General features: G+C 42.4%; 1 protein-coding gene across 1 annotated transcript; it reads left to right on the top strand.

The window, feature by feature from the left end:
• The first annotated feature begins 48,866 nt into the window (after positions 1 to 48,866).
• NEXMIF (neurite extension and migration factor) lies at positions 48,867 to 54,641 on the top strand. Its single transcript, XM_035114030.3, has 2 exons — positions 48,867 to 49,002; positions 50,359 to 54,641. The coding sequence occupies exons 1-2, from the start codon at positions 48,870 to 48,872 to the stop codon at positions 54,639 to 54,641; spliced, it is 4,416 nt and encodes a 1,471-aa protein (XP_034969921.2). The 5' UTR covers positions 48,867 to 48,869.
• The last annotated feature ends 17,448 nt before the right edge of the window (positions 54,642 to 72,089 follow it).

Genomic DNA, 72,089 nt, shown 5'->3' with positions numbered 1-72,089 from the left:
CTTAAACAGACTATGATGCTTGGGAATGAGGGGGAAAGTGCGGAAACCTTTCTTCACCAAGCACAGAAAGAGAGGAACAACAATCACATCAGCAGCTTAAATAGTTTGAGGCCACATGATCAGGGTGTGTAGTTGCAAGGTTGGCCAAGCTGATTGTGGCAACCCCTGTGGTTTGCCTCTAATGGCACCTGATGTTTTGTTAAGGCTTGGCAAATAAAGTCATTTTGGACATCTGAGGGACAAGCTTAGTGGTAAAGCATCTGCATCACATGCTGAAGGCCAAAGGTTCGGTCCACAATTTGCATCGGCAGGTAGGGCTGGGTTTGTCTCCTGCATGAAACCCTGCCAGTTAGTGCAGACAACACCAAACTGAATGGAGTAGTGTGGTCTGACTCAGTAGAAAGCCGCTTCCTCCAATGGAGTGTGGTGCAGAGCATGCACCGGTCTAAGACTTGCACTCTGTGCATAGCTGTCAAGTCTCCCGTTTTTTGTGGGAAACCCCCGGATTTAAATCCGTTTCCTGCTGGTCTCCCGAATTGAAAAATACCCCGTAAATCCCCTGGATTTGCAGCTCCTGCTGGTGCCAGCAGCCATATCCTGGCTGCTCACTCACTTGTCTTTGGAAATCGCCTCTGTGCATGCCCGAGCATTTCTGCGATTTCTGGTGCCCAGACATGCGAACACGGGCAGCCCGGCACCGGAAGTCACTTCTGCGCTTGTCTGGACATGCGCAGAACCGATTTCCGGTGCCGCTCTGCCCATGTCTGGGCACCGGAAATCGAGCAGAGCCGGCACCGGAAGTCCCGCGCCGCCGGTCCCGCGCCGCCACTGATCCCTTATTTTCCCTGATTTTCCTATCCGGAAGTTGACACCTATGACTCTGTGTTTTTTTAAAGGCTCTCAAGATTAGCAAAGAGATTTGATTGTTGTAATGTTAATTTTCTTCAGCCTCTCATACAATCTGTTGCAGAAGAAAGGCGTGACAAGTTCTTAAAGCACTGCCATACCAGGGGACATAAAATGGCAGCTGATTGGCAGAATGAGCGCACTTTTGTTCTCATATTAAAAACTTATTTTAATATTGTATTTTTAAATTGCTGTAACCTGCCCTGGGACCTTATGGTGGAGAACAGATAAGAAATCAAATTAATAATGATATACCGATATAGATTGGTTCATATTTTGCATTTGCAGCCTAAGGTTCTTGCAACAATGCCTAAGATAATGTCTGTGGAACCCTTTGTGCCCCTGGGAAAAATACTATATGAATAATACAGTATTTATGGCTTATGTAGCAAATTTCAAGTGCTAGAAATGTTTCATATAAATATTATGTCAGCAACCCCTGCAATCACCCTGCATGGTAGGTCAGCTACTTTTATTGTTCCCATGTTACTGTTGGTTAATTTTCTAAAAGGAAAAATAGATATGATGAAATAAAAGAAATACCCTAGATGCCAAGATCCAAGTTTGGGGCAAGTCATGTTTGGGGTGAGAACCCAGCAGTGATTTAAAATCACCAAACATGCAGTTAAGTAAAGCGTGGCAATAATGGCTGTTAGACCTTTAAAATATCCTCTCTTAAATTGCTTCCAAAGCTCCCACTCCCCTTAATGTAGGATTGAGACCACACGTTTGGTACGTTAAAAATGATTTACTTAGTAGTAGGGTTCACATGGTGGAAGTGAGAGAACAAAGAGTTTGGTAGCCCTTCCTTCCAAGGTGAGGGGGAGTGACCAAGCTAAACTGGCTGGACAGCTTACTCTATGGTCTTAACCCCCCCCCCATGCATTAGTCTTCAACATGTTGGTTATATGTGGCGCTGTGGTTAAACCACTGAGCCTAGGGCTTGCTGATCAGAAGGTCGGCGGTTCGAATCCCTGTGACGGGGTGAACTCCCGTTGCTTGGTCCCAGCTCCTGCCAACCTAGCAGTTCGAAAGCATGTCAAAATGCAAGTAGATAAATAGGAACCGCTACAGCGGGAAGGTAAACGGCATTTTCGTGTGCTGCTCTGGTTTGCCAGAAGCGGCTTTGTCATGCTGGCCACATGACCTGGAAGCTATACGCCGGCTCCCTCGGCCAATAATGTGAGATGAGCGCGCAACCCCAGAGTCGGTCACGACTGGACCTAATGGTCAGGGGTCCCTTTACCTTTATCCCACAGCCACAAATGCGCAGAAGGTTGAGCAGAAGGTCGGCAGTTCAAATCCCTGTGACGGGGTGAGCTCCCGTTGCTCGGTCCCAGCTCCTGCCAACCTAGCAGTTCAAAAGCACATCAAAGTGCAAGTAGATAAATTGGTACCGCTCTGGCGGGAAGGTAAATGGCATTTTCGTGTGCTGCTCTGGTTCGCCAGAAGCGGCTTAGTCATGCTGGCCACATGACCTGGAAGCTGTACGCCGGCTCCCTCGGCCAATAACGCGAGATGAGTGCTGTAACCCTAGAGTCGGTCACGACTGGGCCTAATGGTCAGGGGTCTCTTTACCTTTATCCAACAGCCATAAATGAATTACATTTTGCTTCTGACAGTTTATTTCATATTTTGATTTGTTCTAAAATCAAAACACCTGAGAGATCCCAGCAAGCCTGAGAGATTCCAACCCTGGTGGAAACTGAGTATTGTCTTTTGCTGATAAGCATCCAGTGCCACTGTTCAGCAAGGTTGAAGTAGCCAGAGAAAATACATCTATGTTCTCTCTTTTTGACCTGCACACACTCACTCATGACTGCATGCATGCATTTCTTAATGTTGCTTTCAGATTCTTGATGTCATTGTGTAATTTAGAGTTCTATCATTTTGTAACAATAGGCATTGCTCTCATGTTGCCTGACAGGTATAAGAAGCAGTTAGCTAATGTCTGTGTGACTCCCTCCTCATTTAGCTATGTATGCTTCTGTGTTTATATTAGAAAGCAGCATTAACCCAAGTGTGGTGAGGAAAACCTATAGCTCTCCAGATGTTGTGTTGCTAAGCATGTAAGTGATCCCTGGCACTGCTCACAAAATTGAAGTTCAGAATCTTAGAGGGAAGAGAGTGGCCATGATTGCCATTTTCTTTTGGTTTACTTGCTTAGTGCATTTATATCTCAACTTTCCTCCAAAGAGCTCAAGGTGACACATGTAGTTCTTCTCTCCATTTTATCTTCACAACCACCTTGTGAGGTGTGTTAGTCTGAGAGTGAGTCACTGGTCCAAAGTTACCCAGTGAGCTTCATTGCTGACTGTGGAGTTGCACCCTGTTCTCAAGATTTATGCAGCTTTTATCAAAACGATTCATGTTCATTCAATATCAGCCAGTAATTTTTTTGCTGCAACAAACCTCGCAGACCCTGCTCACTCACAGAAATTCCTGTTTCCTTACCCAGAGCACAAATGCCTGTCATTTGCCATGTTAAGGCTTCCGCCCAACTGTTCCTTCAAAAGAAAGAGGCAGGAGGCATTAGGTTCTTGGATCAGTGCCTCAGCTCTCGATTAGCTGTGCAATTCCCTGCTGTGCCTTTAACCCTTGACTTGCTTATGGATCACTCAGATTTGTGCATTAAAGAGTCTGGCAGAAAAAGAAACCCGAGTTCAAGTACCTTGGCAGGACAGGGAGAGGGGCTGTGAGGGGTAGCACCTCACCTTACCCCATAGTCAGAGGCTGCATCCTGAGTCAGAAGCAACATTTCTATTTATTTTTTTAGATAATTTTTAATTCAATTTTCCAAATTAACAAATAAAACAAACAAAACAACATTTTTGATACAGTTCATCTTAAATTCACCCATCTCAATTTGCTCTGCCGAGCTTTGACTTCCCTCCTTCCCTTCCCACGGTTTTCTTATTTCCTCCTGTCTCGCAGTTTATTATTGTCCTCACTTTAATCAATTCGTAGGATTTATTTCAGTCCTGCGAGTGATTTTAAACTTCTACAGTTCTTCTCCATATAATCCACAAATTTACTCCAGTCTTTTTGGAACTTTGTCTCTCCCTGGTTTCGGATCCTGCATGTCAGTTTTGCTGATTCAGCATAGTCTATCAGTTGCATCTGCCACTCATCGATCGTTGGTATTTCCTGATTTTTCCAATTTTGGGCCAACAAAGTCCTGGCCGCGGTTGTCGCATACATAAACAATGTTTGGTCTTCTTTCACAATTTCCCCTCCCATAATTCCTAACAAAAATGCCTCTGGTTTTTTGGGAAAGGTATATTTAAAAATCTTTTTCAATTCATTATATATCATTTCCCAAAATCTTTTAATTCTGTCACATGTCCACCACATATGATAAAATTCACCATCTTTTTCTTTACATTTCCAGCAAGTTTTACTACTCATTCTATACATCTTAGCCAATTTTACTGGTGTTAAGTATCATCTATACATCATCTTCAAAACATTTTCTTTCAAGGCGGTACATGCTGTAAACTTCAATGTTTGATTCCACAATTTCAACCACGCATCATATTCAATATTATGCCCAAAATCTTTTGCCCATTTGATCATAGCATCTTTTGTCAATTCATCTTTTGTATACCATTCTAACAACAAATCGTACATTTTCGACAAAAGTTTAGCTCTGCCTTCCAGCAATTCTATTTGAAATTTGGACCTTTTATCCTCAAAACCTATTTTTTTATCGTCCTTAAGTACATCATTTACTTGGTGATATTGTATCCATCCCGTTAACACCTCTGTAATCTCCTCATAAGGTTTCAACCTCCAACCCTTCTCTGTTTTAATCAAAATCTCTTCATATGTGGCCCTCCTCCCTTCCATATTCGCTTTTTTAACCATCAATACCTCTACTGGTGAAATCCACCATGGAGTTTTAGTTTCCAGCAGCATCTTATTTCTTTCCTACACTTCATATAAAGACCTTCTTATCACATGGTTTGTAAATCCTTTGTGGGCTCTCTTTTTATCATACCAGAGGTATGCATGCCACCCAAATCTGTTATTAAATCCTTCTAGATCTAACAAGTCAGTATTACTCAGTGTTATCCAATCTTTTAGCCAACACAGACAGGACGCCTCGTAATATAGTCTCAGGTCTGGCATGGAGAAGCCACCTCTCTCTTTTTTGTCCACCATAATTTTATAGTTTATTCTTGGTTTCTTCCCTTGCCAGATGTATCTCATCAGGGTTTTTTGCCATTCTTTGAGTTGTCCTGTACCTTTTATTATAGGTATAGTCTGGAATAAGAATAACATCTTGAGTAGCACATTCATCTTAATTGCTGCAATTCTCCCAAGGAATGACAGCTTCATTCTAGTCCATCTTTCCATGTCTCTCTTTACCTCTTTCCATACTAGTTCATAATTATCATTGTATAGATTGATATTTTTTGTTGTCATCCATATACCCAGGTATTGCACTTTCTTGGCCACAACGATTGCATATTTCTGTTGGATTTCTTCCCTTTCCTCAGTCGTCATGTTCATCACCATTATTTTTGTTTTCTGTCTATTCAGCTTGAATCCAGCCAGCTGTCCAAATTTATCAATTTCTTTTATAGCTTCTGCAACACTTTCGTTGGGATTTTCCAATGTCAAAACTAAATCATCTGCGAAGGCTTTTAATTTGAATTGTTTAGCACCAACTTTAATTCCTCTAATCGATGAGACCTCTCTCAGTCTTTCAAAAGTACCTCTAGGACCATGATGAATAATAATGGCGATAGTGGACATCCTTGTCTTGTACCTTTTGTGATATCGAAATATTCCGTTAATGTGTTATTTATTATCAATTTTGCTCTTTGCTCTGAATATATCACTTCGATTCCATTCAGGAAAGATCCCTCTACTCCCATCATTTCCAGATTCTTCTTCATAAACTGCCAAGATATATTGTCAAAAGCTTTTTCTGCATCCACAAACATTAACACCGCTGGCTTATCAATCTTGGTTTCCAGATATTCTATTACATCTATTATGTGTCGAACATTGTCTTTTATCTGTCTACCAGGAAGAAAGCCGGGCTGATCTTTATGTATTATCTCACTCAGAAGTTCTTTTAATCTTTTGGACATTATATCTGCAAATAGTTTATAATCATTATTCAATAGTGATATTGGCCTGTAATTTTTCACTTCCAATCCATCCGAACCTGGTTTCGGGATCAGTGTTATATATGCTTCTTTCCATGTTTCTAGTTACAGGTAGGTAGCCGTGTTGGTCTGAGTCGAAGCAAAATAAAAAAATTCCTTCAGTAGCACCTTAAAGACCAACTAAGTTTTTATTTTGGTATGAGCTTTCGTGTGCATGCACACTTCTTCAGATACACTGGAACCAGAAGTGTCAGACCCTTATATACATACAGAGGGTGGTGGGGGTGGGTGGGAATGGGTGATGGGCTGATGGGAGTGGTAAACCTGTGGATGGCTGTTAACGGCTGCTGATGGCTGCAATTAGTCCTGGGGGGGAAAAGCAAGGGCTGAGGCGCTAAAGAAAGCTTGATCATGCATAATGAGATAAGAATCCGATGTCTCTATTCATCCCAGGTGGCTCCATGGTCCTTTCTCAAGCTCTGGGAGGAAGACCTTTCATTGCCTACAGACAACCACCCAATCTTAAACAACTCCTCACCCACAATAATACAACCACCAGACTTAACATGGACACTGGTACCAGTGCCTGCAATAAACCCAGATGCCAACTTTGCTGCCACATACACCCGGACAACATCATTACTGGCCCCAACAACATCCAACATACCATTTCAGGACTATTCAATTGCTCATCTTCTAACATTGTGTATGCCATCAAATGCCAACAGTGCCCTTCCACTCTCTATATTGGACAAACAGGCCAAACCCTACGCCAAAGGATAAGTGGACATAAATCTGACATCAGGAACCATGACACAGAGAGACCAGTAGGAAAACACTTCAATCTCCCAGGACATTCTATACAAGATCTCAAAGCAGCTGTTTTATTACAGAGAAATTTCAGGAACAGAATGGAAAGAGAAGTTGCTGAATTGGAACTCATTACCAAGCTTAAAACCATGTAGCCACCTGGGATGAATTTATGAATTCCTTGCCCAACCTTTTATTGATCAAAATGTGCCACATGTGTTTCTTGTAAACAGATTATATCCAAATTCTTTTTCTTCAAAATATGCTCAATTTTATTCCTTTTGGTTTTATCATTTAAGCCATTCACATTCCAAGAAAGCACCTTGAGTGCCATATTTAATTTTTGCTATCAAAGAGTTAACTTAGTCTTGGTCGGGTTCTTTATTTAAATCTTTATCTTCTTCTTCCTCCTCTTCTCCTTTTGGATCTTTTCCTTCTCCCTCTTCCTCACCTTCTTCGTCCTCAGACTTCTCTTCCTCTTCTTTCCCCCCGGTCTTTTTCTTCTTCCGTCTTTGTGGTCTTGGTTCTTCATCCTCTTCCACTGTCGCCTCCGCCAATATTGCCAAACTTGGGTCCAAAACTCCCAGGAACTTTTCATATTTTCTCAAAAATTTTCCAATGTCGTGCATGCTTGTTAAAACGAATCTCTTATCTTTGTAATAAAACATTATCCCTTCTGGGTATTCCCATCTATGTTGAATTCCATTTTTCTTCAGCAGTGCCACCATTGCTTTGTAACCATCCCGTTTTTTCAAAAACCTTCCTGGGATTTCTTTAAACACAATCATTGGTTTTCCATGAATGATTAACTTGTTGGCGAAGCTCAATCTTAATATCTCATTTCTCATTTCCATTGAATTGAAAATCACCAAACAATCTCCAGGTGCTTTTCTTGCTTTGGCTTTCGCTGATCTCACTTTTATTCTGAAGGCATTTACAATGGTTTGACTCACTTCCTCATCTGTTTTCCCCATCCATTTCGCTAATTCTGCAATTATCATGGACTTGATATCTTCATCAGATTCCTCCGGAATGCCTCTTAATTTGAGATTCATCTGTTTTTGTTTCATCTCAATCATCTCCAAATCATCCAATAATTGTTCATGGGCCCGATCTAATTTTGTAACTTTCTTTTTTTACCTCTTTTACATCTTTCTGCGTCTTCTTAATTGAGTCTTCCATTGTTTTGTATCTCACTGATAAATCCTTTATTTGAGTCATGAGCTCCCCCACTGCACCTTCAATCTTCTTATCAATTTCTCCTAGTCTTTTCTCCATGCGTTGTTTGTTGTGTTTGAATTCTTCCTTGATCTTGTGCCATAAAACGTCTAGGTCTTTGACTTCTTCCTGCTTTGAGCCTCTTCTTTCTCCAGGTGTACCAGTCGCCTTCTTTCCTTCTTTGCCATCTCTTCCTGCCATTTTCTAAATACCTAAATATCGCTTCAATCTTCCAAATCAAAATTCCTAAAATTTAATTTTTTATAATTAAAGTGTAAATTTTTAACACCTATTTAATAATAATATTTTATCCACCCAATTCTCAAACCTTGAAAAATATATATATTTTCAATATTTTAAAGAAAATTCCAATCTTAACCAGGAGGGGGAGCTATTACAAATTAGTTTCTTACAATATCAGATTGGCCCCCAGATGGCACTCTAACGTCCCAAAAGTCTAAATCCAAGTAATTTTTGTCTTGGCCACTGGGTGGCGCTAGACCTGTTTCCCTCTCCCTCCTTCAGTAATTTTCCACTCAGTCCAAACCGAAAGCAGAAAGGCTATTGTTTCTATCCAGTATCCGTCTCTGGAAAATTCCTAGCTTTTCAGCCCCTCAATGGGGCTTAATCCACAGTGTAACCTGAAACAAAGAAGCCACGTCCCGCAACTCTTCAGCCACTTATAGGCTTAATCCACATACTGGAGTAAATCGCAGACCACCCAATATCAAAGGAAAAATTCAAAGACTTCAGCCACTTGTTGGCTTAATCCAAATAAGGGAGCCCCAGAACCAAACAGGCTGTTCACAAGCAAACCCCACATTAAGAGCAAAGGCATACCACTCTCCCTTGAGGCAGATGCCTACTAATAGATCCAATGGGAGCATTTTTTTAAGACAAAAAAGGACTGTTGGGCAGTGTGGAATCGACAATCTGAGATCACGGAGACGTCGGGACTTAAAGCTGATTTCCTGGAACATCGCAGGATGGCAAGCAAAGAAAAATAACCAACATTTCATAACACTTCTCAAGCAATACGACATCATCCTTTTGCAGGAGACCTGGTACATTGATCCCATCCTGCTCAACGGATATTCCTGCCATTCTCTGCCCGCCACGCCATCCCTAAGGGGAGGCAGGCCAAGTGGAGGCTTAGCCAGTCTTGTCTCCACAGAGCTAGAACACTCTTTAACAGTCCTACCAAGCTGCAACTCACTAGTGACGGCTGTCTTACTTAATCTCAGGAAAGAAGCACTATTGCTGGTAAATGTTTATCTGCCCCCCTGTAATAAAAAATCCATAGCTGAAGCTAATTGGGAAGAGCTGGAAGCATTTCTAGAGTCCCTTGAATCCTCCTATCCATCCACCCCAATCATAATCGGTGGGGACTTTAACGCACACATGGGAACAGATAATTACAACCTATACAGACAATACAATCAGATTCAGGACTCTGGAAGTACAACAGTCATAGGCCCCACACGACTCTCCAGAGACAGCAGATGCAACTATTCGGGGCTATGCTTAGCCCAGGCTGCAAAAAGAAGGGAATTGACAATACTAAACGGCAACCAAGCCAGGGACCGCCCAGGGGAATATACCCACTTCGCAAAGGTGGGCGGAAGTGTTTATATATTGATATCAAGTTTTGTCTACAACCTTGTGTCGAAGTTCCAGGTGGAGCATAACACCGAGAGTGACCACCTACCACTAACCTTAGTATTAGATGGCCTATCTCCAAACAAAGCCAAGGCTAACCCATTTTTCATCCCCATCGCCAATCTGGATCAACCTGCACCTAGAAGAATAAAATGGACCCCCATTCTCAATTTTGAGTTAACCCACCTTCTTCTCTCGGAAGAAGTGAAGACTATCTATTCGGTCATCGCATCAGCTAATGCAGTGAGTTTGGCCATGGACCTATTTAAAGAGCTTTTAGAGAGGCTGAAAAGCTTTCTAACATCAGAAATCCTTAAAATTGCGACAAAGCGGGTAAAAGACTCAGAGAGGTGGTTCGACGCAGAGTGTAGAAAAGCAAGGAAACTCCTGAGACTAACATACCGCAAATACAGAAACACCGGAGCACCCTCTCTATTTACAGCATACATCACCTTAAGACGAAATTATAAACAAACATTAAAGAGAAAAAAGCAAGAAGCCGAGAGAACTGCATGGGGTTGTTTACTAAAGGCTTCGAACGAGGGAGGTACAGGTTGTTTCTGGCGTACCATCTCGGGCCTCCTGGATCAGGAGCGCTATGGGCCTTTATGTACGGTCGAACCACAGGAGTGGATCAGATACTTTCAAACTCTGTATCAAGCTGAGGAACTCCAACATAAAGAGATAGGTGCTCACCCAGGGGAGTTACCACCTTGGCCCCCAGTCTCTGCAGAGGAGGTAGGGAAACTAATCGGGCAACTTAAGAACAACAAAGCCCCGGGAACAGACTATTTACCCGCAGAACTTCTGAAGGCAAATCTGGGCTGGTGGGCCCCCCTATTGGCAACCATGTTTTCTCACATCGATTCTACAGGCATAATCCCTGACTGCTGGGCAGAGGCAATAATTATCCCCATCTACAAGAAAGGACCTACGTCAGACCCGGCAAGTTACAGGCCTATTAGTCTCCTCCCAATACCCAGCAAGCTATATGCCAAACACCTATATGCTAAACTAACCAGCTGGATGGAATCAGAGGCAATTTTGGCGGAGGAGCAAGCCGGGTTTAGACAGGGCAGATCGACTACTATCACATCTCATTGATAAGTATGCTAAAGAAACACGCGGGGTGCTATATGCAGCCTTCATAGACCTGAAGGCGGCTTTCGACTCAATTTCTCGAGCCAGACTTTGGACCAAACTGAATACAACCAACATTGATAAAAGACTATTGTTCTTGATAAGCTGTCTTTACAAGGACACCAAGCTTTTTGTAAGAACCTCACTCAACAGGCAACTTATTGGTCCCATTTCATCCACCAAAGGGGTCAAACAAGGCTGCATCCTAGCCCCAGCCCTATTTAATTTATACATCAATGACATGATTAACTGTCTAACAGGCCCGGAGTTCCACGCCCCCAAATTGGCTGAAAAACCAATTTCGGCACTACTGTACGCGGACGACGCAGTCCTTCTCTCACGAACCAAAATTGGCCTTAAAAGATTGATGAGGGAATTCTCGGCTTATTGTAGGAGAGAACAATTGGTGGTGAACTGCCAGAAAACTAAGGTTATGGTGTTCGCCAGGAGACACAGACCACATAGATGGGTAATGGACGGCCAGATAATAGACCAGGTTAAGACCTTCAAATACCTGGGAATTGTCTTTCAGTCAACAGGCTCATGGGTGGCACACCATAAATACGCCAGTGAAAAAGCATCCCAAAGCTCTAAGGTTTTGTCGCGATTCTTTTACACGAAGGGAGGCAGGTACATCCCAGCAGCTCTTGAGGTATTCCAAGCAAAACCTCTGGCGCAATTACTTTATGGGGCTCCAATATGGACGGGAAATCAGTGTAGTACTCTTGAAACAGTCCAGTCAAAATTTCTAAGACAGATTTTCGCTGCTCCATCATGCGTACCAAATGTGGCTTTACGCCTCGAAGCCAACCTTTTATCTGTCGAAACACGGACTTGGCAAAGAACACTTAAATACTGGCTCCGTCTAAATCTAAATCCACCTGGGCTATTGCCTCTAGTCGCACGGGATGTACACAAAGGCGCATGGGCAAAGGCTGTGCACCAAAAACTCCTCTCATGTGGCCTGCACACACAGCATTTACTTATAATGGGCCCATCCAAGGCAAAAAGCCTCATATACCAGCGCCTGAAGAACATCGAACAGGAAAACAATATGGTCATTATTAAGAAATTTAGCGCATGGTATATCCCTCTTCCACCTTCCTACATGGACTTCCGGTCACCATACCTGTCCAATCTAACCATCCCAAAATACAGATGAGCCTTCACGCTGGCCAGACTGGACATGCTACCCTCCGCCGTCCTTGAAGGTCGATTCTCAAAAACACCATACCAGAATCGACTATGTCCCTGCGGAGTTGGCAGCGTGGAGACGGTATCACATGTACTCCTGTCCTGTCCCCTATATAAAGACCTCAGGGATGAGATCATCACACCGCTGATATCCGCCATTTCGGGCCGCCCATCTGAGGATATACTGTTTTTCCTCCTGGCAGACCAGACTGCCCAGACAACAGAGAAGGTAGCCAGATTTACTGAGAGGGCCATGAGACTGAGGGCCGCCAGCTGAAGGACAATAGCGCCTCCTGTGTGAACATATAATTAAGATCTCATCTGTTTCATTTTAATTGTGTCATGCTGAATCCCGAAACAGCACATTTTATTGTTATATATAGCATTTTTCTTTTTTTCTTTCCTTTTTTACCAGGTTATGTAATATGAATCCTTTGTTGCAATGGCCTGTAGGCCACGCAAATAAATAAAGTTTTTACTTACTTACTTACTTACTTACTTAGAAAAAGGTTGCATTTTAAATCCACTTCACCTCCTCCCCCCCACTCTCAGTGTTGCAGAAATGTTGCTACAGTTTTCAAGTAGCTAACAGATTCGGGCTGGAGCACAGATGTTAAAAGTTTCAAAACCGGCTGCAAGCTCCTCTTTCCCAGCATTGAGACAAAGTATCCTTTTTAGCACTATAGTTCGCTCTCCCCCCCCCACAATAAATTGCCTTGTTAGAAAGTAGCAAGGACTTCGGCAAAACTCACTCTGCAGGCAGGCAGTTTCAGTTTCCAGCGTTTGACTCCTACAATCTCCTTACTGCGCCATTTTCTCGCCGCTGTCGGGACGGACTCCCTTTTTGTGTCCCCCAGCCAACCAAATTCGGTTTATTTCGATTCAATTTACTGGATAATCTTCCTCTTAGCGTCCGAATTTCTTTAGTTTTGGAAGCTCGCTGCTTACCATCGGAAGCCAGAGACTGCACTTAACGGGGCCAGTGGTCTTTCCCCTATCGCGCCCGCAGCTCAATCCCGTCCCCGGCTCTTAATAAAAAAAGCCAGGGAGCAGGAGAGCACGCAGGGTACCGCTGGGCACCACGACCCTCAGGGTAACCCCCCCTGAGGTTTTGGAGGTCCATGGAGCCTTCACGCGACCTCCGTGAGCCCCGTTAAGCTCGGGAAGCAACATTTCTAAGGCAGCTCTGCTGTTCTTGCCTTATTGAAATATAAACAGGAAGTTTTATTTAATAAAACTTCCGCACGGTTTCATTGTAAAAAAAAACAACACAAAAAAACAACAACCCATAATCTCAAAGTGGTTTTACAAAAAAGATAAATCAATAGAATTATCAATAAGAAGAATTAACAACAAGGACTTAAGACTTTCAGAAAGTTAAAATAGTAATAAACTAAAAACAGATAAAAACGGTGCATCAAAATCAATAATGGCTGCAGACTGGGCTGGTGGGTGAAAAGGGTTTGCATAGAGTTAAAGCAGGACAACAACAGCAGCATAAGGATGAAAAGACTGCATTGCCTAATGTGCAAGGAGCAAATATAATCTGAGATCGCAACAGGGGAGATGACTCTGTAGAGGCTTCTACAGGAGAGCCTGCAGCCTAGTCTTTATTTGATTAATTTCATGCTTAGTGTGGCTTCTCTTTATTCAATATGAAGCCTGAGAGGGTATGAATAAATGCAAAAACTGTAAGGAGTACAGAATTGGTCTGTCCTCCCATTCAATCCAGCCCACCCACCCCCCTCCCAAGCTCTAGAATGTCATTTTGCTCCTGTTTTACTATTTATACCCCCCACATCTTACTGGTTTGCTCCAGCCACTCTGGGCAGCTTCCAACACATATAAAAACACAGTGAAACATTATTTTTTTAAAAAAAAAACTTTGGGGTATGTGTGTCACATAACTCCATACCCTCCAACATTTTTCCAATGAAAATAGGGATGTCCTAAGAAAAAGTGGGACATTCTGGGATCAAATCAGAAATTGGGATGGCTTCTCTAAATCAGGGACATCCCTGGAAAATAGGGGCACTTGGAGGGTCTGAATTATGTCATATTTGCAGAGGAAAAGCATGTCTGCATTATCTGAGCTGGATGCCTCCTCTCTCTCAGGCTAGCTCAACTGAGCTTTTCCTGCACAAACATTCTCAACACATTCTTAATACACTCTGGGTGTATTCCCAACAATATCCTTTCATACTTTCTTTTACAGTTTCTACAACTTTTCACATGTAGCCTGTCTATCAAAGCATATACCACAGTACACATTCTATACACACTCTGCATCCAGTGCGCTCTCATCCCTAGTTTAGAACCAGCGTTCACAAGGTGTTAGCCTTCTGTCATGTTCTTTCTTATGAAATACTGTGTTTTTATACTGTTTCTCCCATAGAAGCTTGGATCTGAATTGGGAAAATGAGCAAGTTAGCTATGTTTTAATCTGGTAACGTCTATGCAGTCTGAGGATACTGCTAGAATTATAACATGCTACTTATCCTCAAAGGCCACTTTAACGGTAGGGTTGTCATATTTTAAAAAAAGTAAAATTCCTGACCCCAACATTGTTGATCTCTTTTTTGGGGAAACCTCTCCCAAAATAGTGATTTAAAGCTTTTGGAGATGTTTCCGCTGCTTTTTCCATCGCGTTGCCGAAAACCTATGTGGAGGGCACTTTGCTGTAGGAATTAATACAGTGGTACCTCTAGTTATGAACTTAGTTTGTTCTGGAGGTCCGTTCTGAACCTGAAACTGTTCTTAACTAGAGGTGTGCTTTTGCTAATGGGGCCTCTTGCTGCCGCTGAGCCGCCAGCACACGATTTCTGTTCTCATCCTGGGGCAACGTTCTCAACTTGAGGTAACTCTTCCAGGTTAGCAGAGTTTGTATCCTGAGGCATTTGTAACTCAAGGCACCACTGTATGCCCTCTGGTGGTTGGTCACAAACCTGCCTCTCCCTTTGCAGAAATGACTGCTGCATGCACACGCACACACGCGCGCACACACACGCTTAGAGCAAAACAACAACAACCCTTCACACACAATATTCATACATGGAGATGACTTAACATGCAGGTTGAATGTGCATTCTGACATGGAAATGCCTTCCTGGAAAGAAGTAAACTCCCCCCTGATAGCAGATGCAGGCAGTGCACTGGAGCTGCGTTTGGACTCCACCTGCCGACTTTGCTGTGCAATAAAGAAATACATGCACAAAATGGCACCATTTGGTTTTGTTTGGTTCGTGCTTTGGTGGATTGTGTGCTGTGCTCTGGCCTCGCTTAGGCTGTTCCATCAGAACATCAACATCAGAAGAGCTCCTGTTTGCTTAGTGCAGCTTCTGCAGCCAGAGGGTCTCATTGTGCAATATACTCCTTGCCTGAATGAGGTGGAAAATGAAGTTTGTATCTCATTTCTGCCTTTATTATTCTTACACTTCTCTCCCCATCTCCATTTCATTAAGCATGGCAGAGGGGCATTTTTACAGGAAGATGTTTGCTTTCTCCAAAACATTTGCAGATTATGCCTCCATATTTTTTGCTGAGGGAAGGATCCCTCCTTCCACCAGAGGACGCGAGGATTTTACAATTTACAAAGCAGCGTGCAAATGCCAAATTATTAGGCAGGACTTGCTGCTGATTTAGGAGGTGGTTAATGCTATCAGTGCCAAGTGCCAGTAGAGTGTTTTTCTGCAGATGGAATGGCTGAAAATATTGGAGGAAATCCAAAAGTTTAATCAAATTCAACTAGTTTTCCCAACTGCAGAATTCTCTTGGGGAGGGGGGTTGAGATGGTGGACTGTACCATTGCTTTTAGAATCAAAGGGAGGGGAGAGGTTTCCATGGGTGGAAATAAAACTGGTTCTGTTGGCACAAACTTGAATATGCAGGTACATTTTACAGTGCAATTTGTATGTGCCCAGCTGCATAGACGGATGAGCAGGTTCTTAAGGCAGCATCGGGTATTTCTAACATCGGGTATTTCTAACACTTTTTGAAGAAGAAGAAGAAGAAGAAGAAGAAGAAGAAGAAGAAGAAGAAGAAGAAGAAGAAGAAGAAAAAGAAATAATAGAGGATGTGGTGGTTTTTGAGTTAGTAAGGCAAGGGTGCAGAAGAAGCTTTGATTTCCCTCTGAACTGATTTCATTTAAAGTTACAGGTAGGTAGCCGTGTTGGTCTGACGTAGTAAAAAAAAAATTTAAAAAAATCCTTCCAGTAGCACCTTAGAGACCAACTAAGTTTGCTACTGGAAGGATTTTTTTTCATTAAAATCCATGATGACCAGAAGGGGGAGAAATAAAACTCAGAGCCTGCTAATTGGCATGAAAACATCATCTTCATGGAATATAACACTGCAGACAGGAATCATGGCCATGCCATCTATAAGATGCAAGCTTTTTTAAACAACAACCACAACCACAACTTAGACTATGGTCAAATGCAATTAAGTCCCTTTGTTGCAGGACATATTCCCAAATAGCGGCCCCATTGTCACATGAAATTTTAATTGCACGATACATAAAATGCTGCCCTTAGTGCATTAAGTTGTATCACACTACATAATGGAATTCGCCTCCCAAAAACTGACTCCCTCACTTTTAAACCTACATTTTCAAGACAGTCAGAAATGTTTAAACATAATCAATCCAGCCAAAGCCATTAAATGGCAATTAAACACAGAGAAAGCAATGTGGGCTTTAACTTCAAATCTAGAGTCCAGGTGTGATGAAATTCACTGTCTTGACAGGAAGCCAGTCCAGCTTGCATCCTGCTCAGACTTTTAGCTCCATGTATGTGGCTTCATGCATGGGACGCGGGTGACGCTTTAGTCTAAACCACTGAGCCTTGGGCTTGCCGATCAGAAGGTCGGCAGTTTGAATCCCCATGACGGGGTGAGCTCCCATTGCTCGGTCCCAGCTCCTGCCATCCTAGCAGTTTGAAAGCACGTCAAGTGCAAGTAGATAAATAGGTACCGCTCTGGCGGGAAGGTAAATAGCATTTCCATGCGCTGCTCTGGTTTGCCAGAAGCGGCTTAGTCATGCTGGCCACATGACCCGGAAGCTGTTTATGGAAAAACGCCGGCTCCCTCGGCCTGAAAGTGAGATGAGCGTGCAACCCCAGAGTCGTCCAGGGGTCCCTTTACCTTTATGTGGCTTCATGTAAGAAAATCCAAGGCTTATCTGCATCAGGGAAAGTGTCTGTATCGGCATAGCCAGGATTTATTTCAGGGTGGGGGCAGGGTTTTTTGTCGGAGGGGCCAGAACCAAGTTATCTGCAATGCAATTTGTCAGTTAGTTAAGTATTTTTATTTATTTACTTGACTTGGGGGGCAGCTGCCTCTTCTGACTATGCCTCTTCTGACTATGTAGTGGGGAACTGCAGCTTGATTAAAATCAGAAATGGAAGCTTCTGATATCTTCCTCTGATGCACAAAAGAGGAATAAAAGAGAAGAGAATATATAAACCCAAGTTTTGTTTGCACAGTGGGAAAGCATGGCTTCTGGGCCCCTGTATCTTTGATGCAGCAATTCCCCCTTGCTTGGAAGCAGTGTATATATTAAGTGCATCCAAGAGCTGTAAAAATGCTTTGGTTTAGTAGTGATGATATGAAAAATCCTACCATGAAGCACTTGCTTCCACATAAATCTTCTTATACACTCTGAGATCATCTAGAGACCCCCTTCTCTGGGTACTCTTGCTGGGAAAAGTTAAGCATGGGCTGCCTTTAGGTCAGTGGGGTTCTTTGCCTGGCATATAATCTTAAGAGTCATGGCTGCAAGGTAAATAGGTGTTTATCTGCTCAAGACTAGGGATGCTTCCACGATGCACTGAAAACTAAAGAGCAGTAGGAATAAGGAGCTTCATGTTAACGGATACTTCCCTCCCCCTCAAAATTGAATTCATGTGATAGAATTTTTGTAATTCTTCTATTGTCATTGTTCTTAATTTTTCTACAGAGCACAAGACATGTGCATCTGGCCACAGCTTTCAGTTTAATGTGAACACCTAGCCTCATCCTAACATTGCCAAAATGTATGTGCACTGCTACATAAAAAAAACCTAACCTACCAATCTTGCAGCGATTGTATTAATGGGTGTGCAGAGATTCTTTTGATCCATTCTTTTGGTCCATCTTTTTGTGTGCATCGATAAAACTACATACAAAAAGAATCTTTCTACAACTATACAAACAATTGCAACAAGACTGCCTTTTTCACAGTTTTATCAATTCACACATGTGCTATTGTAAGCCCTGTTTAGGCTTCGTATTTCAGCGAAAGGGAGAACAAACGTGTGCTAAAGCTGTCCCATCCTCCGTGAGATGGAGGATGGTTGTCTGCAGAAAGAGGCCTCCTCTGCTTCCCATGCAAGGTAGAATTGGGGTTCTGCATTGTGTGGGAACATCCCCCCCCCGAAAGCACAGGAAACTTACCTGGTGCAGACAGGCACCCTCCCAGTTTCTGGAGGGCAACTGAGAGCAGAGCCAGTGTACACATACCCTCTCTTCCCCCCCATCCCTTACCCCAAAAGCCCTGAATTGGAGTGCAGACTCCAGTTCCAGAATAAATTTTAGAAATTATCATTAAACTGGAGTGGAACAGAGTGAACTGATGAGGAGAGTAAAGGGGCAGAAAGGGGCAAATCTATTCATCCTTTCTCATGCCTTTTGGCTGTGCTGCTTTGTTGCCCTGCAGGTGGCTTTGCTTTGATGGCTGCTTTCTGCTGTTTTCTTATTGTGCTTCTGTAACTCATTTCTTTGGTTGGGGGGGGGGGTTGTTTTTAACAACATTGTATGAGACCATAAAAATACCTGACTGAAATACAGGGTAGCTTTTGGTGTGTGTGTTTTAAAGTGCATATCAAGAAAACCTGGAGTTGTAATGCAGGCAGCAGATGGAAAGACTGTTTGTTTTGGTAGGAGGGAGAAATTTGGTCATGTTTCAGTGCAAAAGCACTTAATTTACACTTCACAAAACAATCAAATAATTTGTACAGAAAAAAAACATTTATTCAGGGAAAGTGAGCACAGAAATGCATATATCAGTGAAACCAACGTACAAAAAATGCATTGCATTGCTGGAAGTTACCTGCAGACTCAGATTCTAGGCTCAGATTCTAGTAGTGCAAAAAAAAAAGGTGTGTAATGAAATTCGTTTCAACCCCTAGCAGTTCAGTTGATGGGGGAAGATTTTAGGACACCTACAGAATCAGTTTGAATCCAAATACCTAATTTCCCTCCAAACATCCTTTTTGTGTCTTCTTTTCTCTCTTTCGTGTGTGTGTGTGTGTGTGTGTGTGTGTGTGTGTGTTGGCATTTTCTGATGGCAGAGAGATTCAATGAGGTACTGGTAAATAGCAAAATGATTATTTGCAGTTTGTTTAATATATCAGCTGATGATTGCAGAGATGTTTAGCTTCAAAACAGGCAGGATTTTTTTTAGGGGCGGCAGGGTGTGTGTGTGTGTTAATGATTCCTTGTTTTCCTTTCTTGAATTCTCTTTACCTCAAGAAAGATCATTACATGCAATCCTAAAGCCACATGTTATCATAAAATTCCTGCTATTGCTCTCTAGGCCTGCTGTTTTTCATTTGCGGTCCAAGAACTAGTGCTGTTGGGTAGGAAACATTCGGCCACTGTGGGTTGGTTCCAGACTTGGTTGCCATCAGCAGTGCCGGATTTATGTATAGACTAAGTAGGCTGAAGCCTAGGGCCTCTAAATCTAGGGGGCCTCACCAGCCAGACCGCTCCCCAGTGCCTCAGTCTCCCCTGTCTCAAAATTGCAAACCCAAGACTTCATGCAAGGGTATGGTAGCTTGGGCCAGCAACTATGAGACTCTGGGGCCCAACTTGAATTTTGTGAATTATTGACAGATAAAAAAGAAAGAGGGGGATTGAGTATGCCTGACCTATTATTCCTTTTTGGAATAATATCATCAGGAAATCTTTGTATAGAACATGGAAAAAACATCAAAGGGTACTGGAGCCAAAAATGCCATGGTGGATATCACCTAAAGAAGCGATAGCAGTGAAAAGAGTAAATATGGATAGAAATTGGCCCACTTATAAAGATTTGTTAGAGGAAGTAAATGGAAATTTGAAATTAAAAGAATATAAAGAAATTAAAGGATATTAATTGTTTGGCTGGAATATTTTCAAATAAATCAGAGATTTAAAAAGGATATTCAAATTGGCTTTGAGAAAGAAATGTCTAAATTTGGTAAATTATTAATAGAAGGCGAAAGCAAATATATTAAATATTTATATGATTTATTATTGGAGTGGGCGTTGAAAGACGTTATGATAAAATGGGCCCAAGAACTACCAGATTTTTAGAAGACATCTGAAGGCAGCCCTGTTTAGGGAGGCTTTTAATGTTTAATAGATTATCGTATTTTATTTTTCTGTTGGAAGCCGCCCAGAGTGTCTGGGGAAACCCAGCCAGATGGGTGGGGTATAAATATTATTATTATTATTATTATTATTATTATTATTATTTATTTATTTATTTATTTATTTATTTATTTATTTACACTTCCCAGGCAATATAATTTGTAAACTCAAGGTGTGTTTTTAAAAGAATAACATTACAACTTCATTTTCCTAAAAATTAATGCTTTTTCCACAAAAGGTTTACAAAGTTCAGTTATTGTGAACATTTTTCAGTGTTAATTTTATGCATTTTTTTAAAAAAAAAAATCACCATGATATTTAACAATAACATCTTAGGTCCTTTAGAGGAGAAATTGTGAATTGCAGAATTTTAAATACCCGTCATCATCCTTGGCTTCACTCAATTTTGTTTATAACACTCTTTCCTTTCTTTCTAGTCATGAGGGTGGGGGATGGGGAGGGGCCTCACAAGTGGAGCAGCCTAGGGCAGTGGCTGAGTGAGATAAGGCTGGGGCAGGGCAGCAAGCAGGTAGGCAAGGGATGTCGCCCCCCCCCCGGCCTGCTCCTGCTTGCAGGCAAGTAGGAGTGGGATCGGGCTGCTCCACTAGGCAGCGTTGCTGCTTGCACGGGAACAGGAGGTGGATCGGGGCTACTCAGCTGGGGAGGTGCAGGCTCCCTCACACTTTCCACCGAGGGGTTTGCGGCTGCACTCCCCTCAAGGGAGAGGTTTAAAGGAGCCTCCACCTCCGCATCAGATCCCCTGCAACCCCGTGAAGGCAGCCAGGCTGAATAGTTGCTGGGGTTGGGGAAGCTAGAGGCAGCCCGGAAGCTGCATCTGAGAGCCCCTGCACCACCTGAAGGATCTCTCAGCGTGAAGCCTCCACTCCACTTTTGAGAGATCCCTGCCTCCACTCCTGCTTGCACGTGAGCCCTCTCCTCCTCCTCCTCCTCCTCCTCCTCCTCCTCCTCCCCCTCCCTCCCTCCCTCCCTCCCTCCCCAGCATGGAAGCTACAGCCCTGCTGGAGCGGTCAGAGAGGGATCTGAGTGCTCTCTCTGGCACGCGTGCCAAAGGTTCGCCACCACTGGCCTAGGGCCTCTTTTCATCTAAATCTGGCTCTGGCCACCAGCAAGAGCATCACCAGAGCACAGTTCTGCTCAGGAGATTTGGGCAAAAAGGGGGTTCCATTTTTGCCTATTTCCTCTTTCCACTGCAGCCTCCAGTGCCAGCTTCCACTGTACCACTCGTGCCATTTTTGCCTATTTCCTCTTTCCACTGCAGCCGATGCGCGCCGGTGCGGGGGTGTTTTGCAGGCTGCGTTCCCCAAGCCAAGGGGAACGCAGCTGGCAAAACCGCCCCCGCATTGGCGCGCTTCACCCGGAGCCGATGCGCGCCGATGCGGGGGTGTTTCACTGCCCCCCCCGCAAAAGCAGGCTTGCTAGCCGCCGTTCCAATGGCGGCTAGCAAGCCCGCCCAGGTGAGGGGGTGGGCAGCGGGAGCAGCGCCCAAAAGGGCTCCTTTCGGGCGCTGCTCCCGCCGCCCCCTTCGCAACAGCAGGCTTGCTAGCCACCGTTCCAACGGCACCTAGCAAGCCCCTGTTGGGCGGGGGGGAAGCGCAGGATCCTCAACTCCCCACCCCCACTGCCCGGGGAGCAGACGAGGCTGGGGAAGCCTCGTCCCATCCCCGCAGTGTCGGGCGGTGGGGGGGGGAGCGGAGGATCCTCCGCTTCCCCCCCCAGGCGGAGGGGGGAAGAATCCACTTCTCCCCCCTTCTTCCCGCACTACAGGCTTTGTGTTCCCCTGGTGTCTGCCAGTTGCCCCTCACCGGCAGAGACCAGCCGAACACAAAGGGGAACGAGCTGCAGCGCAGGAAGAAGGCAAAGGAAGATCAGCTGAGAGGCGGTGACAGCTGTCAGTGCCTTTCAGCTGATCTTCCTTTGCCTTCTTCCTGTGCTGCAGCTCGTTCCCCTTTCGCTAGAGGAATGCCCTGTAGGTTTTCTGATTGGAGGTTTTTATGGTCACGCTTCGCAAGACGAAGTGGCGGCCATAGAAAAAAACCTCGTCTTGCGAGGCAACCTCCGATCGCAAAACCTATTCGTATAGGGGAAAATTCGTCTAACAGGGCATTCGTCTAGCGAGGCACCACTGTTCTCACTTTCTACATGAACCATGCTTCATATAACCACTTGCTATTAAGTTGCCTTATTGTAAAACATTCACAAGTATTCCAATAGAAATAATTTCCAAGTGAAGTTTTGAAAAGTTTTTGAACATAATCTTTAACCACGCTAAGGGCACTTCATTGACTCCCTCCCCATAACCAATTTTTTAGTAGAGCTACTTTGGGCAATTAGGAAAACTTTTCAGGGTGTTTGTTTGTTTGTTTAGTAGATGCAAGTCAAACACAGATCTCTATTATTTTAGAGCAATGGGGGGAAAATCTTATACAAAATCACTGTTAGGTTCTCAACTGAATGGTGAAGCCCTTCTCTTAAAACAGTCTGCAATAGTGCGCACACAACAGAGCCAGTGTTGTGTAGTGGTTAAGAGCAGTGGACTCACAATCTGGTGAACTGGGTTCGCGTCCCTGCTCCTCCACATGCAACTGCTGGGTGACCTTGGGCTAGTCACACTTCTCTGAAGTCTCTCAACCTCACTCACCTCATAGAGTTTTTGTTGTGGGGGAGGAAGGGAAAGGAGATTGTGAGCCGCTTTGAGACTCCTTAGGGTAGTGATAAAGCAGGATATCAAATCCAAACTCCTCCTCCTCCTCCTCTTCTTCTTCCTTAAGATTATTCAAAATGGTGGCTGGCTCCTATTTAGAGATGGCCTCGTTTACTCTGGGGTATGTTCATACTACTACAAACACTTATTGCCAAATCACACATATGTGTGTGCTGCTATCTTACATCTACCCTGTTGTACATAGAAGCTCAAGATGGTGGAGGCATCTTTTCCTGATGAAATGTTTGCAAACCAGCTTGTTGGCAAGCCAACATATTAAGAGAGTGTGCAATTATGATAGATTGGCCACCCATTAAATTACCAAAGAGCAGATACAGCTCCTGCATTTGCTAAGTGAACAGACGGCACAGTTTTTTAAAGTTGATGATGGTGGTGGTGATGGTGGTGATTTTATTATTTATTACCCACCCGCCATGGTGATGTCGCAGAATGGGTCACAGCATTACAACACAATATTAAAAACAATTAAAAACCATTTACAACCGCAAAAATAAGGTGTGTCCTTAAAATATACATGCTAAGTATCAAAATCCAGGGCAAAGAGGTGTGTCTTCAGCATTCTCCAAATCTGTATGACGAAGTTGCCAGATGCACCTCTGTGGGAATGAAGTTCCATAGCCCTTTCTTGGACTGCCACCCACTGAGCCTCTGAGGGTGGAGGAACCACCAAGAGGTCTTTCTCTACCAATCTCAGCACCCAGTATGTCTGCAGGGGAGGATGTGATTGTTCAGATATTTGAGAGCTGTGTCATTCGGGGTCTAAACACGATAAGCACTTACTGGAAGGAAAATGCTAAAATCGATTGGCTAATGGCATCTGTGCAATTAAGGATGCAATCCCATGCACACTATTTATGATAAACAAATGCCATTCAAAATGGCATACTGTCAAATGAAAATCAATGGGATTTACTTAGTAAATAACACAAGCCTACAGGTCTGTGTTGATGTTGTGGTCATTCAGTGTGAAACTTACTTCCAGTCTTGCATCAGGGCCTGTTCATCTGCACAAGTTGTTGACAAGATCTTATAGAAAAAAATGTCTGCTCCCATTTTACTGTGCCCATTTCCTTTAGGCAGTGACATGGCCACCTCTGGTAACAGATGCTGTGGTAGCAATGACAGCCCAACCCCCTATTTTTTCCACCTAAGACCTATCATTGGTCATCCCACTCCACTCCTCTTGAGTTGGTGCCCCTGCAACAACTACTTAAGAACAACAACTACTTAAAAAAAGCTTGCTGGATCGGGCTAGTGGCCCACCTAGTCCAGCATTCTGATTTCACAATGGCCAACTAGATGCCCATTATGGGAAGCCTGGAACTAAAGCTTACTTGTTATTGTTCTTGGGCGAGCTGGATATCTCACCTCATCACTTTCTCCCAGTGTTTCATGAAGAGCACACTAGAGAAAAGCCCCTGAGCAAGACAGCAGACAGAACGGCAGACATCCAGGATGTGATTGGAGGCACTGCTCTTCTTGTGTGACATGTGTTGGTGATACTATTGCTGTCTTGCAGCACTTCTTTAAACAGGCAGGGAGTAAGAAGCGGACAGACACTTGAGCAAGCAGTGCTGAGGTTGTGGTGGACAGAGCTGTGAGTAATCCCTGCCTCCCCCCCCCCATTTCACCAGCCTTACAGTTCTTGCAATTGTTAAGAAATGGGGGGGGGGGGGTTGAAAATCTTTGATGTACTGTTGTGGACCACGCAATGATCTTCGAGTAGTTCCCAACTTTTGCTTTTGACCCACCCCTTTTGTAAGCTGCCTAAGATATTATGGTGGGAAGATGAGAGAAGATGCCTCTTTTGTTCATATTATCGTCAGCTGTCTAACAAATCCTGATGGAGCTGAGCCACTTACCAAGTTTGCTCCTGATGCAACCACCTTGCTGTAACCAAGCAGGTCTAGGTTTACCCAGTGCCTACATGAGAGGCTGGTTAGGAACTATATATAGGCTGCTTTTGGTTCCTTGGAGGAAAGGCAGGATGTAAACATAATAAAATAAAACTTTATTGAAAGAAACAAAAAACAGTTCAGGATTAGTGATCACAGCAACTCTTCCCAGTAGGAAAACCCAGTACGTCTTGCCCCATTGAGGCTCTTGCAAGGACTGAAGGCCCCCTCCTTCCCACTGCTCTCTAAGACTCCTCCCCCAGCAATCTGAGGCTTCTTCATCTCTTTCTTTGCCCCACCCTCTTCATGTTCTAGGTGACTAGGGGGGAGGGGAGCAGCAGGAGGGGGAGACTCCCTGGCTTCTTCCACAGCTTGCCTGCACTCTGCCTCCCATCCTCCCACCTCTTCAACCTCCACTTTCTGCCTGATACTACTCTCTGCTACAGTCTTTTCCTACTCACTAAACTCTGTTACCTCTTCACCTTCCAACACCTCCTTTTCCCGGTCTGCTCTCTCTTCTTCTGACTACTCACCATTGTCCCAACATTTGGAGCCTTCTTCCCCAGGCTAAACACACACATCTAGTATACTCAACCACTTGTCTCCAGGTGTCCCGTTGAGGCAGCTTGATTCAAACCAGATAAATCTTTGTGGAACCTTTGTTCATATATGATTTTAGCCTCTCCTTCATTCAAGAACCATAATAAGCATACAGTGGAACCTCGGTTTATGAACACCTCGGTTTATGAATTTTCGGTTCATGAACGCCATGGACCCATCTGGAATGGATTAATTCATTTTCCATTACTTTCAATGGGAAAGTTCGCTTCAGTTTATGAACAGACTTCCGGAACCAATTACACCCATGCTTCAGTTTATGAACGCTTCAGTTTAAGTACTCCGCGGACCCGTCTGGAACGGATTAATCCACTTTCCATTACTTTCAATGGGAAAGTTCGCTTCAGTTTATGAATGCTTACTCCGCGGACCGTCTGGAACGGATTAATCCACTTTCCATTACTTTCAATGGGAAAGTTCGCTTCAGTTTATGAACACTTCAGTTTATGAACAGACTTCCGGAACCAATTGTGTTCATAAACCGAGGTACCACTGTAGTTTAGAATGAGGAGTGTTGTAAATGCCCACGTTTTGCTTTTGGGAAGTATGTCTGGGCCATATGAGTAACACCTATGTGCATAATAGTAAAAGTGTGTGGCTATGGGCTTTTTTAAAAGGAGGGTTTAGTGGATTTTGCTGTGTCCTTGTGTCATTGAAGAGCTGCCCTGCTGATATATGAGGTGCTACAAGCCATTTCCCTCCTTTTCTCAGTTTGACAGCTCCCTTTCTCAAGCTCTGGGAGGAAGACCTTTCATTGCCTACAGACAGCCACCCAATCTTAAACAACTCCTCACCCACAATAATACAACCACCAGACTTAACATGGACACTGGTACCAGAGCCTGCAATAAACCCAGATGCCAACTTTGCTGCCACATACACCCAGACAACACCATTACTGGCCCCAACAACATCCAACATACCATCTCAGGACTATTCAATTGCTCATCTTCTAACATTGTGTATGCCATCAAATGCCAACAGTGCCCTTCAGCTCTCTCTATTGGACAAACAGGCCAAACCCTACGCCAAAGGATAAGTGGACATAAATCTGACATCAGGAACCATGACACAGAGAGACCAGTAGGAAAACACTTCAATCTCCCAGGACATTCTATACAAGATCTCAAAGCAGCTGTTTTATTACAGAGAAATTTCAGGAACAGAATGGAAAGAGAAGTTGCTGAATTGGAACTAATTACCAAGCTTAAAACCATGGAGCCACCTGGGATGAATTGAGACATCAGATTCTTATCTCATTATGCATGATCAAGCTTTCTTTAGCGCCTCAGCCCTTGTTCCCCCCCCCCAGGACTAATTGCAGCCATCAGCAGCCGTTAACAGCCATCCACAGGTTTACCACTCCCATCAGCCCATCACCCATTCCCACCCACCCCCACCACCCTCTGTATATACCGGTATATAAGGGTCTGACACTTCCGTTTCCAGTGTATCTGAAGAAGTGTGCATGCACACGAAAGCTCATACCAAAATAAAAACTTAGTTGGTCTTTAAGGTGCTACTGAAGGAATTTTTTATTTTGCTTCGACTCAGACCAACACGGCTACCTACCTGTAACTTCTTAGTTTGAGCCTTTGAATTCTGTAAGAAGGGCTTTTTAAGTGCAGGCGTAGATTTTTACGGTAATCTCATTTTTATGGTGGCCTTGTTGATTTATGGCAGAGTAATAAATGAAAGGAGGCAGTGCCCAGCATCCCTCTACAATTCTGCCATGTAGCTAGTTTATAAATGATTCCTAATTAGAGGGTGCAGCTTCACCCTGTGCAACAGATCCACATAGCAGCAGAGCTGTGCTAAAAGATGACCCATCAAAGAGGCTCTTTATCATGCCACTTAAGCATCTTCAGTTCTCTTCTCCGTTGCCCACTCTGGGTACCATAAATGAGCTGGTGCTCTTCAATTATGACTTGATCTCATGTGCCCTATTGTACCCCACTTCCTTCCTTTCAGACTAGCAAAGCTTTAGCCACTTACATGTAGTCCCAGAAAGAAGCCACTGCTCTTTGTGTAGGTATATTAAAGGAGGTGGAGAGTGTACTGCAGAAGATAGTGAAAGCAAGACATTATTAGAACCTCCCCCAACAAGAAAGGGCTGATACATAAGTTACAAGGAAAAGGTATATCAGACCTCTATAGTATTGTTTGTTTGTAAGGCGTCCAAACTGTGCAGAAATCTTTTTGTGTTTGTTGCTGTTGTTTTATGTGCAACCTTCCAGGGGCCACGTGTGAGTAGCAGGCAGGGCAGGGCTAGAAGCAAAATCAGGTAGAGTAATAAATATTAACTTTGTACTGTAGGCTTACAAACACACACACACACCTGTCTCTATGCTTCATCCAAGTAAGCAAGAAGCATTATCTGAATTTCCAGCCTCGCAAAATCACACAAGGAAGGTGCAAAGTGGGGCCAGTTAGGGGTGTGACCTGAAGAGAGTCCTGCAGACCAGAAAGAGATGCCTCTTTCTGAAGGTTCTCCATCCCTGCTGTGGGCATATGTAGTGAGGTCTGCCACTGTTTTGCATGTTATAAGGCAGAAGTGGGTGCATGCTATATTCTTAACACAGGGAACCTGTAGCCCTCCAGTTGTGGTTGCACTTCAGCTCTCATCAGCCCCAGCTAGCATGGCCAATGGTCAGGGTGAGGATGAGAGTTGTAGCCTGGCAGCATCTGAAGAGACATAGGTTACCCCAGCCCTGTTTTAGCATGTTCCTTACTTGATGAAGGTGTAAAGGCAAGAGCTGTAGCTCAGCATATCGGCTACAACACACACTTTGCATGCAGAAAATCCCCAGCATCTCCAGGTAGAGCTAGGAAAGTCCTCCTGAGTCGTTGTAGGTAATACAGAGCTAGAAGGTCCAGTGATTTGACTTGGCATGAGGCAGTTTCTTATGTTCCTATGCAAAGCTGGCGTAAGAAAAATATGAGGAAATTTAAAAAGGAGATTGTCTAACTCTGATGAGGCTGAGCCGTGGCAGGGTTTGGAAGAAGCTTGTCCAACAGCGGTTGGATGCAGACAACGAGAGCAGGAAATAAATAGAAAGAGCAGGAATGGATTTCTATAGTCATGGGTTGAGAACTCTGTTTTGGAGAACAAATGCAACCAGAGGTGTCATTCAGGACCCTGGACAGAGCACAAACAAAAGTCCTAGCTCCACATGACCCTTTGTAGATCTCTTGGGTCTGACTGGTCCTTTGGCTACCCTGAAGGAAGTTGTGTAAGCTAAATATATTCATCAGGCCCTCCCTCCCTCCCTCCCTCCCATCTGCTCCTTGGATTTCGCTAGGTAGCAAAAAGAAGCTCTTTTGCTCTCCTCAAGGCTAGCCATTTCTGCATTACTTTATCTTTACCTCCACTTTAGCTGCATCACTGCCTCCTAGCCTTCCCTTGTGGTTTATCTGAATCCTCCATCCATCCATCCTAGCCTGGCTTGTTTCAAACGGGGTCAAAAACCCGCAAGAAGCAGACTAGTGTGGCATACAAGTTCTGTGCCATTCCTCTTGTTGGCACTAAATAATGCTATAATATGTAGTAGCCATCAGGTACAAGTAACATATGTTGGAAATGTAATACAGAAATTGGTACCTACATACATATGTGGTGGACTTGTAACAAAATCAAGGTGTTTTGGGAAATGATTTATAGAGAACTAAAGAAAGTCTTGAAATATTCATTCAAGAAATCGCCGGAATTGTTTTTGTTGGGAATGATACCAGATGACATCAGGGTACAAGACAGATGCTGTATAAGTTACGCCACAGCAGCTGCGAGAATATTAATCGCGAAAAATTGAAAGTCAGCAAATGTCCCAGAAATAGAAGAATGGCAACAAAAATTATATAATTACTATAAGATGGCATCAAAGTACGAACAAATCAAAGGGATTAAATCAGAAGTTTCAAACAACAATTGGAAACTCTTTTTAAATTATATAAAAGACAAAATTGAAAAACCAACTCTCATTTCAGATATTTAAAAGCTCTACAATTAATTAAAGATTTTGATAAATTATAGCTTTATTATATGTAATGAATGAAAAACAATAGAAAGTTATGGTATATATAATTATAAATGTTGGTAATTTAGAAAAACAGTATGTAGAGATTATACAGGGAACAATAAGGGAAAAACTCAATTACGGCTGTGAAGTCGTTGGGGAAGGGAGGGAGGGTCCATGGTGGGGATGGGGAGGAGGGAGGACAGGGTTGAATATATAAATAAGACATTTGTAACACAAAGTTATAGATGTATTTTATTTTATTGATCTTTTGTTGAAGCTGTTAAATTGTTGTACAGCTTGAATAAATCAAATAAAGTTATTTTTATTAAAAAAATATGTAGTAGCCATATTTAATTTAATTTAAAGAAAATGGGAAAACTTGTTTAGCAAAGGCATTAAGGGGGAAAGGTGCATAATTTAGTCATATATGAATCATGCTTGTTAAAGCTTATTAGGATTTTATTTCCTTGTGGTTTAATTCCTGCCTTCCATAGGGCTATGTGCTTCTATTCATCTAATCAAGCTTAAAAGGCAGTTGTTGGTTTAAAGATCAAAATACTTTAAAAGGAGGGGGAAACCCAACAACAACTTGAACAGGTTAAAAATCTAATTTACTTTTCACCACTGATGCTAATAGATTATATTTCCGCTTCGTTGGGTTGGGAGAATGAATATTGGGCTGATTATTCTTCTTTTGATGCTTGTCAGTTTCTATCCAGAATCACTTCATAGCACTAGGCTGTAATTTGGGCTTTGAAACTGAAAGTATTGCAGAGAAAAATTATTTTTTTAGGAGTGGGGACTGAAACAGATTTTGATGGTGTGTGTGTTGTATATATTTTGAAGCTGATGAGCAGCTCAATACACAGCTGCAGTCTGTAAAAGCTGGTTGTGGGTGTTGAGTGCTGCTTAGTTTCTGCAAAGCAAGGCTGTCCTCCTGTCTCAGGCCACAATATATGTTGCAAGCCATCATTTTTAACATGAAAAGTAACAGGATAGAAAGCTGTCTTAAACCAAGTTGGTCCATCAGGGGGTGGGACAATCCCAGACCTATCTGGAGATGCCAAAAGTCAAACCTGGGACCTTCCCTACAGGTAATGGTTCAAAACCTTTGAAGCTACTAATACACATGCTGAATCTTTTCTCTCACAGATCTTAAGTTGGTTAGGTGATTTTTAAATGGAAACATCAGTCAGAGAATAAATGGGTTAAGAACCTCCCTCCAGCTCTGCTGAAGTTTGCTGCCTCTCACATTTGCTTCTCATAAAATAATGACAACAATCAAGTAAATGTACCTGACAAAATGCCATGTGTCACCTGAGTTTGGATTGGGGGGGGGACTATGGGAACCTTCTTCATATAACTCTGAACTTCTTGGGGGGGAGTAATGCAATTAACCTTCCTCAACCTAGTGATTTAGTTTGAGTGGGTGGCTAGCTGGCACCAGGTGGAGTGGAGAATAAACAGTGGCCTGGTGTTCAAGATGATGAAACTGGCTGTGCCAGGTCACCTGCCCTGCAGCTGATGCCCTAAGGCAGGGTTTCTCAAATGTGGGTCTCCAGCTATTGTTTGACTACAACTCCCATAATCCCTAGCTAGCAGAACCAGTAGCTAGGGAGGATAGGAATTGTAGTCCAAAAACAGCTGGAGAGCCAAGTTTGGGAAACCCTGCCCTAAGGTATGGTGGTGGTGCTGTCCCGTCCTCAGTGCTGAAGCAAGATTCAAATGTGTGTTCAGTCAGCTTCTGCTTTTAGAGCAAGGAGAGGACTGTCTTGCCCAGCCTCCTCCAGCCTGGTGCCCTCCAGATGTTTTGTGCTACAACTATCTACAACTGTTTTGGCTGGGAATGATAGAAGTTGTGGTCCAAAATATCTTCCCCTGTTAGGGAAGGCTGGGACACGTTCTTGCCAGTAAATGTGTTGTGAAAACGTCTGCTCTGAAATACCTCAGGGCTGCTTCAGATTCCATTCACATCAGGAATGGGGAACTTTTGGCCATCTAGATGTTGCTGAAGTGAAACTCATGCCAGCCTCAACAAGCATGGCCTATGGCCAGAGAGGACAGGAATCATAGTTCAACAACATTTAGAGGAACAGAAGTTTCCCTACTCCTAGTTTACACATAATGGCTTTAGTCAAAACCCAAGTGTGTGCAGCTGCCTGAACTACATGCATGTAAGATCATGTAGTTATTCTGAATAGTACAAAAAAGGCTATGCGAGAGAGGAGAGTAAATCTGAGTTCCTGGTCCCCATCCCAAAGTGCTGATTTGTGCTATTCTGAGTTCTGTAGCTTAGTACCGTAGTAGACCACATGCTCTGTGTACAAGAAGCCCCAGATTAAACCCCTGTTATTAATAATAATAGATTTATTTTCCCCAACATCCTTCACCAGCAGGTCCCATGGTAGGTTATAGCAATCTAAAATTCAGAATTGAAAATAATTGATACAAATTACAGCTGCAGGAATAGAGTTGTCTCCCAAGATTTTTGGGGAAATATAATTTCCGTATAGAGGAGTAGAACTGGGGAAACTATATGGTCTACTGTTGGATTCCAACCTCCCATCAGCCATAGCCAGCAATACCAATTGTCAGAGATGGTGGGAGCTAAAGTCCAACAACACTTGGAGAGCAGACCATAGTGAGCCAGTTGGACTTATGGCCTGACTTGATGGATGGCAGGTCTCTCCCCTCGGCCATGTTCCATAATCGATATTATGGGCTGGCTGGCTGGCTGGCTGGCTGTGGGTTGGGCTGGATCTGTTTCAGCTTCTCTCTACCTGCTGGTAGCCACAGTGGCTGTGCTCTGCCTCCATGGTCAGAAGCAGTCAGGCTTCTGAATAACAGTTGCAGGAAACCACAGGAAGGGGGAGGGTTCTTGTGCCTGTGGGCCACTGTGGGGACAAGATGCTGGACTAGATGGGCTGTTGGTCTGGTCGAGCAGGCCATAGCCTGTGCCTGTGATCTAGATCTGAGTGGGCATGTAGGGTGCAGACTGTGAAGTGATCAATTAGTGATTTCCCCAGCTATGATAATTATTCCAAAAACAGGTGTTTGAGTGTGGGTGTATGCACAGCTGAGTGTCAGTTCCTTGTGATAACATGCAGTTTATGTGATTCTGCATGTGTTTTCAAACCTTATAATCACGAAAATCAGAGCTTTTGTTGTTTTTGAACAGGGGGAGGGTAATCCAAAAACCTCGATGCAAGAATGTCAATAGTTGATAGGGTGCTTGTAAAATGATAAACATTTTTATTATGCAGCTACGCTGTATAGTAGAGACAGTTTCAGGAATTCCATATTAAATTAACTTCTATTTTTTAAAGACAATACATTCAATCTCTCTCTCTCCCCCCCCCTGCTTGCTTCCCTTTATAGCATCTTTATAGGGCTTTTGGTATTATTAAATATTGACTTATTTATATATTGCACCAATATATTTAAATGACTCAAGGCCATCAATCAATACACATAGCTAGTCTATGTAAAAACACGTTATGATCAGCGATACTCTTTTCCTAACACCCACATTCGTTTGGATCCGCTTGTTGTACCATCTGTTGTGCCTTCTCATAAATCAGATCTTTGTAACAACCATTGCCTTTTAGTGTGTGTAGACATTGTACTCTGCAGCACATGCTGGTAACTTGTAGCCCCTGAGTGGGTGCATGCATGCTTTGGGAGTCTCCAGTGTGGACTGTGGAGGGCGCCATGTAGTCCCTGCTCCTTAAATGGTGCCCTTCACAACCCATCACATTTCCCCTGCCCAACAGAGGTAATCATACAAGGCTACCAAAGCAGTTTCTCCGCCAAAACGAGGCCTAAACCCCAGTTGAAATGGAGCTAGAAAACCAGTTTCCTCCAAGTGCACTTGGATGTGGTCTGCAACCACCCGCTCAAGAACCTTGCCCAAGAAGGGGAGATTAGCAACTAGCCGGTACTTACTTAGCTTCTCCAAATCCAGGGAAGGTTTTTTGAGGAGTGGATTTGCCACTGCCATATGAAATTATATGTTAACTATATTCAAAGTCTCGGTGCAGCACAGGGAGGGGGAGACACCAAATTATGACAGAGAATATGGATGTACTAAATACCCAAAACAACTCAGTTGTACCATTTTTTCTGCCTTTGTATTCTCTCCTCTAATCTTGTAATTTCAGTAGCCACAGCAAAAAGGTGAAATCCTGGCTACATGAATAAATATTTAATCTCACTTTCCAGTGACAGACTAGTTCTGGCTTTTGAATGGAATGATGCCACATAAAGGATCTTTCTTTCTCCTACCCCTCATATTTCTTCCAATTGAGTATGCAATGCAAAGAAGATAATGTGAAGGCATATTTTCAGCGCAGATAATGAACACAAAGCCATCTTTGTTTGCAGTGCTCCCTATGAAATTTAATGTGGATTGACAATTCCTAGTAGCATTCATTTATTTCTCCTCTAGTCTCCCCTCCATTACAAGTATTAAAGAATATTTCCAGTGGTACAGAGAAGAATGCACTTTATGCATATGGCCTTTTTACTCTCAGACACAAGACCTGAAGATTCAATATGGAATGTTCTGGTCAAAAGTGTTTATCGTTGTTAATGCCTAATAAGAAATCTGGACATTGTGATAACTAGGACATGCCCGCAGCAGCCGAACCAGAGCTCCTTTTTCTTACAATACTCTTTGATTAAAATCATTATAGTAACTAGTGGCAACACTACAGTTAATCTTGATCTGGCACTTCTTGCTGGACTGCTTCTCGGTTCAAGCTGTCAGTCCTTGTGCAGCTGAAATACAGTGGTGCCAAAATGGTCTCAGTCCGCTGGGCCATTATATTTTAAAAGGCTCACTTTTTAAAAACAAACAAACACCCTCTTCTAAAATACTCAAGATATAATCCTTGGGGTTTCTATAGCTCCGTTTAAATAAAAGTCTGTTTTGGCGATATAGTAATAACAGAGAAACAGAAGGCTGATATAACGAAGAACTACAAAATCTACATAGCAGATATTTTGTAAACTGGTAACTAAACATAATATAGGTTCCTTTTATGTCCGGGGGAGGGGGTTAACCCTGAAAGAAATATTAGGATATATATTAATTACTTACCTAAATCCACTTATAAGCACTAGGTGGGGCTTGTCCATGTCCCTTCTTACTTTCATATGTAGTAAAACAATGTTCTAACAATTGTATTATTGCAACTTGTAATTTATATGTCAATTTTTCTAAGACTACTAGTTTTTCTAAGCTACGTCCCATACTTTGGTGTACCAATAAGTATGTTTGGCTCTAGTTCGGGCTTTCCAAAAATGGGTTATATTAACCCTGGCAGCAATTAATAAATGAAGAATTAACAAATGTGCAAATTTAAGGCAGCCTCTTCATAAATGGACAATAATGCAAATTGGGAGGGGACAATATGGCAACTCATAATTGCATTAATTTCTCAAAAAAACCAGAGGACCAAAAGTTTTGAACCTTCACGCAACTCCCACCACAAATGGTAATGCACTCCAGTATCAAAACATCCACATTAATGTTTTGGGGAGGTGGATGCATCAAAATATGGCTTTCATCTTTGTATCTTGCCTAAATAACGTTTAAGCCACATTTTTTGCCGTAAATATTTTTCAAGTAGGTAGAGCATCAGGCTCTTAATCTCAGGGTTGTGGGTTTGAACCCCACATTGGGCAAAAGATTCCTGCATTACAGGGGTTGGACTAGATGACTCTCAAGGGTCCCTTCCAACTTTACAACTCTATGATTCTACGTTCCAGTCTGGATCTTAGCTCCATGACAGTCTTAGTCCTGTCTGGCCATTAGATTCATTTTAAAAGTAAATTTTTATTTATTTTAAAAGTTTATATATTTAGAATTTGTATATTTTATTACCACCTTTAAAGGCGATGGTAATTAAATTCTCAAATTCACTTAATTTATGGGTGGCAGCAGTTTGGGTGGCGTTTTTTTATTTTAAAAGGTGGAAATTTAGCACCATAACAACCATGGAACATTAGTGTCTCCTAATTTGTGTTTTCCTTCCATCTCCATACTAGAAGCATTTTTAAAATAATATTTGCACATTTATTATAATATTATGTGTGGTTCTTAGTATAAAAAAGGGGGTGGAAGGCCAGAGGAGTCAATTGAGAATGTACTGGAGCTATTAATGTACATTTTCTGTTCCAGCATTGAAAAATTGTTTGTAAAAGGCCTATTTTTGAACCATATATTCTCTCTAGATCCTCTTTTGGAAAATTTGAATACGCCAAAGGGAACCCCCATCTCTATTTTCTCAGCCTCTATAGGGGTCTATTGTTTATCATACCCATTTAAGTATATGTCTCAATTGAGCGGCCAAATAATATAATTCTAAATTAGGCAAACCGCCATTCTCTTTCTTTAATAGAAAAATAAAGCAATTTATTACCATCCCTTGGTCTCTTTTGTGCAAAAATAAAAGAATTAATTTTTTTCTGCTACCTTTCAAGCTGTTCTGGAGAGAGCCATACAGGGAGAGTTTGAAAAAGATGGGCAATTTTAGGAAGAACAATACAATCTATCAAATATAAAATACATTCCCATTTCCCATCTTTTAATATCTTTATTTAATAAAGACCATGTTTTAGAAAAAATATCATTAAAAATCTTATTAAAATTCATTGTGATATATGCACCCAAATATCTCAAATGTAGGTGACACAATTTAATTTGGAGGAATACTGATACCTTATTCTGGATTGAAGGAGGGACATTAAAGCAGATTACGGAAAGTTGGCCCACAGACTCCCTTAAATGTGCATATCAATCCACATCTCATTTAATTTTTTTTTAAAAAAAACCTTCCACAGGAGTGGGTGGTGGTAACCATTATGTAGTCAGCATAAAGACCCGGAACATAGGAAGGTTAATATGAATACCCAGGTGATGCATATAAGCGGTTCCATTGCCCAAATAAAAAGAAAATGAGAGAGAGGACAGACTTGTTTTGTCCCCTGTTGGATATCCATCAGTTCTCATTTTTATTAGAATGAATTGTTACTTTGGAAATAGAATAGATATGCTGAATTGTTTTAATAAATTTGGGGCCAAATTGCATCCTTTCCAAAGCTTCAAACAAAAATTTCTACTGCAGTCAGTCAGAGGCCTTAAATATATATAATGAAATGATTGTAAAAGGGGAGCCTGGAGTGAAAAAACAATATTCAATAATTTTCTAAATGGGTCAGCAATGTTCTGAAGCGGGACTAAACCAGCTAGATCTGAACTAATTGATTTATGCAAATACCTTTTAATTCTATCCACCCAAACAGCTTAATATTCATGATTTGTCAATGGTGCTGGATTGTATGATTTCACCAACAGGGGGGTCCTTGTATGATTTGGCTATAGTTACTATTTTTGACTCAAGCCATGTTGGGGGTAAAGGTGCCACCTCCCAGATATCATTGAACAATCAAAGAAAATAAGGCATCAAAATCTTTAAATTGTTTATATAGAACAAGGCTGTAGAGGCATCACACCCAGGAGCTTTACTTGAATGTAATCTTTTTAGCACTTGAGCTATGGACCTATGGAGGACATTTTACTGTCCAAAAAGGATGCATCTTCCTCACAGAGGGTGGGTATGGGCAGTTATTGTAAAAAGTTCCTAATCTGGGCAGTATCTGGGTTTGCAGAGTTGTAGAGGGAAGCAAATTCTGCGGAAATACCTTTAGGGGTGTATTTTTTCCTTCCATCCCTCTGATAGATTATACTGTATTATTCTTTTTTGCTCCTGACATTGATTGGCTAGAAATCTTGATCTTTTCCATCGGAATTCAGTATATATTTCTTTAACAAATAACAAGAAATTACATGGTTTGCAGAATATCAACCAACCAATAATTACATTGAGACCCTGTGGATACATTCCAAATCATTAGTCTCCATAACTAGGTCAGGTATCAGCAGCTTGAACCAATCAATAACAAAGGAGGTCAAATCTTTAAGCTCTGCATCCTCCAGGTTTGCCCTTCAGACTATGTCCTCAGCATCTTTGAGCTTGTATCTCAAGATGCATTGTACTTGATTCTTGAGCCTGGGGCCCATTTCCTTTGCAGAGTTTGCCGTCTCAGTGAGCATGTTAAGTCTCGCACTTAGTCACCCAGCTGTCCTCCATTACAGACATAAGTTGTTTCCATGTCTCCCAGACTATGTTTCTCATGGAGGGCAGCTGGGTGGCAAACTCATTCCTAAGATTAGGATCACCATTTCATGCAGAGTCTCCCTCATTTTATAAAGTGTATCCCAGGCACCCCCAAACTTTGGTCCTCCAGATGTTTTGGACTACAATTCCCATCTTCCCTGACCCACTGGTCCTGTTAGCTAGAGATCATGGGAGTTGTAGGCCAAAATATCTGGAGGGCCGCACTTTGGGGATGCCTGGTGTATCCCATATTAGGCACAACTTGCAGCTGATCTTGCAGTAGGCCTCTGTTGTGTTTACCTTTATCTTGTGGTTTGAAGAAGGCAGAGAGGTCATTTGTTTTCTGTTTGTTGAAGTCCACTGTCACTCCAAAACACAGGGAAATGCTGTGACTTGGGAAAGAAGTACTACATCAATTTGTTATAGGGGGTTGCTTCTGCTGTTCAAGAGAGCTGTAAAGCTATCTTCTTCAGCACTGGTTACACCCTTGTGTTTAGCCTCCAAATTTCAAAATTATCTAATATTCAAGCCCTTGGGAACAGCTAGGGATGAGGAAATGTGTCGGTTTCCCCAGTTATTTTGTTATTATCTGTCTTAGTTGCAGGGCTTTTTTCAGCTGGAACTCACCAGAACTCAGTTATGGCACCTCTCAGGTAAACACCATTGCGATTATAAGAGAACAAAGGAGGTGTTCGTGGTGAGTTCCAGCACCTCTTTCTCTAGAAAAATAACACTGCTTAGTTGGTTTTGCAAACCACCATTCTGAATGTTTTTTATAGGGTAGGTTGGGTAGGGAACACTGGGAATAAAACCAAGGGAACATGCCCCCCCCTCGAAAGATTTGGGAACCACTGGGCTAAAATATGCAGCTGGAAGTAGTTCTTGATTTCCAGTTCCTTATTGAACACTCAACTAAGGGAATTGCCTGAACAAGAAACAGAAAATTACCTAACTTTGAGCACTAAAATGAGTGTTGGGCTACTCCAGTTCAGACAGCGCATACCTTCTCTTTCTTATTCCTAAATCTTGGCCTCAGGGCACAATGTGTTAAAGCTCACTGTGCAAGAACCAAGTTTTAAGTTGGAGGTGATGCTGGTGTGTACTGTCTCCAGTTCATGGTTTTCCAATTTTCAGGTGGAAAGCTTATTTATTTAGGGATGTAATGGTGTGTAAATGTCAGCTTCTTATTGTGGCTACCCTTAAGTAAAGAACTGGGAATCAGGGACCAACTTTGGCCTCATAGCAAGCTTTAACTCCAGCCAGGATGCATCCGGTAATGGCTTTCATGTCAGGCCAGCCCTTCCTTATGGAGAGGAGAGACTACAACTGCCAGATCTATTGTTTGCTGGGGCTCTTCAGTTCCATTAGATGAGTGCTGAAGTCTGTTCTTGAGATATGCCCTCTTTTGGTGAGCTTCCCTATTTTTTTCACGAGTGCTTGTTTTTTTGGCTGGAGCTGGATAGTAATTCTGAGCTGGTAGCATTTATATCTGGCTGAAAGTAGCAGCTCTTGTGGAGGGTTTTCTTTCCTGCCAGCCTGTTTCATGGCAAATAAAAGATGGATGTCAGAAGGTCAAGCCATAAGGTAACACAGAGGCTTAGAGTGAATTTTGTAGAGTCCTTTCCCAATTTTTATTGCAAACCCCCACAAAGAACAAGGTTGTCCTTTAAAATATGAAAGCACACACACTCCTGAAAAGCACTGAAACACCTGAAGTGAATTTGCAGCTTAGCAACTCAGGTAAATATCTCCATAATTCTTCATCTTGCTTCTTTTATTACATTTTCAGACACATTGTGGGTGAGTGTGTCCACACATGTGTTTTACACTGAGAATGGGCTTTTGAGTTCACTATTGAGTTAGGATTTGTTTTCTTTTCAGCTTGATATATACAACTCAAAGACATGTAAACATTCATATTAAGTTGTTTCATTCCACGTTATGGGCCCTCTGGGAGGGTATATTATATATGTGACATTGCTAACACTAATAATGTTGCTATAATTGATTTTTATTTAATTAGTTTGACAAATTGAGATGTTCAGTTTGCAAAGGTAAGCACTACTTATTGCCTTTGCCGTCGCAACAATCCTGTAAGAGAGGTTGTTGCCATTCCCATTTTACAGGTGACAAACTTAAACTTTCCCAAGACCACATAATGAACCCCTGGCGAGAGGTGTGGCTTGAAGCCACAATCAATGTGGGGAAATTTCCAGGCAGTAACTGTCGGTCATAATATCTGTTAGTGCATCCCTGTTACATATTACTGAATAACAATAAATTTAAAACATTTAGATAGCAGGAAAATTTGGGTTAGGGGGCTTCGTTAATAAGTTAAGTAACAAAGGGAATGTTTGAGCCAAAGTTAAGCACTTTTTATGTTTCATTACTTTCACTGGGAGTGATTAACACGTGTGTTACCTGTTCCATAAACTGAAAGCAACAGAGTGCTTAACTTTGGTTGCTTTGTGCCTTAAAGCCTTAAGGAGATTTGGCTTTAAGTAACCACATTTGCTTTAGTTACAGGTAGGTAGCCGTGTTGGTCTGAGTCGAAGCAAAATAAAAAATAAAAAAAATAAAAAAGGAATTTTCACATTTGCTTTGTTTATTTGAGATGGTTCTGAACTTTGTCCTAAAACAGGTCCACTGGGCAGCTTACAAGAAAATAAAAGCATAATTAAAAAATAAAATTTAAACTTTTTTATGAACTGTAGGAAAGGTTAGCTGTTGATTGCCCAACTGTGACTCTTTCTCCTGGCTCAAGGTGCCCCCATTTCACCCTGTATGGACCATGCCTGTATGGACCATATAAAGATGTTTTTTATGCACATCTGTCTGTAACAGCAGCAGGAATCTTACCAGCTTCACTGTAATTGCACGATTTTCATGGCTTGTTTTCATCTTTAGATTTCCACTGCAAGTTATAGCATTTCACTGCTGAGGTTTTTTAATAATGATGATGATGCTTGTCAATCACCTTGCTCTAGATGTGTGAGGCGGAATACCCCCACCCCACCCCACCCCACACACACCCAAAAATAAACCCTGCTACTCCTGTCCAAAAACATTTGTGAGAGTGGGCTGTAAAAGAAATCTGGTTCACGGCTTCAACTATTGGTGCAGTATTTATACGAAGTGGAACACTGACTGTCATATTCTCACCCCGCCCTCCAGGAAGTCTCACAGGCCTTTTAACTGAGGAGAGGTGAACAGGAATGTTTGTCTAAAAGGCAGTTTGAAGAGATCAAAGTCCTAGGTGGACTTTGTTAAATCCCTTGAAGTACATTGATTCTGGGTGAGTGAGTGAATTATGCCACAGTGAAAGAGAAAATAAAGAGAAAGGGAAGGAGAAAATACCCAGCCCCCTCACCTGGTGAGAAACTGTAATTAACGATGTCTTATTGTACATTTTCCCATCATAGCTGACTCTTCACAGCTGACTTTTCCAGCAACTATCATATTAAAGGCAGCCTACAGAGACAACGGTAGATATTAAATAGTCTTTTCTGGGTGTTCCCCAGTTTAATGGGTATTGGCATTTCAGCATTTATTTTTCATGGCATACCCTCCACCATTTCTCTGATGAAAATAGGGACAGCCTAAGGAAAAGCAGGACGTTCCACAATCAAATCAGAAACTGGGACAGCCTCTGTAAATCCTGGAAAATAGGGGCACTTGGAGGGTCTGTCATGGTACCTGACCAGAAAGCTAAGCACAGCCTGCTGTCATCAAAGGGCATGAATAAACAGTGATGTAACTATTATTGACTCAGCACTTCCATGCTTAGGTCAAGGAGCACTTAAGGAAGACTAGCAAAACTTATGCCCTTCTTGATGGTGTCATTCTTTTACTCTGTTAGCATATAATACCAAAGCAGAAGCATGGCTTTGTGAGAATGAGTAAGCATGTAGGGACCCAGAGGCAAAACCAAAGCTGCCTGAATCATCCCCCACTCCTGCTGCTGCCACACTAACCAGAGCTAAACCATGGTTTGGCTTAGTGTTGTGTCCAAACCCAGGCTTGTGGTTTGTCTTCTCCAAATCATGAGTGCTAAATCCAGAACACACCTTGGTCCCAGCCAGAAACTTATTTGGGGGTGAGACAAACCATGAACTTGGGTTCCCATGTAACAGTAAGCCAAATCATGGCTTAGCTCTGGGTAACATGTTGACAGCAGAACCAGGGGAGGCATGAAAGACAATTTTTTTTCTTTGTGAGCCTACAAGCTTACTAGCTAAGCCGCAGTTTGGCTTTGCATTATGTGTGAACCAGGCTTTTCTGTGGCTCCAGCTATGACTAAAACCAAACAAAGATTATCAGAAATTCTAAATAACTGAAGCTTTCACTTTTATTATCATTATTCTGTGAAAACAGCAAATTTCTATTGCTTTGTGTTTTGTGCTCATTTTTACTGAGAAATTGGTTCTGCGGTTGCCCTTAAGTGAGCAAAACTGTGATGAATTAACTAATGTCAGATGTGGAGCGTTGATCAATTTATTATCTTTGCTGTGGTATTGCCCATTAGGGTTTCCTCTGTTGTTTTCTACCCGCCTCCCTTCTGTGTTTGCTGGAGCCTTGGGCAGAACCAGAATCGTTCTAATGAAACAATTAGAGCTGAGCCGCTCAATATGCAAAAGCGAGTACCTCCAGCACAATGTGATTAATGCCTTTGTACATGGGTGTTCCCCTTACCCACCCCAGCAACTTTTCTAGGTAAGATGAGATGCTGTTGCTTTCATCCTTATTTAAATAGGAAAAGAAATTCACAACCTCCCTAAAACAGTGCTGGGCATTGGGCTTTAAAATTTCAGCACCACCAAAATTTGGTGCCCCCTCTCCTTCCGTAGTTTATCATTGTTGTGGTACCCCCGCAACACCCTCTTGGCTTGGGCCCCAGTGCAGGCGAATTGGCCGTACTCCCCTGAATCTGCCTCTGCCTAAAATCTATGATTTGAATAGAAGTCTTTAGCATGCAAATACAACAAGGAGAGAGAGTGGTTTCAAGGCCAATGATGTATCGGTGTTAGCTGTCAATATGCCTGAAGCCTCTTGCAAACCTAGTGGTGGTATAATTACAAGGGGACTCTGAGGCTGCTTGCTACATCATCTGGTAGCCTCTCACTCACCACCAAGACAAAAGTGCAGATGCTATGCTGGCCAGGGACATATCTGAGAAAGCTGATAGCCTTCTCCCCAACTCTGTGTTGACAGCACACACAGCTCTTTACCTCTGGCTTATGGAAGATAACAAGGTTAAGCACAGCAGAGTTTTGATCCAGAAAAAGGCTCTACACACCTTTCTTAATTCATTGGATGCAGAGGTGTTGGAGCTTTCTGACCGAGTGAAGCTAGGCAGGATAGTCAGGCGGGCACCTTCGTTTGAGACATTCACTCCATTCTTTTCAGAGGAGAACAGGTATGTGTGTTTGACAACAACGGTGAAGGCAGAGACAACATTTTGCAAGGTAGTGGGGTTGATTTTGGAAGCATTTTGCCGCAGTCAGATTACTTTTTCCTTCCAAGGAGTAAATTGTCCAGAGAACTCCCTGGCAAGTCAATTATTTGGAACATTTTGGTTGGTCCCATTAATGGTATTGCCCAGCTGTGCATTTTGCAGTTACCTTCATTATGATATAATGACTTGTTTCTGATTTCTCTTGGATTCAGTACCAGCATTCACTGATATTCCTGGAGAGGATGGAGGTGGACCAGGAGCCATATAATGTAGTCAGACACTTCTGAAGCCAGAGATAAATGGGAGCTCTTGGCTTATACAGCTGAATTTCATGGGTGAATAATTCAGCCCTCAGAAAAATTCTTCAGCCGCAGTGTGACATCTCCCATCAGTGATTATCCAAGATTTAAGCAAACATGGCTTTTCCTGGGAGTTAGGGAAGATGTCCAGATAGTGTCTTCTTTTCTTTTTGCCTTTGGTCTCCTTAAATACTTTTGTCATTAACATTGTTACCAGGATACAGGTTTAAAAAGAGAGCCGAATATGCCTTGCAAGTGACTCTTCCAAGCACAGAACTTTGCGCCTTACAAATCAGAGTTTAAAGTATGACTGGACTTGATTTATTTTAAAGAGGCAATTAAACGATACATCTTTATGTCTAATGATGACACCTTCAGCTAATTGGGTGAATTGCTAATGTGCAAATTTGTGCACACAGCTGAGTGGGAATTATTTTATTTCTTTTTAAATCAGCCCTCCAAGCCAATTTGGCAGGTTGGCTGTGCATGCAAGGAAATAATGGAAGGGAGATACTGGCCCTGACCCAACAAAGTGCTTGTATACAAAGATGCAGCCAAGACTGCCTGCATATAGCAAAAGGCTGTAATTCAAACATTCAACTATTTGCCTCCTGAGCAGCTGGCCTGCAGGAGTCTGGATTTTTTGTTTGTTTGTTTGCAAGGGCTGTTGGTTCAGGCTGGAAAACTGCACATCTAGTCCCCATTTACACTCAACATTATCTGCCCAGTATGGGATAAGAGTATGGAACCCACCTATGCCAAGCTAATCTGCTGTGTCACAGATTCTAGGAAATTACTATGGTGTTTGGAAGCAGTGATGGGTTGGATGTGGGCAGACAAAACAGAGGTGATTCTGGTCATTGGAAAAGCCCACCTGGAAATTCACCTTGATTGGGCTGATGATGCACTCACTCACAATCTGGCAATGTGTCTGGACCCAGCCCAGTTCCTAGAGAGGCAGGTTGTAACTGTGGGCAGGACTGTGTGTGTTCAGTTGCAGTTGGTGTGTCCACTGTGAACCTTCCTAGAGAAGTCAGATCTAAGCACCATCACACAGCTTCAGTTGTGTCCAGCACAGCTGGTGCTAGCATCTTGCTTCCCTGGATAGCTGCAAGGGTTCCAGGATTTGACAGGGCCCCACCTGTCCCTGGGGGTGCATGACCAAGTGGTGGGATGTGAAGAACCACCATCTTAAATTTTCCAGAATGCATCAGAGCCTCAATGTAGTTTTTGCTCCAGAACATTGTGGGAAATTGAAAACGGGTGAAAATCCAGCACAGATTATAAGGGCAGCTACCTGGTGCCAAGCAGAAGAGTCCCTCACTCTCAGGGAATCCCAACCACAGGAGCAGGGGATATGGATACATGAAGGTGCACACAGAGGGTACAATGTCAAGGCCCTATCACATAGATCCATCCAGTCTTGGCATCCAGGCTAGACTTCTGTGAGATTGAGACCCCTAATCATATTGGGGGTCTGCATGCAAGCAACTGCCTGTGTTAGTTCAGAAGTCTGCACCAATCTGGGAACATCTGGGTACTGGGCATCGCCCACTCTGTGGTAATGGTGTATTATTTATGCCCGAAAGGGAATGGGGGGGGAAATACATTTGGTTTAAGGTGTTGTCAACATGCTGCATCAAAAATGAGCAAAAATTGCTTGTGGGTGAGATGTATATCTGGTGTGCATTGCAGAGACTTGTGTGTGTGTGTGTGTGTGTGTGTGTGAGAGAGAGAGAGAGAGAGAGAGAGAGAGAGAGAGAGAGAGAGAGAGAGATCTTACCCAGCTTTCCCAACTGGGTATCCCATGGAGCACAAGTCTGAGGGCATAGGGATGAGGAGAGGGCATGGCAGCAGCTCATAAAAACTCCATCCTCACCAGTCAGTCCATTTGGGAGATAGATTTGATGGTTTGTACTCGGTGCTGGGAGGCAGAGACAGGACAGGGATCTTGTTGGTGGACTATCTACCCTGCGGCCCAACCACCTTCCTGACTGAGCTGGCAGAGGAGGTCTTTGGCATGGCGTTGGAGAATCCTAGGACATTAGTTCTGGGGGACTTCTGTATCTAAGACAGGCTCTCCTCTGTAGTTACACCAAGACTATGGACCTCTCACACAGAAGAAGCTCCTTAACGCTGCCTCGCTCCTCATCTTTAGATGGCTGCATAAGACAGTTGTTGTTTTTCCAAGAGGTCTTTGGCACTCCCTGGTGGTTAGTGAAGAATTGCTTGTTCATGACATGATTGCCTTTTTACTCTGCTTATTGGGCATTGCACAGAATAGTTCTAAATAGGACCACTTTCTTCCATATTTTCCACCCATACGTTGGTTGGTTGATTATTAAAACTTAAAAAATATCTCTAAGCAGTGTACATAAAACTGAAGCAATGACAAACAAAACATTACAAAAATACACAGTAGCATATAAAAAGGTTACATTAATACAAAGTCACACACACACACACATATATATGTAACTTCATTTTCCTTCTGACACACACACTCCCTCTCAGCCTCTGGGTTCTCACCCAGGGTCCAGACAAACTCTCAGCTCACCCACAAAAGTCTCACAATAAGAAGAGCTTCTGGAAGCAGCAGACAACACATTAGTTTCTCATGCTAGACTTGCTTTTTATGGGCAGGCCCAAGGTAGATGGTACTTTCTTAGGCTGCCCATAGCTATGTCCCATTCAACTGCCACTCTCCACACCCAGTTCCATGTGAAGCTCTTTCTTCATCCTCTGTCCTCTCCTCCTCCTCCTCCTCCTCCTCCAGCTGCTTTTGGGTTTCTAGCTATGTCTCAGCTACACTTTTATGCTTTGTGTATAGTATCTATGAACTGAAATTTCACTATCATTATTGAATTGCTATGAAGTGATAAATATGTAGCCAAGCATTTGAACCCTGAAAAATTGTGCTAGTAGAATTCAATGCAACTGCTTTCTGTGCACAATGTAAGGGATTGGGACCACAAACAATTCAAAATGGATTGCTTCCCCTCACCCCAATTTGCTTTCTTTCCTTTGCATTGAAATGAATGGGGTGGAACAACGTAGTAACAATGTAATTCATGTAACTTGGTTAATTCATTACATAAGTTACATAATTTTGCCACAGCTGGCAGCAAGATGAATAACGTAGGTGGAAACTAAGTGTAGCAGAATGCAAACAGTACTACATGCATACAAGCAGAATGGAAAATGGTGCCTTCTTGCATCCCTGACTCACCTTAGCCTCACCCCACCTGCTGTCAGGGTGGATAAAAATCAATGGCTTACATTTTTTTAAAAAAGTTTTATTTAAATTGGATTTTTTAAAAATTTAAATCGGATTTTTAAAATAAAATGCTTTTGGAGGAAAAAGACTTTCTAAATATAGTTTTATATTTAAGTTACATCATAGTCCAAAGGCTATTCATCAGGAAATAAGGATTTTTAAAAAGTTTTTCATGTGTGCTAAAACTCAGTCTAAGTTTTTTTTAAAAAAAAAAATCATTTAACCACATTGGTTTACAAACGTGGATACATATGCTATAATGTTATTGTTTTAGTTTAATAAATTGTTTAAATTGTTATTAAGGACATGATTATTTTTCTCCTTCCAATAAATTACAGCAGAAAAGTTGTCCAAATATAAACAATAATTTCATAATTATCTGCTTATGTCTTTCTGATAGTATAACCAAACTGGTAATTTTGGATATAACTGTAAAAACTACTCTGAAAATTTATTGTTCCAAAAATGAAACCTTCCTCTGGTTGTAAATATTAAGAGGATGCCAGCAAGGTTGAACCTTTCTGTAAAAAAAGAGAGAGATTTAAATCAAGTCTTACTGACTAGTGATTTAAATCGTGATTTAAATAATGGTTTAAATCAATTTGAGTTAAATCAAAACCACCCTGCCTGCTGTTGTTGCAATTTGATGCTTCTTTCACCATACTTTGATTCAGTTCCTTCATGGTTTGCAGTAGTTGTTGTTTGCTACAACTGAAGCAACAAAACATTGTTAAAATAAACTGCAGCCTCCCTCCAGACCAGAACGTGAAACCCAGTCCAAACTATGGTTTCTGATTCTGGCTTTGAGACAAACTTTGGTTAACAGTGGAAGCAAATAATATGTAATGTGAACCAATAACTGAAGAAATGAATTGGAGTTTGTAAGGAGAGATGGGATGGGGGAGCCTAAGGGACAGCCCCAAGGTAGGGATGGAAGAGAAATTCCATTCAGTTTTAAGGCAAACCTAGCTGATTCGTACATTCTGAAACAATAAGCAAATCTAAACTCAGCCATCCCACAAAATTTGGATGTCTCCAAATTTTGTAATGTGTTTCTCCAGCCAAGTAATGTGTACAAAAATGTATATACTGTACTAGGCTAAAGTGTGCATAAAAATCCATATGTTAAGTGAAGAACATACAAAAATGCATTATATTAAGGGAAACCATTTTGCAAAAAAATCTGTGTATTAGAGGAAATTGTACACAGAAATTTGTATGTAATGAATAATTTGCTCTAAAATGCTGGTGATTATTCATAAAAGAAAATTGTGAACCAACCTGGAGAGCTGAATTTAAGATTGAGAAACTGAGAGAATCCAAAATTGCCAGATTGGCCTATCCCTACCTCAAGGGCCAAACTATGTTTTCGCTGTGACATCTAAACCAAACCATTGTCAGTTCCCAGTCTATGCTGATCATCTCAGTCTTGTCCACCTAGTATTCTTCCAGGTGGAGGCTGAATACTGTAAAAGCATTGTTTAGATATAACAAATGTGTCAACTGATTTGTTTAATTTAGAATATATTTTTTTCTGGAAAGGGTAAAGCCAGATTAAATGTTTGGCGAGGATACAGGCTGACATTCTGATGCAGTTCTGATGCCAGCATTGTGTGGATGCTATGGAAAATGAGCATACATAAGGAACACACATCCTGCAATAAAAGCCAGTCTAGAGGCATCCCCAGTGTAGAATATAATTGCCCTGGATGTAACCCATATGCCTCTGGGTTCTGGGCAGTGCTTTCTACACAGTTGGGGCTGCAGAAGCGTTGTGCGGTTGTGATAGACATTGGTTGCTTCTAACCTGATTGAAAAATACAGTATACCTAAAGATAGGCCAGTTATTGTGCTTTCACATTTCAATCCTCTTAATTGAACTTTTCTTTCACTCACAGGGCTGCAAATTGGTTTGGGGAATCTAATGTCCTGTAATTTTCTTTTTTACATGTGTAGGCTGGCCAACTTCAGTTCAGAATGGATTCATGAACTCATGACTGAATTGATGGGTGACCAAGAAGATAATAATCGTGCCTCAGAAGACCCAGAACCAATCCCAATTAATGGGGTGAAAGAGGATGGTAAGGAAATCTATTTGTAGCAAGGGACCCACTGCCAACTCCTAATGGAAACTGATTTACTCCAAGATCTGTCCCTGAACATCAGCCTGCTTTCCTTGTGCCATTTTCTTAATAAGATTAAATATTTCACATTCATGCAAATATTTCATGCAAATATTTCACATTCACGTTTGAGTGCACACATTATCCATGAGTCATTTATTATCAGTTGCATTCCTTACAATAACCCTGTAGGGTGGGCAAATATTATTATCAGTATCACCCTATGGAGGTTTTCCTAAGGATCCCTCGTGAGTTCATGTCAGGGGTGAGATTTGAACCAGCGCCCTTTTCATTTGTAGCTATGTCTCTCGGTCACTTTGCTATACCAGACTCAGTAGGAAGCATAGACGTTTGGGTTTCTTGCTTATGTTTCAATTTTTAATTTTCATAATAGGCAGGATTTAAAATCAGAGTGGTTGGGGTTAATAGGCAACTTGTGAAAAAGCTTTTGCGAAGAGTACATTGCACTCTTTGCTCTGAATATTATTTTTTTACAATGATGCTCACTGGAATCATCAGAATTCTCATGCATAATATTTTATTTATGACTTTTTTCACTCCATTCCATTTTACAATTGGTTAGTAATTAGCCTGACCATCAGGTAAACCTAGGCCAAAGCACCAGAGCCCTGGAGAATGGGATGGAAAAGGGGTCCCCCTCCCAATGTGTTTGTGTATGGAGCTGTCTGCTTCGAAATGATCTGAGCTGCATATTATGCATCAAAGCATAGTGAGTTAAAAAAGAGAGTTTGAAAGTGGTGTTATATATATATTAAAAAGCCTCCTCCACAGTGAAATTTTGCTGCAGAGCATGATCAACAAGCATTATAGGGGAAGGTTAAATAATTAATATTGTTCATGAGTCTGTCTACATGGAAATTAAATTTCAAACTAATAGCTGGGTTGTTGTTATTAAAAATTCTCTGTACAGTGACCTAGTGTGTGGCCAGCTTGACATGAGAATATTAATTTAGAACATGTTTTAAACCTAAACACCAAACAGGGATTAGCTGTGCTGTTCTTCATCGGTACATGGCCACGATATGCTAGTTTAAGGGTTGTTTTTAATTTCTGAGTGAGAGTGTATATGTGTGTGTGTTTTAAATGTAACATCTAATAAATTAAGTGAATAAACATCGGTATACTGACAGCAATAAAAATAACAATAATGCTATTTTTCACATCATTTGGTTCATAGGAACCATTTGCTCCACCCTCCATGGAGGGATGAAGATTCAGATTGAAAATTCCGAGGGTCTTATTTTTCCTGCTCCATTTTCTCTCCACCCCTCCTTTTCCCTCTCATTCTTTCAGAGTCACAAGACCTGGATGGAGAAGAGAAGGCTTCACAGGATGCGGAGGCCGCAGTTCCATCTCCACCGCTGTCATTCCCAGGTGCTCTGAAAGAAAGCCAAGGGGGCAGCCGTGCCCAGCAGGCCCCGGCTTCAAAGAAGTCCTGTTGGCTGAACCCTCCCTCTCCCCTAAGGCTGGCTGATGTAACTGACCACATTTCTGATGACTCCTCCTCTGTACACGCCATTTCACTCACATCATGCGTCTCCAAGGGCATGAGCACCTGGTCCCTGCCCGGAGACTGTGAGAAGGCTCCATTCAACATTATGGAACCTGGGAGCATCTCAGCCCTCACCGGTGACTGCTTGATGCAGCCGAGCCGGACCTGCCTGGGCTACTTTATCGAATCAAAGGATGGCATTGATTCAGAGCCAGGAATAAGCCTGAAAGTGGGTGATATAAATAGGGATTATGACACCTGTTCAGTCTCTGATATAGGGATTCATTGCATGAGCACAGGGGAAACCATGAGATATGGGGATCAACTGCTTTCAGACCAACTCTTAAGCTTCCCTGCGCATAAATCAAGGGCAGCAGACAAAAGAGATGCAGAGAAATCTGACAGCGATTCAGAGGACCCCACTCAGAAAAATTACTATGAGGGATTACTCTTAGACAAGTGCAATGGCGAGGAACCTTTACTAACAAATCCCAGCCAGGAGTGGGGTTATTTTGAATCTTTCATCAGTGAAAGCAAAATTGAGCTGCTTGACCTTTGCTCCAAAAATGAGCTTTCTGTGAACCTGTTTTCTGAGGAAGATGTGGATAATTACATGTTTGATGATGACTCAAACTTGGGAAGTGACGTCTGCTCCTTAAAAATTCGGTATGAGTCCTTCCAAGACAGTGTGAAGGAGAAGGCAGGTTCTCTGCAGGACGATGCCCAGCTTAATTTCTTCCCAAATGTGCTCAGTGGATGCCCTAAAAAGGAAGGCCGAATCGCCTTGAAGAGGGGGCCTCGAGGGACCACTGATACTTCCCAGTTCAAATCTGAGGAGAGCATCATTTGGGGGGAAGAGGAGACAGATGGAGGAAGGGAGGATGACGACGAGGAGAGTGAGAAAGTTGCCTTAAACAAATCTTGCACCAGTACAGAGGTTGTACAGTACATTTCTCCCAAAAGAAACCACTTCTTGGAACTTGTTAATTCCACAGAGGATCCCGGGGACTTCAGTGATGACAGCACCTGTACTGAATCTTCTTTTGATGTTCTCCAAAACCTTAAGGACTGCAATAAGTACCTGCCAAGAGACCACTCCAGTTCCTTCATACAACAGAACTATGGCCTGCGAGCAAAGAGGAAAGTGCGATACAGCGACGATTACCTATATGATGTGGATTCCATTGAGAGCGAGAAGATTGTGGATAAGAAGGAGGAGCAACCAGATGGACCCAAGGAGGAGGATGATGATGAATGGTGCCCGAAGAAAAGGAGAAAAGTTTCTCGCAAGGAGCCCCCAGTCATCATAAAATACATCATTACCAACCGTTTTAAAGGGCAAAAGCAAATGCTTATCAAGCTTTCCAAAGTGGATCCCAGCGAAATTACAGTGACCCTGGATGAAGAACGGTTGAAAAAATATGCCAAGATGGCCCCCTTGAAGAGCTTTTGGCAGGAGAAGTGGCAGGACCAACTGAAATCAGAACTTCAGAGCAAACAAGGTTTATATCTCAACGGCTCTGAGATCTCCTCCTTGCCTCACCCACGGAAGCGAAAAGGCAAATTGGCCAATAGGCACAGGATTCAGAGAATCAAAGCCATTGAACAACCCATGGCCAAGCCCAGCTCTTGTTCTTCAGACCCAAGGCAGGTTTGCCGCAGAATCGGAGATAGTGATGCAGGCCCGAGAGGGATGCAGACCCTGGCTGTTGCAACACCCAGCTGTGCAAACGGCTTGCAGCTGAATGACATCACAAGCCTTGCCTCACCAAAGGAATTCAAGGGGCCTGAGAGGAAAGTGTTGCGCAGGATCAAGTTCAAAAGCGAAGCCAGGCTGAAATGCAAGCAGATTAAGGCCAGCCTGGCAGAGGCCTCCCCAGCCTTGGAGAACCAGGAGCCTCTTGCAATGGATGAAAGCGGTCCTTGCCCTGCAGATGGCTCTCGCCTTACCGAGCACAAGGAGGATAAGGTTGCTAAAAATCCTCCGGCTTTCCTAGCTACCGCCTGCTCTTCAGACAAGGCCCTTACATCTGCTAATCTTGCTGCCAGTGTGCCCCTCATCCCTGGAGGGTACCTGCAGACATTGTTAGATGCCTCTGATTTGTCAAGCAACACTGGGATCTCTTACTTCAGTCATCAACAGTCAAAGCAGCAGCAGGAGGAGCCCCTCCCTGGCCTTGTTCAAGCAGAGAAGCCATTCTGCACTCTGCAACCTGCCCAGAGCTGTGTCCTGTCCCCACCAGAGTCAGAGCTGCAGCAGTCACCGAGCCACTTGGAGATGGAGCCCAGCAGCTTCGGAGGCCTCTGGCCAGCAAGCAAAGCATCCAGTGGCAGCAGCCAGGAATTTCCAAGTGATTTGCGGGAGGCTCCTGCACAATCAGCGGCAGAGTTCGGGAGCTGTGCAGGTGCAGATGGCCCTCCAGCCTCTGGATACAGTCACGTTAGCCTGAATAGTAGCAAACTGCCATACCAAAAAAAGTACATGTCAGATAGCCAGCAGTCGCAGTCAGAGGAATCTTTCCAGTCATGTCATTTCAATAATAGAGAGGGGCACTTTCAGTTCCAGCAAGGTGCGCTAAGCACAGATGACGGGAGGCTGATTAGCTTTGATTCAGTGGGCTCTTTGTCGGTTAGTTCCAGCAACTTCAGTTCCCTAAGTTTAAAGTCCTGTGAAAAGGATGGTGAAGATGACATTGCAGATGATTTCTTGGCCCACTGCAGCCCCAAACTAGTGATTCAGCAAAGCATAGATGAAATAACACCTTTGAAGGAGTCTACGGACCTTTTGGATATCTCCAACTTCACTCCTGACAAGTTCCGCCAATCATCCCTTTCAGAAATGTCTCCCCCAGATACCCCTAATCTTTCCCCGCAGATAACTGGGTCGGAAGTCAAACCACTGGGAACAATGAAATGTTTTCCTGAGAGCTCCCAGGCTGTGCTGAATAACCCTGAGAAAGTCAAGTGGGGATGTGGGGTCCTCCAGACGCACCAAGATCAGGCTGATAATGGATTTACTTTAAATAATCACCAATTCCAGTTCCATATGTTTAATGACGAAGATTCTGTTGGCCTTCTTGAAAAGGGCCCGTGCCTGTCAACATTTGATGAGCCATCTGGCCAAATTAACAGCAACAGTAAAGTGTCAAAACCGAAAAGGAAAGGTTCATCCAATAAAAATATGGGTGCAACCCCAAATGCTCCACAGAAAAATGTACGGAAAAAAGCACCCAAAGCCAGCAAAGGGGCAGAGAAGGGGCAAAGCAGAAATTCTAGACAGCCTCCCAAATCAACAAGGAAAGGGAAGAATGTGGCTGGAGCTCATGATGAAAAGGTTTCAAGCATTGGTGGGAGAGCAGCAGCTCCACTGAACTCAGCCACAGCGACAAAAGCGTTGGTGGAATCCATCCACCATGGTGGCCCGTCCTCTATCCAGATAGGGAAGTCTAACGGGCTCCCTGGGGAATGGGCCCTGGGGAAGGACAACAGCGGAGGCTGGTCTGAAGCAAGCCTAGGTAATGCTAACAGCCTCCTCAATGATGATCAAAGGGAATTTGAGGAGCCGTCCAACATTTTGTCAAACATAGCATCTGGAATGGCAGATGTTCAGAGATTCATGAAGGTCTCTATTGAGCCACTGTGGGGGCCCGTTTCTCATAACAATGCCTCTGATGTATTCCAGCCCCCTGAATCAAACAGCCTGAAATTGAAAACTCTTAAGATCCTGGCTGGCACATCACAAGAGTCCAAGAAAAAGGTAAATGGTGGTTCTTCTGCAACGGGAAAGAGTCACAAGCCAGGGAACAAGGGTTTGAACAAAGCCAGCGGCCGAGCTGCCTCCTGTGATCCTGGACGTCCCAACTGTTCAGCTGGGTACTCCCCAGATGTTCACTCTCCCTTTTTTGATAAAAGCTATAGTAACCTGAGCACTTTAGCCAAAAACGAGCCCACCCATAAAAAGCTGTATCGGCATAAATCCACTTCTAAGTCACTGAGAGATGACAACTGTAAAGCAAAGCAAGCGGAGCGTGAGCAGGTCCGTAAGGACCCGTCTGCAACAGCTTCATTTGAGAAACTGAGGTAATGCTGCACCAAACTCGCTGGAATGCCCCCTCCCCCTACTACCTGCTAATTTTTTTGGTGGTTGTTCTCCTTTATGTTCTCAAAAGTGCATGAAAATACTTATTTCTTGCAAGCTACCTAAAAGAATGACCAAACCTTTTTTTCCTGGCTTGGCTGGGGTTAAAAACAAATTAACAAGGCTACTCCTTTTTTCTTGCTGTTTGGCTTCTTCAGTTTGTATTCATTTGTTTTATTTTTAAGGGCTTGTTTTGTGCTCTCCCTTTTTCTTAAGCTTTCAAAAAAGGAAAAGACTTTTTTTAAACTTTTCAGTTTAAAAAATAAAGAGAAAAGAGAGGTGGTGCATCCCCCTCCCCCTAAAAAAAGCCAAACAAACACAGTATTTAGTTTGCAGAATGACAACTCATTCCTAGTTGTGCACCATGTGGCTTCTGGGTATGCATTCTAGCCCCCTGCTGTTTATATCCTAACTGGCACCATAAAGCTTCATCTATCCAAGTTAGAGCATACATGACACCGCCTGACCTAACTAAGATGGCATAAAATGTTTGGTTTTTCTGCAGGGAAACAGACTACATTCTTCTTAAAGCAGAGAGCTTTTTTTAAAAAAAAAACACCTGTATTTGGAGAAGAGACACCTTTTTCTAGAAAGACATTTGATGCTTGCTTGGGTTTCTCCCTTTTTTTCTTTTTTGTCCCCCCCCCCCAACACTTCCTTGCTCAAGAAAGATATATATATATATATAAAACAATGCCTTGTAATATGTTCAAGTGTTTAAGTGCTGAAATCAAAACTTTGAAATTGTGGGACTTTTCATCTTTAACAGCAAATCTAACATAGTATTCCCTGTGTTTCAAAAGTCATACTGTTGTACAGTTGTTGATGCACTATTACTGACAACAACCACACAAATTGTGCCAAACTCTGAAGAATTGATGTACTGTACATATTTTACAACTCTTTATCAACAATGGGTTGTGAGTGTTTACTGGAGCTATTTTCTTTATTTCTTGATTTTTCTTTTGCCTTCTGATTTACTGTAAACATTCCACTTATACGATTAGCTACCCCCTTCAAAAGCAACCACTATGAAAATGATGTTCACTTATACTGTAATGTACCAAAAGTTTTATGGGCATGACTAAACATGTGTGTGCCAAATTAACTTACCTCATTTCATGAATTTTTGCCCTCTAGTAGGGAAGCCAGGAGGACTTTAAAATGGAAACTGGGAAATTACAGTGCCCTCTGGAAAGTATTGATGAAATATTCAAACCTCATTCTGTGAGTGTTTGATTGGAGGGTTTTAGACATCAAACAAAATCACACTAGGTAAATTTACTGGAAACTCAAGTGTGTACATTAGTCAGTGAAATGAAGAGCAACAGTTAAACCGTCACCTGTTTTCTTTCAAGCAAAACCTGTAGCTGAAGGTTATTTCAAAAGCAAAGTTGTATTGTTCATATTTGTAACTCGGTTTTCTATATTTTATAATACGACTTGGGATAGATTCTAAAAAAAAAAAATAGTGATGGGGGGAAATGGGAACCAATGCATTTCATATACACTGTTTTGGTATTTTGTTTTGAGCTGTTTCGTAGCCATTTCTATGCTTCTCCTGTTAGAAGAGCTCTCTGCTCCAAGCTTTGGTGTTTTCTAAATGATTAAAAGAAATTATTGTTTGAAGGGTTGTTTTGTTTTTTAAAAAACAATTTCTAATGCAATTACGAATTTGTATGTTGACGTCATATATCATACAAATGTGGAAGTGGAACTTTATGATCTCGTCAAGTTGGGGACTAGATATAGGGGGGTAAGTGCATTCTGGGGACAGTAATAAGTGCTGGCTGCTTAATGGTGATGTACTTTATCAAAAGGCCTTATTTCAAATCTTACCCCCCACCCCCAAGTCTCCTCCAAGGAAAAAAAATACATTTGTGAACCTGAGCCTGTACATTTTGCTACTGATTTTTATGAAAACTTGATGATGGAAAAGGCCTCTCAGCTGGGTAGCCTTTTGGAAGCAGATGTGGTTAAGATTAGGACCTGCTGCACTGGGAAATAATAAAGTGAATAGGGATTTAAGAGCATTTCCAAAGAGGGAAGGGAAGCATTGAAGTGAGCAAGGGTCTTCAGCTACTTATCACAGTCCTGTTTTGTTCCTTTCAGTGTGGCACAGTCATGGCTCCTGCTCCTCCAGATTATATCCTTGGGGCTCTTAGGATGCTTCCTTGCAGCAGTTGATTGTGGGAATGCTGCTGCTCAGGCATCCACATTTTGCATGGGATCCATACAATACCGTTTTCATCAAGATGCCATCCCATACTGTTTCACATTTCAATCAGGATTTACCATTTCCGCAGCAAATCTAGCAAGTAAAACAAAAATAAAAACCTCATGGAAAGTGAAATATGAATTAAATTCTGAGGGCAAGGTGGTGGTTGCTTTTTGAGTCCCATCATGTGGACTCTGACCCCCCCCTCCCCCCAAGCCTGTATACATGAGCACAAGCAGCTGCCATGTGGAAGCACCTATATTGGTGCCTATTTTAATATATTTGCTCAACTAATAGCAAAGGTGGAAAGGGGCATTAAAAACAAAACCTGGTGATTTAATAGTTCTATACAGGAAAGTTAGGGGTAATCAGAGGTTTGTTTTCGCCTTTTTGGCACCTGACCCTTCTGAGTCTTTCACATTCCTTGGGGCTGTCTGAATATTTAGCCAAATTCCTCTTCCTGTAAATTGGAAGATTTGCTGCAGCCCTGAAAGCAACACACTTGCACAGCTTTCTGCAACCTGGTGCCCTCCAGATGACAACTCCTATCACCGCAGCCAGCTGTGTTGGTCCAAAACATCTGGAGGGCACCAGGTTGGAGAAGTCACCCTAACTGATTTACATCCTGAAGAAGGAAGTGTCAGATTGCTGACTCTGGGTCAATCTTAGTACTACTGTACTTGGTGGTTTAGTTCTAAGATCACTTGGGAACCTGATAGGGCTGCCCCAATACGTTTTGGCACTTGAGGTGAACTACAAAATGGTGCTCCCACACCCAGGGAAGAAGGAATAGGTGAAGATCTACATCAGGGACAGGGGCAGGCAAGGATAAATATCTACACTGGGAACAAGAGGAGAATAAAGATTTACATTAGGAATAAAAGGGGAGTGGAGGTCAGTATCAGGAACAAGGGGGAGAATCAAAACAACCTTACACAACAGTTGAAGTGTGAATAAAAGGTCATCATTGTGGGAGGTGAGGCATGCTTGGAATTATACTTGGCAGGAGCAGAGTCTAGGATACTTAAGAGGGTAGCCTCCTCCATTTCCTCCCTACGAGTAGGCTCTGCAACCTGAGGCAATTGCCTCATCTTGCCTCATGGGTGAGCTGGCCCAGCACATTTTGGCACCTGAGGCAAACCACAGAATGGTGCCTCCCCCGGCAGTTAGCTGTGAAATAAATTTTACTTTATTTGGGGGGGGGATACAAAACCAGACTTTTAAGCACAACTCCAATGCACATGACTCTGTAGCCACCACCCACTGATGCACACAAGCATCAAGTTGTTTTGTGCTCTCTGGAACTTTGAAGCGGTTACCTGCTTTTAACATTCCAGTTCCGATGCCAATAATCATTGTGTGAGCCCTGCGTTTCCCCTGCCCTGCCTGCTCAATGCATACAGTAAAACACTCGAACGTCCACTTCAAATCCCAACCTTCTCATAAACCTGACATAGCCACCTTCAGCTCTCAGCCTAGCCTATCTCACAGGAGCGTTGTGAGGAAAGAAATTTGTGAGGGAAGGGATTGTGTACAACACCTTCAACAGATAAATGGGATGAAAAATGATTTAAAATACGTATAGTTGCGGGGGGGGGATATTGTTGTACAATATACAGTTCAATACAAGAGAATCTTCCCATGGTATCCAAAATGGCCACCTTTGCATTGCATGGTGCCTTGCCGTGCACACCCAGCAACATATGTGCACACAGATACCAAATGCATCCTGAGATTAATTTTGCAGAAACTTTGGGAATACAGCTAAATCTGCAGTCCTGTGCACACTTACCTATGAATAAGCCCAACTGAACATGGTGAGGCTGACTTCTGAGTAAGCATACATAGGTTTCTGCTGCGAGTACTGAAGACTAGGTAGCAATGTGCCGTAGTAACTTTTATAATAGATGCTAATATTTAAACAAGACATGGTTTTCTATATGTTTCCTACATCCACATGCCTCCACTTTTTGCATGATTATCAAGAACTGAAAGGGAAATGGATTTCTTTCCCCACTCCAAGCTAGCTCCAGCTGTGGAATACAGTCTGGAGAACTGTCAACAAGTTTAGAAATCAAAGGTTTTAAGTAATGAGGGGTTTTCTTTAATAAATAAAAACATTCCTGCTAAGCACAGCAACCATAGAAAGGAAAATTTTAAAATAAGCATCAAGCAACCAAAAACCATTTTTTTTTAAAAAAAATGAAACCAATTTGCCTGTGCCATGGTCACGCCACCATGATTTCCTCTCTAAATTAAATTAAATTCACAGCCTAACCCACAACTAATACTTGGAAGTAGAGAGCCAGCACAGTGTGGTGGTTAGAGTGCCAGACTGCAACCTTGGGAGACCAGGGTTTAAATCCCTGCTCGGCCATGAAGTTCACTAGGTGACCTTGGGCCAGCCAATGCCTCTCAGTCTAACCTACCTCACAGGGTTGTTGTGGAGATTAAATAAGGAGATGAAGGACCATGTACACCACCTTGAGCTCCTTGGACAAAAAGATGGGATATAAGTGCAATAAAAAGAAAACCATGTAAATTCTGTGGAAATCAATGGGGTTTACTCAAGTCTATGCATGCTTGCCCAGAAGTAAATCCCACCAAATTACATGAGATGATACTCTTAATTAAGCATGAAGGTGTTAAGCAAGTTAGTGTCATTAAAGGCAATGTTTTGATTGCATGTGCAACCCACTTTTGTGCATGTTTACTTGTAAGTAAGTCCCACACTTTCCCTAGTATATGTGTTTAGAAAAACAAAGCCCATTACTACCCATCTTTTTAGGAAGAGGGTAAAGAGTTAAGTTTAACAGGAGAAACACCTTTGCTTGGCAGCTGCATGCAAGACCAGGTGAGGTGAGGTGACCTCAGGTGGTAGGATCCACCTAGGGCAGCAGATCCCAAGGTTGATCTTTATCCTCCAACCCTTCCCTTGTTCCTGCTGTAGATCTTCCCTGATTCATTTCTTCCCGGGTGAGGAGAGGGAGCACCGTTTTGGAGTCCTCCTCAAGTGCCAAAATGTCTTGTGCCAGCCTGGCTGTATTTGGAGAGGGAATCTTCCCAATCCATTTTTGAACAGGCGAGATCCAAATGGCCTGCCATATTACACACAGGGTAGGAAGAGGAAACCCCAAGGATGTTCAATAAGAATCAAAGCCCTGGCCAGAATTGCAGCCTAAGAATCAGAGGCAATCTCTCTCTGCTTTCAGTCACCGCAGAACTGAACTGACTCAGAAATAAAGGGAAAGGAAGTTACTGGAGCCACATGGAAACCAGGTGAAATATACAAAGATTCTCCCAAAACGAGCACAACCGGTAGCAAGGGCAAGCTGTTAGGTTATCATACCTGGTTTTTATACATTTAATAATCTGCGGAGGGAGTGGAGATCCACATAGAGAAGAAGCAGGGCTGAAGATCAACATTGGTAAAGTTGTGTCTTAGACTCCTCCTCCTCCTCTTCCTCCTGGTCCTCTCAGCTGCTGCCCCTCTCTGGCCTTGGTGAAAAGTCAGCAGAGTTGTTGCTGCACCGGGGGGGGGGGCTTCTGGGTGAAAAAGAAGCATGAGCCAAGCCAGAAGACAAGGCCAAGGAAGGAGAAGGGCAGAAGTTGAAGGTAGTTTTAAGCAGAAGTGGCACCTATGTGTTGGGGGGGGGGTAGATCTGCTGCTCCTGTGGATTGGGCAGATCCTGATGTCTGAGGTGGATGTCTCTCGTGGCCTAATGGGTGGACTGGCTCTGGTAGGATGCTATGATCATGATACTGTACAGTTGGAAGGGACCCCCAAGTTTCAGCTAAATCAGGGTTTCCCTAACTTGGATCTCCAGCTGTTGTTGGACTACAACTTCCATCATCCCTGACCCGCTAGCTAGGCATGGAGAATGGGAATGGTAGTCCAAAAACATCTGGAGACACAAGTTTGGGAAACACTGAGCTAAACTAACCCCATGCAATGCAGGAATCACAACTAAAGAATCCCTGACAGATGGCCACCCCACCTATTTAAAAACCTCCACCACCTTCACCTCCTTTCCACTGGTAGGATCTCACTGGTGCATATACAAAGTGTCCGCCACCAGCAAATTTATTTCTTTTAAGAACATCCTCTATCTCAATTTGCATTTTGCAGGTGCTTCTCTTTCTCCCTCTGCCTAACCCCACTGATGATTATTACCTTCTTCCCAGCTGTAAAATACAGAGTTAGCAAGCAAACTCAAAGAGTATTCTTTCTCATCAGGCTTCTTCCTCTGCCACCACAGCCCACATACTTGGCCCCATGTCTTACTCCAAAGCGCCATCTCCCACTGTGGGGGGATTTGGAGAATGTTGATCCATCACAGAGTGGATTTCTTTGGGGCCATTGGCTGCTGGTGATGTGGATGCTTCAAACACACCATTGGCACATAGCAAGTTTAAGACTTGCTATGTACTTGGAAACAAACCACTGAGCCAGACCATGTTGAATCCCTGCCTTGGGATGTGCCTGTGATGTGTTGTTGCAGCTGCTGCATGATCAAATAGCTTGCACCCACACCCGCCCACCCAATACCCTGTCTTGTGGAAATCAAACCACATGACTTTCATGCTTGGTGCTCCTCTTGTATTCCAAGTACCTGTGAGAGGCCCTGTGGTTTGATTTCCACAAGTGCAAAATAATAAACTACTTAGAATCATAGAATTATAGAGTTGCAAGGGACCGAAAGGGCCCCTCTAGTCCAACTCCTTGCCTGAAATACTTACTCCTCCCCATGCCAATTAACGTCACAGTGCACCTCTGCGATGCTGGTTCATATATAGTAAGCATGTGGACACTGCTTTGTGTCATTGCCATTCATGGCTGACACCAGGGGGCAGGGGGGGGGCTTTTGTGTCCAGAGAGTTTCTGCACAGGCTAGGATTCATTTTTTAAAAATAGTTTAAAAGTTTACACTGGTCTGAAGATCACTGTGTGGCCCAAACTGCATGGGGAGCTGGTGAACGTGAAGCTAGTGAGGTGTGAAAGCCTGGAAAAAGGCAGTAGAATGGACGGGGCAGGGATTACATTTATTTTAATGCTCCCCAATGTGAAGAGCTCCCTGCAAGTAGAAAACTAGCCCAACAGGAAATGGCAGAAATTTAAACATCATGCACTAGGGTTTGTTTTTTAAATTAAAAGTAGCACTTCCTACCCTCCTCTAACCCCGCAATCCAAAACAGTATTCCCAGCCTGCAATATGAAGTGGTAAATCTGTTCTACCACCTCATTCTGCTGCATATGTGGATTCCACCTAATTTAAAGTGGTCACCTCACAGGGGAGCTGAACCTTAACATGTAAACTGGCCCTGTATGTTATGCGTGGAAGTAATGCTGGCTTCCACTCTCTGCACAGGGCAGGCAGGTGTAGATGAGCAGAGGTGCCACCCTACACCTTTTGCAGAGACAACCTGGGATACGAGCTGGTTACTGTTCTCCAGCCTGCACAAACCTGGCACCAGATTTGTGGAAGGTTGGCATTATGTACCTGCGGAGCCTTCTGAGAAATAAATGCCCTGTCCTGTGAATGTGACACAGCGTGACACAGCTGTGCTTTTTCAGCTCTGCCCTTCCACCAGATGTCAAGGAAATAAGCAGCTATATTAATTTTAAAAGACATCTGAAGGCAGCCCTGTTTAGGGAAGCTTTTAATATGTAATGCTGTGTTGTTTTAATATTCGATTGGCAGCCGCCAAGAGTGGCTGAGGAGACTCAGCCAGATGGGCGGGGTATAAATAATATATTATTATTATTATTATTATTATTATTATTATTATTATTATTATTATTATCTTGAGAGGAAAGGGGGGAGAGGATTCCCTCATGGTGGATACCTTAGCTTGCTGTGGCCGAGGTCTTTTGCCAAAAGCAGATTTCTCCCCCTCTGACCCTGAACCGAAGTTTAGTTCACTCCATGTTCCTATGTAAACCTGTATCATGAGCCATACATACAACACATAATATGGTATGTTGTACTGAAACATGCAGCAATAGATACTGTGGTTCGAAAATGTGCAATAGGACATGCATACAGGATGTAAGGACACAGTGACTCTCTCTTTTGCAGCATATTGACAAACCTACACTCTTAATACAGGTGTCTCCCTCCCCACCCAGCAACTTCTCCCCATTCCCTGTTTTTAGTTCAGACAGGTGCTGCCTCCTCAGCCTGCTTAGCTCCTTGTGTATCTGCCTTCCCATGCACACTCTATTTCTCTCAGCCTTTTGTCGTCTTACCACTCACCCTGTTAAAAGTTGTTTGTACTCTATTCTCACACTCCACATTCATTTGCACTGCTTGAGTTCCCTTGGAAACCCCACTCTACAAAAACAAACGTATTCGTGCACTGCCAACCTGTGTGCTGTGCACCTTCCTTACTGCTACCTCAATTTAGCATTGTCATAAGCACCTTTTTTTCTCATTCCTGCATTTGCCAAAAACCTCATCCCCATCCTTACCATTGTTGTTGTTGTTGTTGTTTAGTCATTTAGTCGTGTCCGACTCTTCGTTACCCCATGGACCATAGCACGCCAGGCACTCCTATCTTCCACTGCCTCCCGCAGTTTGGTCAAACTCATGTTACCATTACTTGGCTCAATTTGGTGATTTCTGTTTCAGTGCATTGCCCACAGCTAGAGATCTGGAGCATTGCAGCTATGGTGTCATGCCCACCCTCTGGCTTGTTCCTGCAATGACACATCCTTTCCTGCTTCTTGGCTTCCTCTCCTTTTCTTTTTACCTTTTATATCGGCAGCCCCACCTATTGATATAAACTGGTTAACTTGCTCTCCTTCACAACTCTCTTAAGTGGCTCTTGTTTCGTTCTTGCTCTTAAAACTCCTGTGGCATTTTGGAGAAAGGGTTATACATGAAGTGGGAGCAAATCCTGGCATGTCTATAAAGATTATCAGGCAACCCTTCTGAAAATTGTTTGCAAACCAAATGTCAACCAGGGTTCTAAACAGAGTTAAAAGCCAACAATGAGGTAGAGGGTAAGAATACAATGTTTTTGTCTGTTGGAAGTCCAAAGTGATGCTGTTTTCAAGCAAGCTGCCCCTAGCCCCCCTAGTCCAGAGCATCTGGATTTATTCCCACACTTTTTTGGGGGAGAAGTTTGCCTCTAAGCAGGAGAGGCCACCCAATTTTACACTGAAGCTGGACAGGTATTTTTCAAAAGGGTTCAAAGGGGTTGAAAAAGAAATAGAATTCCCAATGATATGTACACACATTTCTTTTTTTCCACTGTTCCCTCTGCTCAAACATATTTTTCAAGGAATACAAAAACCTACTGAACGTATTTCCCAGAGGCAGAAGTGGTATAAGTGTACAAACCACCAACAGTGGTCCCTTTTTCAGCTCTGTGCCAAAACTACCATGTGTTTTCAACCTCTGAATGTGAAGATTAGAGCCACTTTTTAAGATTTTGGTATTAGGATCCAAGTGCAAAAATGCAAGGTTCATCTCCGTTTTGACAATTGCAGCATACATATAAAACCATGCCCTTTTCCTTCTACATACTTGCAGATAAGAGCCCACCCAGGAGGGGAAGCTGAAATATAGACATGTGGACCCTTCAAAGCTGCTGCCCTGTGGCATGTTTTTTCAACCCAGATGTCAGAGAACCAGAGTGCAGAATTGTTTAAAGAGCAGGGACTTTGGCATTCTGACACATTTAATATTATAATGTGACAACTGTCATTATTGTGGCTACCACAGGGCATTTTAGCACACACTCCAAATCCCCAGGAAGTTTTGAAGCAGGTTGCCAAATGTGAAACGCTCAACAAAGCTAGAGAGGGCAGTTTTAGGAGATAAAGAGTGGCTTGAGAGAGACTTTGCTGCTGGTGGCTTACACACATTACTTCTGACCCAGATTTACCTGTGGTCAAACAGTGAAACACACTCCAAGCTGTTTACCAGAAGGGAACATGGAAGTAGTATCCACGCCACAAGCTTGGGTCCACACCCATATGGCAAAAACTACTTTCTTATATAATATTTAAATAAATAAATAAATGTCATATAACCCACCCATTCTCTTTTCTTGGCCCCCACCCCTCTGAGTATTACTTGCACCAGTGGAACTACGGAAAAACATTTTGCATTATGCCTGAACCAAGGCTACTGAGATCAGTGTTTAAGAAAGAGGCAGGTCTGTGAACTGTAGGTTGTGTTAGATTATAGCATTTAAAGCTTTGCATTCTCAGCTCTGCATGATGCAATTCCCCCCCCCCTCCAGCACCTCTGAGGAACTGTGGCTTGAGCCTCCACAATATCAGTTTGAGAATGAGCCCCTCCCTTGTTTTCAATGAGCTAACCATTTTTTAAAAATAAAAAGATGCAAAAAAGTGGGGGGTGGAATTAAAATAAAGTATGGTATATCTTTGGCTGAACCAAGGCTTTTTCTTAAAAAAACAAAAAAACAAAAATCTGTTTCTCAGGTAATTAAGTGACACTAATGACAATGGAGTAAGAGCCATTGGGGGGTGGGGGTGGGGATAAAGTGGAGCTGAAGCAAAGCAGAAGGGTGTTTGAGAGAGAGAGAGCAGAGTTAGCAGGTGAGTTTACTGAGACGTTGAACACTTTGGTGCGGGGTAAGGGAAGAAAGAAATAGCCTTTTTTTAGTAACCACTACCCTTGTAGAGACAGAATCAGAAGCACAAAGGGGGTGTATTTAGAAACTGTGAGATAGGTAAGGGAAGACCCAGTTAAAATCCCTTTTGTCTTTTACTCCCAGTAGGAAGCAGGGTAGAAATCTAAGGAGATGCTCTGTTTCGTAACCCGCAGCCCTTGCTGTGGGCACTCTTAATTGCTGCCTACAGAGATTTGAATGTACTGCTCCTTAAGTTTAACTTCCATAGAACCAGAGGCACCTCTTTATTCAGTTGCTTACTGTTTTATGGTGCTAAAGAAAACTTTTATTCCCCTTGAGTATTATGGAAACCCTTTATGGCCCTTGAAATGAATGTAACATATCCATTTCCGTTTTTAACAGTGTACACACTGCAAATTTAACATGTTTTGGGGATAATTTGCCTTTCTTCTTCTTCTTCTTCTTCTTCTTCTTCTTCTTCTTCTTCTTCTTCTTCTTCTTCTTCTTCTTCTTCTTCTTCTTCTTCTTTTAGAATGAGCTTTATAAATATTCTGTAGAGTCAATTGAAGTATAATTCTTAAGGATCACTCTAAGACGCCTACAAAATCTTGTATATTTTTAAGTGTGCCAATTTGTAAAATATTTTGTAAGTGTATATTTTTCTTAGAAAAGTGCTGTGAAGTGATTGTATGTGTGAGGTTTCCCCTTTTTGGCACCCCCTCCGGGTGCTAATAAAAGGATGTACACTTAAAAGGTTTCTGGTTTTAAAAACCAAAATACAAAGAAAAAAAATTTAAAACTTTTTGTTGGGAATTTTGTAATAAAAAAGAAATTGTCGTGAAAGAGTGTAGTGATATTGTGTAAAGGAAACTGGAAAAATTGTGAGCGCTTTGCTGTTTTATAGATCCTCTTGTAAATTATTCTTGTAAGATTTTTTTGGTTTTGTTGTTCTTGTTGCAAAGGTTTTAAATATTTGTGACTGACTCTGTACGGTGGAAACGTCATACTGTTAACTTGCTGAGTTTTGTTATATTGTTTATGGAATAAATACAAATAAAAATCTCATTTTAAGATGATGTATGTGAAGAAATCAAACTCTCATTTATTGAGTATCAGAAGGCAAAGTGAGTGGAACCATGGTGTGGTCTCTGGCTCGAGTTATCCATTCTTTTCATAGACTTTTGCTTGGGGTCATGTTCAAAATGTTCCCAATTCTAAATTTAAAACTGCAACAACAATGCCTTTTCATAGCAGGGGGTGGGAAGGGAACAAAAATTGCTCACATTTGGTTGTATGTAGTCCCCTTGGAAAACCAAACTTTAGTATGAATGGAGCAGGCGATGGTGAGCCTTGGATTGGCATCTTCTTTCTCCATAGCCACATGGAAGAGTTTAGAAGCTTCTCCTTCCATTTCTGCCTAACCACAGTTTGCAGTGTCATCCAAGCCGTGATTTGAAGTTGACTTGCTTCAAATAAACCATAGTTAATATTAGCCAGAGTTTGAAACTTTGAACTTCACGACAAGCCAAAATGGAAGCCAAAGCTTCCACATTCCCCATAGCTGTTTGGGGCAGTGGGGAGTGCACAACCCTCACTGTGGCTCATTCAAGTCGTATTCAGCTAAGCTTTAGTACAGATATACTGTAGAAATTGGAGTTCTTGGTGAAGTCCAGAAATAAACAGTAAATTGCAAGAACTCGGGCTAGGAGGAAGATGAATTTCAAGTAAGTCTTCAAAAGGTTTTATTTATGTAATGATAGGATGAATTCAAAAAGGAATCAATTCCAGTATGATAGTGAGGCAAATAAAAATTTAGTCCAGTGAAAAAATCCCAGGACAAGGCCCTGTTTTGCTAATTCTTCATCAGTAAACATACCAGTACTTGGTACACTCTGACCATTAAAACATTGCTGATGAAGAATTAGCGAAACAGGGCCTTGTCCTGGGATTTTTTCACTGGAATAATTTTTTATTTGCCTCACTATCATACTGGAATTGATTCCTATTTGAATTCATCTTATCATTACATAATTAAAACCTTTTGAAGACTTGAAATTCATCTTCCTCCTGGCCCGAGTTCTGTTTAGTACAGATATAGCCAGCATGGTATGCTGCAGATATTGTTGGACCACAGCTCCCAAATTCCTTGACCAGTAGCTATGCTGGCTGGGTCTGGGTCCAGCCATTGTCAGGAGTCAGAGTCCAATAGTGTCTGGAAAGCACCACACTGGCTTTGCTTGGTGTGGTGTCATGCCCAAATGCAGCCAATGGGTTTTTCTTTTAATTGTCTTTCCCTAACATTCATCAGATAATTCTGTGCTGCCTGTACAGCTTCAGAGCTGGCTTTCTCTGTCAGCAATGACCCCATTACATTTTTAGCTTGAATAATTTTAGCCATTCCGTAATTATATCTGGAGATTCCCCTAGCTCATACCGTAGCAGCCCATTTGAAGACATCTCAAGAGTCAGGGAACTCTTCCCTCTTCAGTCTCCCTCTTGCCTAGTCACATCCAGACTTGGAATATGCAACACTCAGCTTGCTGACTCCTACCCCATCACACTGCACAAATCATACAATGCTTCCACTCATCCAATGCAAACTCATTCTGTTTTACTCCTTCACGTCACACACCATCCACCTGATCCATTATCTCCCTCACAGTTGCCAAACTACTATAAATCACTCTGATGAAAAGATACTGCAATACAGGAGAGAACGAAAGCATTCATTGTTGCTGCCAGCAATTTGGCTTCCACCCAGGTTGCTCTCTCCCACTCAGAGATGGGTGGAACTGCACCCTCTCCCTGTTCCCCCTTCCTCTCACCAAGGAGTGCTCTCTGAGATTTCCCCCTCTGCAAGCAGGGGTACCAACTTGAATCAAAGATTGATGCTGTGCATGAACACCATTTGAATAGCAATGCCCATCAACTTAGTGGGCCTGCCCCTTCAATTATTTTATTGGAGGTGGGGTGAAGGGACCCCAGCCCCTGGGAGTTGGCTCCCACATTCACAGGAGAAATTACACACACACACATACACACACACAGCTACACTTGGTTCTACTCACCTTCTCTGCAGTTCTGCCCGTAGAAGGACAGGTAGGGCTATCTGAGAAGACAGGTGTTCTTAAAAGCCTTCATCCTCACTAAATCATTGGCTGTCGTAGTGGAGTACACTTAACAGGAAGATTTCAAGATGGATAACCCATAGTCAGCCAATGCATTACAAAGGGAGATGGCAACAGATTCGGTGGAGGAGGAGCAAAAATAAAGAATATATGTGGAACCTTGCTGTAATATGGCAAACTTGGTAGAAAGTAAAGAAATTAAAATATGTAGAACAGCATTTAGTACTTAGCAAATTTTTAAGGGTCTGGGACAATTCTGGAAGAATTAGCCCTGCTGAATTTCCAGTAGCGGTAGTTATGTATGATATAGGTGGAATCTACACACATATAAAAACCGTTCTGAACATGTTTTTTTCTTTAAGCGTTTTTTTTTAATACCTTGAATTTTACAATAGGCTCACCATTGCCATCTTGGTGTCACATTGTATCTTGCACTTAAAACACACTTAAAACGTTTTATTTGCAGCTGTATAGCTGAACCCATAGATTTCAGTAAAGATTCACAGTTAGGAAACTGCTTATCTGGTGAGAGAGAGAGAGAGAGAGAGAGAGAGAGATGTATATGGATTTATTCAAACATATATTTTCAGTCACTTGAATAAAAAAAAAGATTACTAGATACTGATTATTCCCTCTCTGGTATGAGTATCTGCAGCTGAGACAATGTTATAGACAACTGAGATGTAAATAATTCAATCTAAGAAGCAGTGCAAGTTTTTAAAACATCTTTCTAGCAACAGAAAGCCTCTTATGTAAAATCTTTATAAAATCTTTCTTACCTTTTATTGTGTGGAAGAACCAGTAAAGAGTGAAATGTTGCAATGCGTCACATTTAGGAGTTCTAATATACACAAGAGTATATTAGGAAAATATATTCAAATGTTATTATGATAAAATGATGACCAAGATGATGACCAAATTGTATCTGCCCTTTGAAAGACTGCCTAATATAACTGGAGCTTAATTGAGAAAAAAGTACTACAAGCTAAATCCACATGTGGTGGCCAAGTTACAGTAGCCAAGGGATGTTGATCTCCACAGTGAAACAGACTAGAGAGAATAAGGAGTGTGCAATTTGACTTAGTGGCCGTTTTATTTTTATTAACTGCTAACAAAAAGGAAACAATCCTTTTAACATCAGGTTCTGTTAGATAATTGATATCCAGTCTAACTGGCAGTAAGATTGTAGTGTATAGTGGTTAATAATGGCATAAAGGCTCAAACCCAACAAAATATAAAGCAGAACTATATTAGTACACCATTATGGCAATGTTTACAAAGCTACTTAAAAGTGGAAAAGGAAGGCAGAAATTTAACACATTTAAGCCAGGTTGGGCAATGTTTATTGAGTATTAGTGTTAAAAAACCCTACCATCTTAAGATCCAAAATATTTGAGATGATATTTTAAAAACTGTATTTCCAATTCTCCAATTTTCCTTTTATTAATTTCCTGCTAAAATATGTGTGTTTGCTTTTATAAAACAATAAAAATATAAATTGAAAGGCAAAACAATGTGTGTTTGGTAAAATCAGCTATGTCAGATTTAACAATCCCACAGAGCTGGTCCTCCCTTTAGGTGGAGTGGAGAAGCAACTGCTGAGGGGACAGGAGGAAGCCCTCCCACCTTTGCCTATTCCCATTCTCCAGGGCTGGTGCTCCAGTGCCAGCTGTGTTTGCTTGTTGCTTATCTGGGCCCATGAACATAGCCAGGATTTATGTTGGGGGCGGAGGGCAAAGCACCCACCTGTTATTACCCTCTGTCTGGCTCTATCTAGCAGATTCGGAATGAAATGTCTCAACAATGGTTGTTTTAAATTGCTTTCTTTCACTTTCTTTCCATATGAACCTACCTGGACCCTGAGATCATCCTATGAGGCCCTTCTTCATGTGCCTCTTCCACGAGATGTCCGGAGGGTGGCAACACGAGAACGGGCCTTTTCTGCAGTGGCTCCCCGTTTGTGGAATGCTCTCCCAAGGGAGGTTCGCCTGGCGCATTCATTACACACCTGTAGGCGCCAGGCAAAAGCGTTCTTCTTTAACCAGGCCTTTAGCTGATTGACATCCAATGGCCTTTTAAAATGGGGGGGTGTTTGTTATTGGGTTGTTTTGGTTTTTATTTTGATTATGTATTTTGTGTTTTTATATTGAGATTTTATCTTGTGAACTGCCCCAAGATCTGTGAGTAGAACTATACAAATTTAATAAATAATACTGTATATTCCTGCGTATAAGACTACTTTTTAACCCAGGAAAATCTTCTCAAAAGTCGGGGGTCGTCTTATACACCAGGTCGTATTTTCTTATACTCCGAGTATATCCCAAACTCTATATTTTAACTGGAAAAGTTGGGGGTTGTCTTATACGCCCAGTCATCTTATATGGCGGAATATACAGTAATATTAATTTTGACCCCAAGTGCTTAGAAAAATCCATCAAAATCTTCAGTCATTTGAAAACTAGGAAGTTAAATAAAAAAATAACACCAGGGAGTACCTTTCATGTGATTAATGAGTATATTTTGCAAAATTACAAAGAACACGCATTTTTCATCTTATTTTTCTTGCAGGTGGAACTTCTGCCAGAACTGTTGGTTTTCACAATCAGCTAAATGACTAAGACTAAACTTATTTTCATAAAAATGTTTCAGTTTTCTTGAAAATACCTTGATTTTTTGGGCAGGCTTTTTTTTTTTTGGTAAGTCCCTTTAAGTCCCTTTTCATCTTTTTTAACAAGTGCAATATATAATAATATGTTCCTGGTCTTCCAAGCTGCTGTTATTTTGCTGATCCCCTGATAATTGTTGCTTCTTTTGAAATGCTCTGCTCCCATCTTTTAAAAAAACTGTTTGCTTTGCTTTATTGTGATAAGCAACAGGGGTGGGGAGAGGGGGAAAAGATTTTTAATAAGTAACAAATACACAATGTCTCCTAGTCAGTATTTAACTTTTTTCCTTAGGTCAAGTGGCTGAATATTGAATAGTTCCAGGTTAAATCTCGGCACCATCATATCCCAGGAAGGATTAAATTTCACATCTATTCCCCATACTGTTTTCCCATTATGAGATTACCTCTGCTTAAAGGCTACTCTGCTGTACCTTTACTCAAAGCTACCTTAATTCCTTTTCTAATAATCCTAGCCTCTGTAAGATGAGCAATGGTTTTCTTCCATGCTCTGCCAACAAAAGAGAATGCAGCTACTGTATTTAAATGCTTAGCAAATGGGATGTGTGAAATCTCCTTCTCTTGCTCTCTGACCAGGGCTGAAATATTCTTGTCCTCAGCACAAGGAAAAAGGAAGAAAGAAGAAAGATGTGCAGTCTCACTGGCATAAGACCCTGTGATCTGAATTTTAGATCAAAGGAGATGGCAGGTGCTTAATGGTGAATATGAACAGGTGCACAGAATGCACCTGAACCTACAAGGTGTTTGGAAGCCTGTGC

This window comes from Zootoca vivipara, chromosome Z2, assembly GCF_965207765.1.
Source record: "Zootoca vivipara chromosome Z2, rZooViv2.hap1.1, whole genome shotgun sequence".
NCBI lineage: Eukaryota > Metazoa > Chordata > Lepidosauria > Squamata > Lacertidae > Zootoca > Zootoca vivipara.
This window is presented reverse-complemented; position numbering and strand designations above follow the sequence as displayed.

What these genes read in the sequence shown, in the direction of transcription:
- NEXMIF (XM_035114030.3), top strand. Translation starts at nt 48,870, where the DNA reads ATGTGTAGGCTGGCCAACTTCAGTTCAGAATGGATTCATGAACTCATG. An exon ending in TAATGGGGTGAAAGAGGATG is followed by an intron (nt 49,003 to 50,358) that starts GTAAGGAAATCT and finishes TCATTCTTTCAG; the next exon opens with AGTCACAAGACCTGGATGGA.